The sequence below is a fragment of the Nerophis lumbriciformis genome, linkage group LG05, assembly GCF_033978685.3.
Source record: "Nerophis lumbriciformis linkage group LG05, RoL_Nlum_v2.1, whole genome shotgun sequence".
Taxonomy (NCBI): Eukaryota; Metazoa; Chordata; class Actinopteri; order Syngnathiformes; family Syngnathidae; genus Nerophis; species Nerophis lumbriciformis.
Genome location: NC_084552.2, coordinates 19,541,532 through 19,613,620, shown reverse-complemented (window position 1 = coordinate 19,613,620; position 72,089 = coordinate 19,541,532).

The window sequence follows — 72,089 nt, the reverse complement described above, 5'->3', positions numbered from 1 at the left end:
TTCCCACAGGACAGGCATCTATTTGTGGTGGTGCGGGGGGTGACGGCGGCAGCGGCGATGACCAAGAAGAACGCGGAGTTGGAATATAAGTACAACACTTTATGTACATATCTAGCTCATTTAAATTACCGACAGGAAGGCGAGAAACACTTTATTTCAACAGACTCTGGCGCCGTACCTGTCGTCAAAACTCCAAAGACCGACTGCACAGTTGCGCTAACAAAATAAGAGTCTCAGAAAGCTGGCGTGCACAAGCTAGCAAGCTACGAAGTTTGCCGACAATGTATTTCTTGTAAAGTGTATACAAAGGAGTACGGAAGCTGGACAAATAAGATGCCAAAAACCAACCACTTTCATGTGGTATTGGACCGAAAGGAGGACTTTTTTTCTCCTCCATTCGAAAATGCGGATGTTATCAGCACCACTGTCTAATTCCAATCAATGCAAGTCATCAGAATCAGGTAATACACCAACTTATATTCTTGTCTTTATGAAAGAAAGGAATCTATATGTGTTAAACATGCTTGTATTATCTTTAAACACCTTTAACTTGTTAACAATATTAACTATATGTGTTAAACATTCTTGTATTGTCATTAAACACCTTTAATTTATTAACAATATGTGTTAAACATGCTTGTATTATCTTTAAACACCTTTAACTTGTTAACAATATTAACTATATGTATTAAACATACTTGCATTATCATTAAACACCTTTAATTTATTAACAATATTAACTATATGTGTTAAACTTGCTTGCATTATCATTAAACACCTTTAACTTGTTAACAAAAACATATATCTCATAAATAAGTAAATATAAATTATATATATGAATGAGGTAGATCCCCACGACTTGATCAATTGAAAAGTAGCTCGCCTGCAGAAAAAGTGTGAGCACCCCTGAGTTACACCCATCTGAACAGGTCAGCCACATGTTTAAAGCCCGATCACAGTTGAAATCTTGAAATGAAGGGCCTTTAATGGCCAAAACATTAACCTAGACAACATTTTAACAGCTGGTTGGCTCAGATTTTATTCTTTTCATTGCATTCACATGCTGCAGTGGACAGTGGACAATTTAGCTTAATTATTAATGCAGTATCTGAAGCACCGTCTCCACGTGTGTTTATTGACAACAGGGTTATAACCTGGACACGTTAGCTCGTCGGTATTGTAACACGTGACGTGACAACAGCGGCGGTGTTAATGAAGCAGCGTCAGGCTCCTCACCGTCAGTGAAACGCTCGGTGAAATCGCGGATTAACGTTAAATATATGACGAGCCGCGAGCGATGCAGCTATAACTTATATACCTACAACCTATATTACCCTCGTTTTTTGATCCGGTCGGTCCGTTCTTTTACTCCGCCGTCTTCTTCTTCTTCTTCTGGCCCACCAGGTGAATTAAGTGCTATTGGCGGAGTTACAATGCATAGTAGGCTACCGCCACCTACTGCACCGGAGTTGTAACTACAAGGTACATTCACAGACAGAGTCCCATTGCTTTTATGAGCGGCCGAGCGAGTCAAAAGCCGAAAAATCCATTTGTGGCGGACGTAATTCTTTCGTGGCGGGCCGCCACAAATAAATGAATGTGTGGGAAACACTGACCTTGCGGCCACAGCTCCAATCAGCCGCCTCGACAATAGAGGCGCGGAACATGGTCCATTCGGACTCAATGTCCAGCACCTCCCTCGTGACATGTTCAAAGTTCTTCCGGAGGTGGGAATTGAAACTCTCTCTGACAGGAGACTCTGCCAGACGTTCCCAGCAAACCCTCACAATGCGTTTGGGCCTGCCAGGTCTGTCCGGCATCCTCCCCCACCATCGCAGCCAACTCACCACCAGGTGGTGATCGGTAGAAAGCTCCGCCCCTCTCTTCATCCGAGTGTCCAAAACATGAGGCCGCAAATCCGATGACACAACTACAAAGTCGATCATGGAACTGCGGCCTAGGGTGTCCTGGTGCCAAGTGCACATATGGACACCCTTATGTTTGAACATGGTGTTCGTTATGGACAATCTGTGACGGGCACAAAAGTCCAATAACAAAACACCGCTCGGGTTCAGATCCGGGCAGCCATTCTTCCCAATCACGCCTCTCCAGGTTTCACTGTCGCCGCCAACATGAGCATTGAAGTCCCCTAGTAGAACGAGGGAATCACCCGGGGGAGCACTCTCAAGTACTCCCTCGAGTGAATCCAAAAAGGGTGGGTACTCTGAGCTGCGGTTTGGCGCGTAAGCGCAAACCACAGTCAGGATCCGTTCCCCCACCCGAAGGCGGAGGGAAGCTACCCTCTCGTCCACCGGGTTGAACTCCAACGTACAGGCTCTGAGCCGGGGGGAAACATGAATTGCCACCCCAGCCCGTCGCCTCTCACTGCCGGCAACGCCAGAGTGGAAGAGAGTCCAGCCCCTCTCGAGAGAACTGGTTCCAGAGCCCTTGCTGTGCGACGAAGTGAGTCCGACTATATCTAGCCGGAACTTCTCCACCTCGCGCACTAGCTCAGGCTCCTTCCCCCCCCAGCGAGGTGACGTTCCACGTCCCAAGAGCTAGCTTCTGTAGCCGAGGATCGGACCGCCAAGTGCCCTGCCCTCGGCTGCCGCCCAGCTCACATCGCACCCGACCTCTATGACCCCTGCTATAGGTGGTGAGCCCATTGGAGGGGGGACCCACGTTGCCTCTTCGGGCTGTGCCCGGCCGGGCCCCATGGGGACAGGCCCGGCCACCAGGCGCTCGCCATCGTGCCCCACCTCCGGGCCTGGCTCCAGAGGGGGGCCCCGGTGACCCGCGTCCGGGCAAGGGAAATCTGGGTTCCTTGTTTGTTTTCTTCATAAAGGTCTTCGAGCTGCTCTTTGTCTGATCCCTCACTAGGACCAGTTTGTCTTGGGAGACCCTACCAGGGGGCATAAATCCCCCGGACAACATAGCTCCTAGGATCATTGGGACACGCAAACTCCTCTACCACGTTAAGGTGGCAGCTCAGAGAGGAGACATCCCACAGGTGAACAGGCAAATTGGGAACAGGTGGGTGCCATTATTGGGTATAAAAGTAGATTCCATGAAATGCTCAGTCATTCACAAACAAGGATGGGGCGAGGGTCACCACTTTGTCAACAAATGCGCGAGCAAATTGTTGAACGGTTTAAGAAAAACCTTTCTCAAGCAGCTATTGCAAGGAATTTAGGGATTTCACCATCTACGGTCGCTACATCTGTAAGTGCAAGACGAAAACCGTTTATCAACAACACCCAGAAACGGCGTCTGTTTCGCTGGGCCTGAGCTCATCTAAGATGGACTGATACAAAGTGGAAAAGTGTTCTGTGGTCTGGCGAGTCCACATTTCAAATTGTTTTTGGAAACTGTGGACGTTGTGTCCTCCGGACCAAAGAGGAAAAGAACCATCCGGATTGTTATAGGCGCAAAGTTGAAAAGCCAGCATCTGTGGTGGTATGGGGGTGTATTTAGTGCCCAAGACATGGGTAACTTACACATCTGTGAAGGCGCCATTAATGCTGAAAGGTACATACAAGTTTTGGAGCAACATATGTTGCCATCCAAGCAACGTTACCATGGCCGCCCCTGCTTATTTCAGCAAGACAATGCCAAGCCATGTGTTACATCAACGTGGCTTCATAGTAAAAGAGTGTGGTTAGCCTGCCTGTAGTTCAGACCTGTCTCCCATTGAAAATGTGTGGCGCATTATGAAGCCTAAAATACCGCAACAGAGACCCCCGGACTGTTGAACAACTTAAGCTGTACATCAAGCAAGAATGGGAAAGAATTCCACCTGAGAAGCTTAAAAAATGTGTCTCCTCAATTCCCAAACGTTTACTGAGTGTTGTTAAAAGGAAAGGCCATGTAACACAGTGGTGAACATGCCCTTTCCCAACTACTTTGGCACATGTTGCAGCCATGAAATTCTAAGTTAATTATTTGCAAAAAAAAAAAGTTTATGAGTTTGAACATCAAAAGGATTTGCAAATCATTGTATTCCGTTTATATTTACATCTAACACAATTTCCCAACTCATTTGGAAACGGGGTTTGTATGTATGTGTATATATATATATATTAGGGGTGTGGGAAAAAATCGATTCGAATTCGAATTGCGATTCTCACGTGCGATTCAGAATCGATTCTCTTTTTTTTTTTAAAAACAATTTTTTATTTGTTAATTTTTAAGACATTTTTTTTTTCTTTTTTTAAATAAATCAATCCAACAAAACAATACACAGCAATACATACACATATAAATGACTTTGATAACAATGCAATCCAATTCCAAAACCAAACCCGACCGAGTAACACTCAGAAGTGCAATAAACAGAGCAATTGAGAGGAGACACAAACACAACACATCCATCCATCCATTTTCTACCGCTTATTCCCTTTGGGGTAGCGGGGGGCGCTGGAGCCTATCTCAGCTACAATCGGGCGGAAGGCGGGGTACACCCTGGACAAGTCGCCACCTCATCGCAGGGCCAACAGAACAGACCAAAAGTAGTGAAACAAAAATGAATATTATCAACAACAGTATTAATATTAGTTACAATTTCAACATTAAAAATCCCTCATTGACATTATCATTAGACATTTATAAAAAATTAAAAAAACAAAACAATAGTGTCACAGTGGCTTACACTTGCATCGCATCTCATAAGCTTGACAACACACTGTGTCCAATATTTCCACAAAGATAAAATAAGTCATATTTTTGTTTCATTTAATAGTTAAAACAAATTTACATTATTGCAATCAGTTGATAAAACATTGTCCTTTACAATTATAAAAGCTTTTTACAAAAATCTACTACTCTGCTTGCATGTCAGCAGACTGGGGTAGATCCTGCTGAAATCCAATGTATTAAATGCAGTGCCGGCCCAAGCCTCCATGGGGCCCTAAGCAAAATTTGATTTTGGGGCCCTCTATTTCTGCCAATAATATATAAATAATATATAAACTCATTGCGGCTCTGGCAGTGTTGTTTACATTATCCTATTGTCAGCCTGGCATGTCTTTACAAATGACATGTCATTTATAAAGATATGGGGGTGGCCCAGTTAAGAACATAAATAATACCAATGAATGAACGAATGATGTCCAGAGTGCCACATATGGTTCCTAATCTTAATATGTAGAAAACATTCAGCTACAAGAGTGGCCTGGGGTTGAACAGTCCAAGTGATAAAGCTTTGTATTTACAGTAAAAGTGTCATCTTGTCTCATCAGTCTTGTACATATTAGTCTTTAATTACTAGTTTATATTTTTAGTTAATTGTTCATATTTAATGTTTACTTTGTACAAAGAGAGCGCAGTCTACTGAAGTTAAATTCCATGTGTGTTAAACATAACTGGACAATAAAGCTGATTCTGATTCACTTTATTATTTTTGGTAACAAAAACCTGAAACAGCAATGTGCAAAAATGTTGACCTAAAATTGTGTTTTTGTACAATAATATATCTTTGATCATTTAGAAATCATCAGTCAGACTCGTACATGCAAAAAATAAAAAATAATATTTTTTTGTTAATTGCTTTTGGGGCCCCCTGGTGGCCGCGGGGCCCTAAGCAAGCGCTTAGTACGCTTATGCCTTGGGCCGGCTCTGATTAAATGAATAGAGAATCGTTTTGAATCGGGAAAAAAATCGTTTTTGAATCGAGAATTGTGTTGAATTGGAAAAAAAAAAATCGATTTTGATCCGAATCGTGACCCCAACAATCGATTTTCAATCGAATCGTGGGACACCCAAAGATTGACAGCCCTAATATATATATATATATATATATATATATATATATATGTATATATATATATATATATATATATATATATATAGCGAGGGGCAGAATGTGACCAAAATTCATGGTCAAATCAACGTCAGAACCCGACATTGATCAAACGTAGTCAAAAAGCATGATTTTCCAACATTGATTTAAACCAAGGTTGTTTCCGTGTCTTGTGCCTGCTGAGATGTTATTGTCGTAAGATGCTGCTGCTGCTATGTCAATCCTTGTAGCAGTCAGTCCTGATATGCATATGTATTGATTACATAATAATAATTTGCATATTTATATAAAATACAAATATTTAGAACTTATTACAAAATGTAAAGTATACAGTATATTGTATGTATATTATTTGTTATGGAAAAAAAACATTACCTTTACCTTATAAAATTTGAAGTTATGACTCATTGTCAACAAACTAATAATAATAACTACGATAGCAGCCGCAACATTAATGCTGCCACAACGATGACTCTTGCTGGCCTACTGCCTTCGGTAATGGCACCATTCCCAAATTATGTCGGCTCTATTGATAACCTCACTAACAACTTTAACGACGCCCTGCGCGACACCATTGATAGTATAGCACCGCTAAAGCTAAAAAGAGCCCCTAAAAGGCGCACCCCATGGTTTACAGAAGAAACTAGAGCCCATAAATTATCGTGTAGAAAGCTGGAACGCAAATGGCGTGCTACTAAACTTGAGGTTTTCCATCAAGCATGGAGTGGTAGTTTAATAACTTATAAACACATGCTTGCCTTAGCTAAAGCTAAATATTACTCAAATCTCATCCACCTCAACAAAAATTATCCTAAATTTTTGTTTAGTACAGTAGCATCGCTAACCCAACAAGGGACTCCTCCCAGTAGCTCCACCCACTCGGCAGATGATTTTATGAATTTATTTAATAAGAAAATTGAACTCATTAGAAAGGAGATTAAAGACAATGCATCACAGCTACAACTGGGTTCTATTAACACAGATACAACTGTATCTATGACGGATACTGCCCTCCAAAATAGTTTCTCTCTCTTTGATGAAATAACATTAGAGAAATTGTTAAGATGTGTTAAACAAACAACATGTTTACTTGACCCATTTCCTGGGAAACTTATCAAGGAGATTTTTGTATTATTAGGTCCATCAGTGCTAAATATTATAAACTTATCACTTTCCTCTGGCACTGTTCCACTAGCATTCAAAAAAGCGGTTTTTCATCCTCTGCTCAAAAGACCTAACCTCGATCCTGACCTCATGGTGAACTACCGGCCGGTGTCCCACCTTCCGTTTATCTCGAAAATCCTCGAAAAAATTGTCGCACAGCAGCTAAATGAACACTTAGTGTCTAACACGCTCTGTGAACCTTTTCAATCCGGTTTCAGGGCAAATCACTCTACGGAGACAGCCCTCGCAAAAATGACTAATGATCTACTGCTAACGATGGATTCTGATGCGTCATTTATGTTGCTGCTTCTTGATCTTAGCGCTGCTTTCGATACCGTCGATCATAAAATTTTATTAGAGCGTTTCAAAACACGTATTGGTATGTCAGACTTAGCCTTGTCGTGGTTTAACTCTTATCTTTCTGACAGGATGCAGTGCGTCTCCCATAATAATGTGACCTCGGACTATGTTAAGGTAACGTGCGGAGTTCCTCAGGGTTCGGTTCTTGGCCCTGCACTTTCTAGTAATTACATGCTGCCGCTAGGCGACATCATACGCAAATACGGTGTTAGCTTTCATTGTTAACTCTACATGCCCCTAAAGCTGACCAACACGCCGGATTGTAGTCAGCTGGAGGCGTGTCTTAATGAAATTAAACAATGGATGTCCGCTAACTTCTTGCAACTCAACACTAAGAAAACGGAAATGCTGATTATCGGTCCTGCTAAACACCGACATTTATTTAATAATACCACCTTAACATTTGACAACCAAACAATTACACAAAGCGAATCGGCAAAGAATCTGGGTATTATCTTCGACTCAACTCTCTCGTTTGAGTCAGACATTCAGAGTGTTACTAAAACAGCCTTCTTTCATCTCCGTAATATCGCTAAAATTCGTTCCATTTTGTCCACTAGCGACGCTGAGATCATTATTCATGCGTTCGTTACGTCTCGTCTCGATTACTGTAACGTATTATTTTCGGGTCTCCCTATGTCTAGCATTAAAAGATTACAATTGGCACAAAATGCGGCTGCTAGACTTTTGACAAGAACAAGAAAGTTTGATCATATTACGCCTATACTGGCTCACCTGCACTGGCTTCCTGTGCACTTAAGATGCGACTTTAAGGTTTTACTACTTACGTATAAAATACTACACGATCTATCCTATCTTGCTGATTGTATTGTACCATATGTCCCGGCAAGAAATCTGCGTTCAAAGAACTCCGCCTTATTAGTGATTCCCAGAGCCCAAAAAAAGTCTGCGGGCTATAGAGCGTTTTCTATTCGGGCTCCAGTACTATGGAATGCCCTCCCGGTAACAGTTAGAGATGATTCCTCAGTAGAAACATTTAAGTCCCATCTTAAAACTCATTTGTATAATCTAGCCTTTGAATAGCCCCCTTTTTTTTAGACCAGTTGATCTGCCGTTTCTTTTCTTTTCTCCTCTGCTCCTCCTATCCCTTGTGGAGGGGGAGACACTCAGGTCTGGTGGCCATGGATGTGGTGCTGGCTGTCCGGGGTCGGGACCCGGGGTGGACCGCTCGCCTGTGTATCGGTTGGGAACATCTCTGTGGTAATCTGAAATTTCCCTGTTCATTTCTGTTGTTGTTTGCACACAATGTTCACTCTCTCTCTCATCCTCAGTATGGAGTGCAGCTGGTGCGAGGCAGCAGCACACACCTGACATTGATTAGGGGCAGCCTATTTAACCTGGCTGCTGACGGCCTGTGAGCGCCGGAACTTTGTCGACTGCTTCCTTCAGGCACATTTGTATTTTGACTCGCCAGCGGACTCACTAGTTCGTCTTGTGAAACATCTCAGGTTTGCTTGTATTTTTCCTAGCCTTGTCTAGCGCTTTTATTTTGTACTTTGTTTTTTCAGTATTATTTTTTCATGAAGTATATCTCCTAGCCTTGTCTAGCGCTTTTGTTTTTTTGTAGGTAATTTATATTGGTAGTTTTTACATGGTGTGTGTTTGCCACCATCACCTTTGTTTTTGCTATTGTGTGCTACCTCTTGAATAAAGAGAAAGACTATTGACAGCACACTAAAACGTCTCTGCATCCTTGGGATCCACCACACCAGATCGTTACAGAAAGTTCCGGCCAAACTATGGAACCCGCAGAGACAGATGCCTGGAAAAGAGCATTACAAGGCCAGGCTCAACGGATCAACCAGCAGGGGGACCAGCTAGACCACCTGAGCCGAGGTCTACAGGGACTGTCGGAGCATCAAGACACCATGTTGGAGCGAGTCAACATGCTGCTAACCACCGTTGTACCCACCTCGACCACCGTGCCTGACCAGACATCCACCCAGCCTACACAACCCGCAAGTACCAGCAACATACGGCTATCCCGACCCGAATGTTTTTCCGGAGAAAAGGAAGACGTAAGACAATTCCTGACTCAGTGTGAACTACATTTCGAGCTAAACGCTTCCGCTTTCACCTCTGAGCGGGCTAAGGTAGCGTTTGTTATCTCCCACCTGTCTGGCCGTGCGGGCACCTGGGCGACTGCTGAATGGAACCGTCAGACCACCTCCAGCTCCACATATGCAAACTTTTCCAAAGCCTTGAAGCAAATCTTCCAACGACGACTCCCAGGTAGAGAGGCAGCGAGATCCCTTTTTCGGCTACAACAGGGTTCACGACGGGTCGCAGATTACGCGATCGAGTTCCGCACCATGGCCGCCGACTGTGACTGGGGTCCCTCGGCGCTGTTGGACGCCTTCTTCCTGGGTCTCGCGGACGAGATTCGTCACATGATGATCCCGCTGTCACTCCCGACGAACCTGGATGATCTCATCGAACTGGCGGTGCAAATCGACTTCCGCCTATTGGAGGAGAGGAGGGATCGACGAGGGAGACACGCCCCACCTAGCAGCCAATCAGCGCCTTCTAGACCTGCCATCTGCAAGACTGAGCAACTCGTTCCTGAAGACACCTCTCATCCGGGGCCGATAGATGAGCCGATGCAACTGGGAGGTCGTCGACTCACCACTGCCGAGAGGGAACGCCGTTTTCGCCTCCAACTCTGCCTATACTGTGGGGCCGCTGATCACCTCATCTCCCGCTGCAAGGAACTGCCGCGCCCCGCCGCACGGCAAAGAGTGCGCCCTCACTCACCAGAGGACACGTCCACCAGAGGTCGCCGTTCTCCTTCGTTGGCCGCAGGCAGAATGCAGCTAAAAGGTACTCTTTCTTGGTCTAACCAGCAAATAGACATTTGCGCTCTCATTGACTCAGGAGCAGATGATAACTTTTTGGACTTTGAGTTCATGAGACTCCATAAGATTCCAGTTGTAAAACTGTATGTGCCCAAGAGTGTGTATTCTCTAGATGGGCGCCTATTAGCCAGTATAACCCACCAGACCCTCCCGCTCAACCTGCGCTTGTCTGGTAATCATTGTGAGAAAATAATTTTTTTTATCGTGCCATCACGGTCCGCGCCCGTCATTTTGGGGATAACCTGGTTACATAAGCACAACCCGCACATAGACTGGCCTCGTTCGGCCATTATTAATTGGAGTGTGACCTGCCACATACATTGTCTTCGTTCCGCAGCAGGATCCCACACACCACCACCTACCTCCGTTATAGAGAACATAGACTTGACAAACGTGCCCACAAACTACCATGACTTAAAAGCGGTGTTTAGCAAGGATAGAGCACTCTCACTTCCCCCCCACCGACCCTACGATTGTGGTATCGATTTGCTAGCCGGCGCGGCTTTACCATCAACCCGTTTGTACAAGGTGTCTAATACCGAACTCAAAGCACTAGAAGAATACATAAACACATCACGAGCTGCGGGCCTCATTCGCCCTTCGACTGCACCGGTAGCTGCTGGATTTTTTTTTGTCGAAAAGAAGGACAAGTCCCTACGGCCTTGTATAGACTACCGCGCTCTTAATCAGATTACTGTCAAGAATAAGTATCCTCTTCCACTCCTTGATTCTGCTTTTACTCCCTTACAGTCCGCAAAGTTTTTTACTAAACTCGATCTACGTAACGCGTACCATCTAGTTCGCATCCGAGAGGGGGATGAATGGAAGACCGCATTCAACACTCCTCTCGGACATTTTGAGTATTTAGTCATGCCTTTTGGACTTACAAATGCACCTGGTGTTTTTCAGGGCTTCATTAATGACATTTTTCGGGACATGACGGGTCGGTTTCTCATTGTTTACCTGGACGATATATTAATTTATTCATCAACATTTGACGAACATGTGCAGCAGGTTCGATTAGTCCTTCAACGATTGCTCGAGAATAAACTGTTCGTCAAAGCGGAAAAATGCGAGTTTCACTCATCCTCCATTCCCTTCTTAGGATTTATCATTGAGGAGGGTAGACTCTGCTAAGGTAAAAGCAGTAGTAGATTGGCCCACTCCGGTTTCCAAGAAGCACCTTCAGAGATTCTTGGGCTTCTCTAATTTTTATCGGCGATTTATTCGTAATTTTAGTCATGTTGCTGAGCCACTTACGAGGCTAACCTCTACTAAGGTTCCGTTTGAATGGACACCCGAAGCCAATTCCGCGTTCTTGAGGCTGAAAAGATTGTTTACTTCGGCTCCTGTTCTTTGTTACCCTGACCGTTCTCTCCAATTTTTTGTTGAGGTGGACGCTTCTGATTCAGGTGTAGGGGCCGTACTCTTCCAGCAATCTATCTCCGACCAGAAGTTGCACCCCTGTGCTTTCTTCTCTCGTCGCCTATCCCCTGCTGAGAGAAATTATGACATTGGCAACAGGGAGCTCCTGGCGGTCATCTGGGCCCTTCAGGAGTGGAGACATTGGCTGGAAGGGGCGGAGCTACCATTCATCATCTACACGGACCACAAGAACCTGTCCTACTTAAGGACTGCACAGAGACTGAACCCCCGCCAAGCCAGGTGGGCACTATTTCTGACCCGTTTTAATTTTATCATCACTTTCCGACCTGGTTCTCAGAATGGGAAGCCCGATGCCCTGTCCCGTCTCTACTCTTCGTCCTTTGAGAATTCTTCACAGGAACCAATTGTTCCCCATACCCACATCATTGGGGGACTCCAGTGGGACATCGAGCGGCAAGTCTTGGAGGCCCTGAAGTCGGACACATCTCCTCGGGGCTGTCCACCAGGTCGGTTATTTGTGGTTCCTCGGCTCCGTTCCAACGTTCTGGATTGGGCACATGGGTCGAAGATCGCTTGCCATCCAGGTATTCGTCGCACCAGTTTTGTCCTCTCCCAGCGTTTTTGGTGGCCATCCATTCTTGCAGATACGAAGGCGTTTGTGGCAGCATGTCGGATCTGCGCCCGGAACAAGGCATCCACCAGGCTCCAGCAGGACTGTTACACCCATTACCCATCCCCCCCCCGCCCGTGGTCACACATAGCTGTGGACTTTGTCACAGGACTGCCCCCTTCCGAGGGAAATGACACTGTCTTGACCATTGTGGACTGGTTCTCGAAGATGGCCCACTTCGTCGCCCTCCCCAAGCTGCCTTCAGCTCTGGAAACAGCCCAATTATTAGTGCTCCATGCTTTCCGGCTGCACGGTATCCCCACTGATGTGGTATCCGACAGAGGGCCACAGTTTTCCTCAGCTGTCTGGAGGGCATTCTGCAAGTCTCTGGGGGCCTCCCCTAGCCTATCCTACGGCTACCACCCTCAGAGCAATGGACAGACCGAGCGGACCAACCAAGACCTGGAGGCGGCCATCAGGTGCACTTGTCATCAACAACCCTCAACCTGGTCTGAGAATCTCCCATGGATCGAATACGCTCACAATTCCCTCATTAGCTCCGCCACCGGCCTGTCTCCATTTCACGTCGCCTATGGTTTCCAACCCCCAGTTTTTTCTTCTACCCAACCCAATGCTGACGTTCCATCCGTAACGGCACACCTGCGCCGGGCTCATCAGGCTTGGCGTAACACCAGGGCGGCGTTAAGAAGAACATCGGCCAGGAACCAACTCTTAGCCAACCGCCATCGCACACCAGCCCCACACTACCAGTTGGGACAGAAGGTCTGGTTATCGTCCCGGGACCTACCATTGGCCACCGACTCTAGGAAACTGGCTCCCAGGTTCATTGGACCACACCCCATTGTCAAGATCATCAATCGTGTTGCAGTCAGGCTCCATCTCCCAAAATATAAACCTTACAAATTTGTTTTTTCCATTTAAACTCACAAAGATACATTTCTCCAGGCATTATTAACCATTTTGCATGTGTGGTTTAGGAGTTATGTTTACATAACTGTCATATTGAATGTGGCAGTTATACTGTCATTATGAGTAAAACCAAATGTTTGTATATGTAAACCTTACCAAAATACCTGATTCTGGTAAAACTCACATAGACACATTACTACAGGCATTTTTAGACATAATGCATGTTTGGTTTTTGAGTTATGTTTATATAACTTTCATATTTAGTATGACAGTTATGCCATCATATTGAGTAAACAAAACTAACTTGTGTCTTTATAAACCTTAATAATAATTTTTTTCCAGTAAAACTCACAAAGATACATTTCTCCAGGCATTATTAGCCATTAATCATGTTTGGTTTAGGAGTTATGTTTAAATAACTGCCATATTGAGTGTGGCAGTTATACTGTCATTATGAGTAAAACCTATTTTTTGTATTTACCAAAATACCTGATTCTGATAAAACTCATATAGATACAATTATACAGGATTTTTTAGACATAAGGCATGTTTCCATCATATTGAGTAAAAAAAACTAACAAACCTATACAAACCTTACAAAATATTTTTTTTTTCCAGTAAAACTCACAAAAATAAATTTCCATCCATCCATTTTCTACCGCTTATTCCCTTTGGGGTCGCGGGGGGCGCTGGAGCCTATCTCAGCTACAATCGGGCGGAAGGCGGGGTACCCCCTGGAAAAGTCGCCATCTCATCGCAGGGCCAACACAGATAGACAGACAACATTCACACTCACATCCACACACTAGGGCCAATTTAGTGTTGCCAATCAACTTATCCCCAGGTGCATGTCTTTGGAAGTGGGAGGAAGCCGGAGTACCCGGAGGGAACCCACGCAGTCACGGGGAGGACATGCAAACTCCACACAGAAAGATCCCGAGCCCGGGATTGAACCCAAGACTACTCAGGACCTTCGTATTGTGAGGCAGATGCACTAACCCCTCTTCCACCGTGCTTGCCCGATTTTAAGAACAGTACCGTCATAATGAGTAAAAAACTACTTTTTATGTTTGCAAGACATAGCATATATTTCGAGTAAAACTCACAAGGATGCATTGTTTTAGGCTTTATTAGCCTATTTGCATGTGCATATGTTTAAATATCTGTCAAATTGAGTGTGGCAGTTATACTGTCATTATGAGTAAAACCTATTTTTTGTATTTACCAAAATACCTGATTCTGATAAAACTCATATAAATACAATTATACAGGATTTTTTTTAGACATAAAGCATGTTTCCATCATATTGAGTAAAAAAAACTAACTTGTGTCTATACAAACCTTACAAAATATATTTTTTTTCCAGTCAAAAATAAATTTCTCCAGTTATTATTAGGCATTTAGTACTTGTGGTTTAGGAGTTATGTTTAAATAACTGTCAGATTGAATGTGACAGTATATTGTCATAGTGAGTAAAACCAATATTTTGTATTTGCAAACCTTACAAAAACAGCTGATTCTAGTAAAACTCACATGGATACAATATTACAGGCATTTTTAGACATAATGCATGTTTGGTTTAGGAGTTATAATTATATAACTTTTACATTTAGTATGACAGTTATACTGTCATTTTGAGTAAAAAAAAATAACTTGTGTCTTTACAAACCTTACAAAATATTTTTTTTTCCAGTAAAACTCACAAAGATACATTTTTCCAGGCATTATTGTACCGAGGATGTCATTGTGGCTTGTGCAGCTCTTTGAGACACGTGATTTAGGGCTATATAAATAAACATTGATTGATTGATTTTGCATGTGAGGTTTAGGAGCTATATTTAAATAACTGTCATAATGTGTGTGGCAGTTATACTGTCATTATGAGTAAAACCCAATTTTTGTATTTGTAAACCTTAACAAAATACCTGATTCTATTGAAACTCACATAGATTCAATATTACAGGCATTTTTAGACGGATTGCATGTTTGGTATTGGAGTTATGTTTATATAACTTTCAAATTTAGTTAGACAATTATACCATCATATTGAGTAAAAAAAAACTAATTGTGTCCATACAAACCTTACAACTTTTTTTTTTCCAGTAAAACTCACAAAAATACATTTCTCCAGGCATTATTAGCCATTTTGCATCTGTGGTTTAGAATTTATGTTTAAATAACAGTCAGATTGAATGTGACAGTATAATGTCAGAGTGAGTAAAACCAATATTTTGTATTTGCAAACCTTACAAAAACAACTGATTCTAGTAAAACTCACATGGATACAATATTACAGGCATTTTTAGACATAATGCATGTTTGGTTTGTGTTGTGTCTTTATAAACCCTACAAAATATGTTTTTTTCCCCAGTAAAACTCACAAAGGCACATTTTTCCAAGCATTATTAGTCATTTATCATGTGTGGTTTAGGAGTTATGTTTAAATAACTGTCATTTTGAACGTGGCAGTTATACTGTCATTATGAGTAAAACTTAATTGTTGTATTTGTGAACCTTACCAAAATACCTGATTGTAGTAAAACTCACATAGATACAATATTACAGGCATTTTAGGACATAATGCATGTTTGGTTTTGGAATTATGTTTATATAACTTTCATATTTAGTATGACAGTTATATTGAGTAAAAAAAAAAAAAGTGTGTCTTTACAAACCTTACAAAATATTTGTTTCCAGTAAAAATCACAAAGAAACATTTCCCCACGCATTATTAGCCATTTAGCATGTTCGGTTTAGGAGTTATGTTTAAATAACTGTCTATTGCGTGTGGCAGTGATACTGTCATTATGAGTAAAACCTTTTTTTTGTATGTGTAAACCTTACCAAAATACTTGATTCTGGTAAAACTCACATAAATACAATATTACAGGCATTTTTAGACATAATGCATGTTCAGTTTTGGAGTTATGTTTATATAACTTTCATATTTAGTATGACAGTTATACTGTCATATTGAATTTAAAAAACTAACTTGCGTCTTTGCAAAACTCACAAAAGATAAATTTCATAGTAAAACTAACAAAGTTACATGTCTTCAGGCATTATTAGACTTATTGCATTATTGCATGTTTTGTGTAGGAATTATTTTGAAAAACATTTTTATTGCTTATTTCTCATTATCTCAGGATTTTAAGAACATTACTGTCATAATGAGTAAAAAACTACTTTTTGTGTTTGCAAGCCTTAAAATACCATATGTTTCGAGTAAAACTCCCAAGGATGCATTGTTTTAGGCTTTATTAGCCTTTTTGCATGAGTGGTTAAGAAGTTATGTTTAAATAACTGTCAAATTGAATGTAGCATTTATACTGTCATTATGAGAAAAACCCAATTTTAGTATTTGTAAACCTTACCAAATTACCTGATTCTGGTAAAACTAATATAGATACAATACTACAGGCATTTTTAGACATAATGCATGTTCAGTTTTGGAGTTATGTTTATATAACTTTGATATTTAGTATGACAGTTATACTGTCATATTGAATTAAAAAAAACTAACTTGCGTCTTTGCAAAACTTACAAAATATGATTTTCATAGTAAAACTAACAAAGTTACATGTCTTCATGCATTATTAGACATGTTGCATGTTTTGTGTAGGAATTATGTTGAAAAACATTTTTATTGCTTATTTCGCATTATCTCAGGATTTTAAGAACATCACTGTCATAATAAGTGAAAAACTACTTTTTATGTTTGCAAGACTTAAAATAGCATATATTTGGAGTAATACTCACAAGGATGCATTGTTTTAGGCTTTATTAGCCTATTTGCATGTGTGGTTAGGAAGTTATGTTTAAATAACTGTCAAATTGAATGTAGCAGTTATACTGTCAATATAAGGAAAAACCCAATTTTTGTATTGTAAACCTTACCAAAATACCTGATTGTAGTAAAACTCACATAGATACAATATTACAGGCATTTTAGGACATAATGCATGTTTGGTTTTGGAATTATGTTTATATAACTTTCATATTTAGTATGACAGTTATATTGAGCAAAAAAAATAATTTGTGTCTTTACAAACCTTACAAAATATTTGTTTCCAGTAAAAATCACAAAGAATCATTTCCCCACGCATTATTAGCCATTTAGCATGTTTGGTTTAGGAGTTATGTTTAAATAACTGTCTATTGCGTGTGGCAGTGATACTGTCATTATGAGTAAAACCTTTTTTTTGTATGTGTAAACCTTACCAAAATACTTGATTCTGGTAAAACTAATATAGATACAATAATACAGGCATTTTTACACATAATGCATGTTCAGTTTTGGAGTTATGTTTATATAACTTTGATATTTAGTATGACAGTTATACTGTCATATTGAATTAAAAAAACCAACTTGCGTCTTTGCAAAACTTACAAAAGATAATTTTCATAGTAAAACTAACAAAGTTACATGTCTTCATGCATTATTAGACATGTTGCATGTTTTGTGTAGGAATTATGTTGAAAAACATTTTTATTGCTTATTTCGCATTATCTCAGGATTTTAAGAACATCACTGTCATAATGAGTGAAAAACTACTTTTTATGTTTGCAAGACTTAAAATAGCATATATTTGGAGTAATACTCACAAGGATGCATTGTTTTAGGCTTTATTAGCCTATTTGCATGTGTGGTTAGGAAGTTATGTTTAAATAACTGTCAAATTGAATGTAGCAGTTATACTGTCAATATAAGGAAAAACCCAATTTTTGTATTGTAAACCTTACCAAAATACCTGATTGTAGTAAAACTCACATAGATACAATATTACAGGCATTTTAGGACATAATGCATGTTTGGTTTTGGAATTATGTTTATATAACTTTCATATTTAGTATGACAGTTATATTGAGTAAAAAAAATTATTTGTGTCTTTACAAACCTTACAAAATATTTGTTTCCAGTAAAAATCACAAAGAAACATTTCCCCACGCATTATTAGCCATTTAGCATGTTTGGTTTAGGCGTTATGTTTAAATAACTGTCTATTGCGTGTGGCAGTGATACTGTCATTATGAGTAAAACCTTTTTTTTGTATGTGTAAACCTTACCAAAATACTTGATTCTGGTAAAACTCACATAAATACAATATTACAGGCATTTTTAGACATAATGCATGTTCAGTTTTGGAGTTATGTTTATATAACTTTCATATTTAGTATGACAGTTATACTGTCATATTGAATTAAAAAAACTAACTTGCGTCTTTGCAAAACTTACAAAAGATAATTATCATAGTAAAACTAACAAAGTTACATGTCTTCATGCATTATTAGACATGTTGCATGTTTTGTGTAGGAATTATGTTGAAAAACATTTTTATTGCTTATTTGGCATTATCTCAGGATTTTAAGAACATCACTGTCATAATGAGTGAAAAACTACTTTTTATGTTTGCAAGACTTAAAATAGCATATATTTGGAGTAATTCTCACAAGGATGCATTGTTTTAGGCTTTATTAGCCTATTTGCATGTGTGGTTAGGAAGTTATGTTTAAATAACTGTCAAATTGAATGTAGCAGTTATACTGTCAATATAAGGAAAAACCCAATTTTTTTTTATAGTAAACCTTACCAAATTACCTGATTCTGGTAAAACTCACATAAATGCAATTTTGCAGGCATTGTTAGACATAATGCATGTTCAGTTTTAGAGTTTTGTTTAGATAACTTTCATATTTGGTATGACAGTTATACTGTCATATTGAATTAAAAAAACTAACTTGCGTCTTTGCAAAACTTACAAAATATATTTTTTCTAGTAAAACTAATAAAGATACATGTCTTCAGGCATTATTAGACATGTTGCATGTTTGGTTCAGGAATTATTTTGAAAAACATTTTTATTGCTTTTTTCTCATTATCTCAGGATTTTAAGAACATTACTGTCATAATGAGTAAAAAACTACTTTTTGTGTTTGCAAGCTTTAAAATAGCATATGTTTCGAGTAAAACACAAGAATGCATTGTTTTAGGCTATTAGCCTTTTTGCATGAGTGGTTAAGAAGTTATGTTTAAATAACTGTCAAATTGAATGTAGCATTTATACTGTCATTATGAGAAAAACCCAATTTTTGTATGTGTAAACCTTACCAAATTACCTGATTCTGGTAAAACTAATATAGATACAATACTACAGGCATTTTTAGACATAATGCATGTTCAGTTTTGGAGTTATGTTTATATAACTTTCATATTTAGTATCACAGTTATACTGTCATATTGAATTAAAAAAACTAACTTGCGTCTTTGTAAAACTTACAAAAGATAATTTTCATAGTAAAACTAACAAAGTTACATGTCTTCAGGCATTATTGGACATGTTGCATGTTTGGTTTAGGAATTATTTTGAAAAACATTTTTATTGCTTATTTCGCATTATCTCAGGATTTTAAGAACATCACTGTCATAATGAGTGAAAAACTACTTTTTTTGTTTGCAAGACATAAAATAGCATATATTTGGAGTAAAACTCACAAGGATGCATTGTTTTAGGCTTTATTAGCCTATTTGCATGTGTGGTTAGGAAGTTATCTTTAAATAACTGTCAAATTGAATGTTGCAGTTATACTGTCATTATGAGGAAATACCTAATTTTTGTATTTGTAAATCTTACTAAATTACCTGATTCTGGTAAGACTCACATAGATACAATATTACAGGCATTTTTAGACATAATGCATGTTCAGTTTTGGAGTTATGTTTATATAACTTTCATATTTGGTATGACATTTATACTGTCATATATACATAAAAAAACTAACTTGCATCGTTGCAAATCTTACAAAATATGATTTATTTTAGTAAAACTAACAAATATACATGTCTCCAGGCATTATTAGACATTTTGCATGTTTGGTGTAGGAATTATGTTGAAAAACATTTTTATTGCTTTTTTGGCATTATCTCAGAATTTTAAGAACATTACTGTCATATTGAGTAAAAAACAACTTTTAGTGTTTGCAAGCCTTAAAAAAAAGCATATGTTTCGATTAAAACTCACAAGGATACATTGTTTTAGGCTTCTTTTTTTTTTTTTTTTTAGCCTTTTTTGCATGTGTGGTTAGGAAGTTATGTTTAAATAACTGTCAAATTGAATGTAGCAGTTATCTGTCATTATGAGTAAACCCTAATTTATGTAATTGTAAACCTTACCAAATTACCAGATTCTGGTAAAACTCACATAGATACAATATTTTAGGCATTTTTTGACATAATGCATGTTCAATTTTGGAGTTATGTTTATATAACTTTCATATTTAGTATGACAGTGATACTGTCATATTGAATTAAAAAAACTGTTGAAAAACATTTTTATTGCTTATTTCGCATTATCTCAGGATTTTAAGAACATTGCTGTCATAATGAGTAACAAACTACTTTTTGTGTTTGCAAGCCTTAAAATAAAATAAGTTTCGAGGAAAACTCACAAGGATGCATTGTTTTAGGCTTTATTAGCCTAGGGGCATGTATGGTTAGGAAATTATGTTTAAATAACTTTCAAATTGAATGTACTATTTATACTGTCATTATGAGAAAAACCCAATTTTTGTATTTGTAAACCTTACCAAATTACCTGATTCTGGTAAAACTTATAGAGATACAATACTACAGGCATTTTTAGACGTAATGCATATTCAGTTTTGGAGTTATGTTTATATAACTTTCATATTTAGTATGACAGCTATACTGTCATATTGAATTAAAAAAAACTAATTGCGTCTTTGCAAAACTTACAAAATATATTTTTTCTTGTCAAACTAACAAAGATACATGTCTCCAGGCATTATTAGAAATGTTGCATGTTTGGTGTAGGAATTATGTTAAAAAACATTTTTATTGCTTTTTTCGCATTATCTCAGGATTTTAAGAACATTACTGTCAGAATATGTAAAAAACTACTTTTCGTGTTTACAAGCCTTAAAATTGCATATGTTTCGAGTAAAACTCACAAGAATGCATTGTTTTAGGCTTTATTAGCCTAGTTGCATGTGTGGTTAGGAATTTATGTTTATCTGTCAAATTTAATGTAGCAGTCATACTGTCATTATGAGAAATACCTAATTTTTGTATTTGTAAACCTTACTAAATTACCTGATTCTGGTAAAACTCACATAGATACAATATTACAGATATTTTTTAGACATAATGCATGTTCAGTTTTGGAGTTATGTTTATATAACTTTCATATTTGGTATGACATTTATACTGTCATATTTACATTAAAAAAACTAACTTGCATCGTTGCAAATCTTACAAAATATGATTTATTTTAGTAAAACTAACAAAGATACATGTCTCCAGGCATTATTAGACATGTTGCATGTTCGGTGTAGGAATTATGTTGAAAAACAATTTTATTGCTTTTTTGGCATTATCTCAGAATTTTAAGAACATTACTGTCATATTGAATAAAAAACAACTTTTAGTGTTTGCAAGCCTTAAAAAAGCATATGTTTCGATTAAAACTCACAAGGATGCATTGTTTTAGGCTTTTTTTTAAGGCTTTTTTGCATGTGTGGTTAGGAAGTTATGTTTAAATAACTGTCAAATTTAATGTAGCAGTTATCTGTCATTATGAGTAAACCCTAATTTATGTAATGTAAACCTTACCAAATTACCTGATTCTGGTAAAACTCACATAGATACAATATTTTAGGCATTTTTAGACATAATGCATGTTCATTTTTGGAGTAATGTTTATATAACTTTTACATTTAGTTTGACAGTTATACTGTCATATTGAATTAAAAAAACTAACTTGCGTCGTTGCAAAACTTACAAAGGATACATTTTATAGTAAAACTAACAAAAGATACACGTCTCCGGCATTATTAGACAAGTTGCATGTCTTGTGTAGGAATTATGTTGAAAAATATTTGTATTGCTTTTTTCGCATTATCTCAGGATTTTAAGAACATTACTGTCATAACTGAGTAAACAATTACTATGACAGTATACCGTCACATTCAATCTGACTGTTATTTAAACATAACTCCTAAACCATGCATGCAAAATGTCTAATAATGCCTGGAGAAATGTATCTTTGTAAGTTTTACTAGAAAAAAATAGTTTGTAAGGTTTGTAAAGACACAAGTTAGTTTTTTTTTTACTCAATTATGACAGTATAATCCATCCATCCATTTTCTACCGCTTATTCCCTTTGGGGTCGCGGGGGGCGCTGGAGCCTATCTCAGCTACAATCGGGCGGAAGGCGGGGTACACCCTGGACAAGTCGCCACCTCATCGCAGGACCATGACAGTATAACTGTCATACTAAATATGAAAGTTGAATAAATATAACACCAAAACCAAACTTGCAATCTGTATAAAAATGCCTGTAATATTGAATCTATGTGAGTTTTACCAGAAACAGGTATTTTGGTAAGGTTTACAAATACAAAAAGTAGGTTTTACTCTTAATGACAGTATAACTGCCATGTTCAAAATTACAGTTATTTAAACATAACTCCTAAACTAAACATGCTAAATGGCTAATAATGACTGGAGAAAGGTATTTTTGTGAGTTTAACTGGAAAAAAAAAAAAGATTTTGTAAGGTTTGTAAAGACACAAGTTAGTTTTTTTTGTTCAATATGACAGTATAACTGTCATACTAAAAGTAAAAGTTATATAATTATAACTCCTAAACCAAACATGTATTATGTCTAAAAATACCTGTAATATTGTATCCATGTGAGTTTTACTAGAATCAGTTGTTTTTGTAAGGTTTGCAAATACAAAATATTGGTTTTACTCACTATGACAGTATACTGTCACATTCAATCTGACAGTTATTTAAACATAACTCCTAAACCACACATGCAAAATGGCTAATAATGCCTGGAGAAATGTATCTTTGTGAGTTTTACTGGAAAAAAAAATATTTTGTAAGGTTTGTAAAGAAACAAGTTAGGTTTTTTTATTCAATATGTTTGTATAACTGGCATAATGAATGTAAAAGTTATATAAACATAACTCCAAAACCAAACATGCAATCCATCTAAAAATGCCTGTAATATTGAATATATGTGAGTTTTACTAGAATCAGGTAAATTGTTAAGGTTTACAAATACAAAAATTAGGTTTTACTCACTATGACAATATACAGTCACATTAAATCTGACAATTATTTAAACATAACTACTAAACCACACATGCAAAATGACTAATAATGCCTGGAGAAATGTATATTTGTAAGTTTTACTGAAAAAAAAAATAGTTGGTAAGGTTTGTAAAGACACAAGTTAGTTTTTTTTGCTCAATATGACGGTATAACTGTCATACTAAATATGAAAGTTATATAAACCTAATTCCAAAACCAAACTCCTAAACCAAACTTGCAATCTGTCTTAAACTGCCTGTAATATTGAATCTATGTGAGTTTTACCAGAATCAGGAATTTTGGTAAGGTTTACAAAATACAAAACTTGGGTTTTACTCATAATGACAGTATAACTGCAATATTTGATATGACAGTTTTTTAAACATTAATCCTAAACCAAACATGATAAATGGCTAATAAATGCCTGGAGAATTGTATCTTGTGAGTTTTATAAAGACACAACTTAGTTTTTTTTATAACTGTCATACTAAATATGAAAGTTGAATAAACATAACTCCAAAACCAAAATGCATTATGTCTAAAAATGCCTGTAATATTGTATCTATGTGAGTTTTACCAGAATCAGGTATTTTGGTAAGGTTGACAAATACAAAATTTAGGTTTTACTCATAATGACACTATAACTTCAATATGACAAGTATTTAACATGAATCCAAAACCAAACATGCATTATGTCTAAAAATGGCTATAATTTTGTATCCATGTGAGTTTTACTAGAATCAGTTGTTTTTGTAAGGTTTACAAATAGAACATATTAGTTTTACTCATAATGACAGTATACTGTCACAATCAATCTGACAAAATGGCTAATAATGCCTGGAGGAATGTATCTTTGTGATTTTTACTGAAAAAAAGTATTTTTGTAAGGTTTGTAAAGAGACAAGTTTTTTTTTTACTCCATATGACAGTATAACTGTCATATTAAATGTAAAAGTTATATAAATATTACTCCAAAACCAAACATGCATTATGTCTAAAAATGTCTAGAATATTGTATCCATGTGAGTTTTAGTAGAATCAGTTGTTTTTGTAAGGTTTGCAAATACACAATTTTAGTTTTACTCACTATGACAGTATACTTTCACATTCAATCTGACTGTTTTTTTAAACATAAATTCTAAACCACAGATGTAAAATGGCTAATATTAACAAGAAAAATGTATTTTTGTGAGTTTTACTGGAAAAAAAAATATTTTGTATGATGGAAACATGCTTTATGTTTAAAAAATCCTGTATAATTGTATCTATGTGAGTTTTTTCAGAATCAGGTATTTTGGTAAGGTTTACAAATACAAAAAATAGGTTTTACTCATAATGACAGTATAACTGCCACACTCAATATGACAGTTATTTAAACATAACTCCTAAACCAAACATGATTAATGGCTAATAATGCCTGGAGGAATGTATCTTTGTGAGTTTTACTGGAAAACAATAATTTCTACTCAATATGATGGCATAACTGTCATACTAAATATAAATAAATAATAAATGGGTTGTACTTGTTTCGTGCTTTTCTACCTTCAAGGTACTCAAAGCGCTTTGACACTACTTCCACATTTACCCATTCACACACACATTCACACACTGATGGAGGGAGCTGCCATGCAAGGCGCTAACCAGCACCCATCAGGAGCAAGTGTCTTGCTCAGGACACAACGGACATGACGAGGTTGGTACTAGGTGGGGATTGAACCAGGGACCCTCGGGTCGCGCACGGCCACTCTTCCACTGCGCCACGCCGTCCCTATAAATATGAAAGTTATATAAACATAACTCCAAAACCAAACATGCATTATATCTAAAAATGCCTGTAATAATGTATCTATGTGAGTTTTACCAAAACCAGGTATTTTGGTAAGGTTTACAAATACAAAATCTAGGTTTTACTTACTATGACAGTATACTGTCATATTCAATCTGAGCGTTATTTAAACATACTGTAACTCCTAAACCACACATGCAAAATGGCTAATAATGCCTGGAGAAATGTATCTTTGTGAGTTTTCTTGGAAAAAAAATATTTTGTAAGGTTTTTCAAGACAAATTTTTTTTTTTTTTTACTCAAGATGATGGTATAACTGTCATACTAAATATGAAAGTTATATAAACATAATTCCAAAACCAAACTCCTAAACCAAACTTGCAAGCTGTCTTAAACTGCCTGCAATGTTGAATCCATGTGAGTTTTACCAGAATCAGGTATTTTGGTAAGGTTTACAAATACAAAATTTGGGTTTTACTCATAATGACAGTATAACTGCAACATTTGATATGACAGTTATTAAACATAACTCCTAAACCAAACATGATAAATGGCTAATAATGTCTGGAAAATGTATATAAACATAACTCCAAAACCAAACATGCATTATGTCTAAAAATGCCTGTAGTATTGTGTCTATGTGAGTTTTACCAGAATCAGGTATTTTGGTAAGGTTTACATATACAAACATTTGGTTTTACCCATAATGACAGTATAACTGCCACATTCAATATGACAGTTATGTAAACATAACTCCTAAACCACACATGCAAAATGGTTAATAATGCCTGGAGAAATGTATCTTTGTGAGTTTTACTGGAAAAAACAAATTTGTAAGGTTTATAAAGACACAAGTTTTTTTTTTTTTACCCAATATGATGATATAACTGTCATACTAAATATGAAAGTTATATAAACATAACTCCAAAACCAGTGAATCTATGTTCGTTTTACTAGCATCAGGTATTTTGGTAAGGTTTACAAATACAAAAATTAGGTTTTACTCATAATGACAGTATAACTGCCACAATTGTTATGACAGTTATGTAAACATAACTCCTAAACCACACATGCAAAATGGTTAATAATGCCTGGAGAAATGTATCTTTGTGAGTTTTACTGGAAAAAAACGAATTTGTAAGGTTTATAAAGACACAAGTTAGTTTTTTTTACTCAATATGATGATATAACTGTCATACTAAATATGAAAGTTATATAAACATAACTCCAAAACCAATGAATCTATGTGCATTTTACTAGAATCAAGAATTTTGGTAAGGTTTACAAATACAAAAAATAGGTTTTACTCATAATGACAGTATCTGCCACACTCAATATGACAAATATTTAAACATAACTCCTAAACAACACGTGCAACTTGGCTAATAATGCCTGGAGAAATGTATCTTTTTAAGTTTTAAAGGAAAAAAAAACATTTTGTAAGGTTTGTAAAGACACAAGTTATTTTTTTTACTCAATATGACAGTATAACTGTCATACTAAATGTAAAACAATTATAAACATAACTCCAAAACCAAACATGCATTATGTCTAAAAATTCCTGAAATGTTGCATTCATATAAGTTTAACTAGAATCAGTTGTTTTTGTAAGGTTTGCAAATACAAAATATTGGTTTTACTCACTATGACAGTATACTGTCACATTCAATCTGACAGTTATTTAAACATAACTCCTAAACCACACATTCAAAATGGCTAATAAAGCCTGGAGAAATGTATCTTTTTAAGTTTTAAAGGAAAAAAAAACATTTTGTAAGGTTTGTAAAGACACAAGTTAGTTTTTTTTTACTCAATATGAGTACTCATGACTTTACTCAATTTTTACTCATGACTGTCACACTAAATGTAAAAGTTATACAAACATAACTCCAAATCCAAACATGCAATCCGTCTAAAAATGCCTTTAATATTGAATATGTGTCGGGGCGGCATGGCGTAGTGGGTAGAGCAACTGTGCCAGAAACCTGAGGGTTGCTTACCATCCAAAAAAAAAAAAATCGCTGCCATTGTGTCCTTGGGCGGGACACTTCACCCTTTGCCCCCGGTGCCACTCACACCGGTGAATTGAATGATGAATGATAGATGGTGGTCGGAGGGGCCGTTGGCGCAAATTGCAGCCACGCTTCCGTCAGTCTACCCCAGGGCAGCTGTGGCTATGAAAGTAGCTTACCACCACCAGGTGTGAATGATGGGTTCTACATGTAAAGCGACTTTGGGTACTTAGAAAAGCGCTATATAAATCCCAGTTATTATTATTATTATTATGTATGAGTTTTACTAGAATCAGGTATTTTGGTAAGGTTTACAAATACAAAAATTAGGTTTTACTCATAATGACAGTGTATCTGCCATATTCAAAATGACAGTTATTTAAACATAACTCCTAAACCAAACATGCTCAATGGCTAATAACGCCTGGAACAATTTATCTATGTGAGTTTTACTGGAAAGAAATAATTTATAAGGTTTATAAAGACACAAGTTAGGTTTTTTTTTTTACTCAATATGATAGCATGACTGTCACACTAAATGTAAAAGTTATACAAACATAACTCCAAATCCAAACATGCAATCCGTCTAAAAATGCCTTTAATATTGAATATGTGTCGGGGCGGCATGGCGTAGTGGGTAGAGCAACTGTGCCAGAAACCTGAGGGTTGTTTACCATCCAAAAAAAAAAAAATCGCTGCCGTTGTGTCCTTGGGCGGGACACTTCACCCTTTGCCCCCGGTGCCACTCACACCGGTGAATTGAATGATGAATGATAGATGGTGGTCGGAGGGGCCGTTGGCGCAAATTGCAGCCACGCTTCCGTCAGTCTACCCCAGGGCAGCTGTGGCTATGAAAGTAGCTTACCACCACCAGGTGTGAATGATGGGTTCTACATGTAAAGCGACTTTGGGTACTTAGAAAAGCGCTATATAAATCCCAGTTATTATTATTATTATTATGTATGAGTTTTACTAGAATCAGGTATTTTGGTAAGGTTTACAAATACAAAAATTAGGTTTTACTCATAATGACAGTGTATCTGCCATATTCAAAATGACAGTTATTTAAACATAACTCCTAAACCAAACATGCTCAATGGCTAATAATGCCTGGAACAATTTATCTATGTGAGTTTTACTGGAAAGAAATAATTTATAAGGTTTATAAAGACACAAGTTAGGTTTTTTTTACTCAATATAGTATAGCTGTATACTAAATGTGAAAGTTAAAAAAAGCCTGTAACATTATATCTATGTGAGTTTTACCAGAATCAGGTATTTTGGTAAGGTTTACACACAAAAATTAGGTTTTACTTATAATGACAGTATACTGTCACGTTCAATCTGACAGTTATTTAAACATAAATTCTAAACCACAGATGCAAAATGGCTAATAATGCCTGGAGAAATGTATTTTTGTGAGTTTTACTGGAAAAAAATATTTTGTAAGGTTTGTATAGATATAAGTTAGTTTTTTTTTTTTACTCAATATGATAGTATAACTGTCTTACTAAATTTGAAGTTATATAAACATAACTTCAAACCAAACATGCAATTTAAAAAAAAATGCCTATATGTTGTATCTATGTAAGTTTTAGTAGAATCAGTTGTTTTTGTAAGTTTTGCTAATACAACATTTTGGTTTTACTCATAGTGACAGTATAACTGCCACATTCAAAAAGACAGTTATTTAAACATAACTCCTAAACCAAACATGCAATCCGTCTAAAAATGCCTGTAATATTGAATTTATGTGAGCATTACTAGAATCAGGTATTTTGTTAAGGTTTAAAAATCCAAAAATTAGATTTTACTCACTATGACAGTATAACTGCCACACGCAATATGACAGTTATTTAAATATAACTCCTAAACCTCACATGCAAAATGGCTAATAATGCCTGGAAAAATGTATCTTTGTGAGTTTTACTGGGGGAAAAAATATTTTGTAAGGTTTGTAATGACACAAGTTATTTTTTTTTACTCAATATGACAGTATAACTGTCATACTAAATTTAAAAGTTATATAATTATAACTCCTAAACCAAACATGTATTATGTCTAAAAATACCTGTAATATTGTATCCATGTGAGTTTTACTAGAATCAGTTGTTTTTGTAAGGTTTGCAAATACAAAATATTGGTTTTACTCACTATGACAGTGTACTGTCACATTCAATCTGACAGTTATTTAAACATAACTCCTAAACCACACATACAAAATGACTAATAATGCCTGGAGAAATGTATCTTTGTGAGTTTTACTGAAAAAAATATTTTGTAAGGTTTGTAAAGACACAAGTTAGTTGTTTTTTTTACTCAATATGACAGTATAACTGTCATACTAAATATGAAAGTTATATAAACATAATTCCAAAACCAAACATGCATTATGTCTAAAATGCCTGTAATATTGTATCTATGTGAGTTTTGCTACAATCAGGTATTTTGGTAAGGTTCACAAATACAAAAATTAGGTTTTACTCATAATGACAGTATAACTGCCACGTTCAAAATGACAGTTATTTAAACATAACTCCTAAACCCCACATGATAAATGACTAATAATGCTTGGAGAAATGTGCCTTTGTGAGTTTTACTGGGAAAAAACACATTTTGTAGGGTTTATAAAGACACAAGTTCGTTTTTTTTAACTCCATATGACAGTATAACTGTCACACTAAATATAAAAGTTATATAATTTTAACTCCAAAACCAAACATGCATTATGTCTAAATATGCCTGTAGTATTGTATCCATGTGAGTTTTACTAGAATCAGTTGTTTTTGTAAGGTTTGCAAATACAAAATATTGGTTTTACTCACTCTGACAGTATACTGTCACATTCAATCTGACTGTTATTTAAACATCAAATCTAAACCGCAGATGCAAAATGGCTAATAATGCCAGGAGAAATGTATTTTTGTGAGTTTTACTGGAAAAAAAACATTTTGTAAGGTTTGTATGGACACAAGTTAGTTTTTTTTTACTCAATATGATGGTATAACTGTCTTACTAAATTTGAAAGTTATATACACATAACTCCAAAACCAAACATGCAATCCGTCTAAAACTGCCTGTAATATTTAATCTATGTGAGTTTTACTAGAATCAGGTATTTTGTTAAGGTTTACAAATACAAAAATTAGGTTTTACTCATAATGACAGTATAACTGCCACACGCATTATGACAATTATTTAAATATAACTCCTAAACCTCACATGCAAAATGGCTAATAATGCCTGGAAAAAATGTATACAAATACACAAATTAGGTTTTACTCACTATGACAGTATACTGTCACATTCAATCTGACAATTATTTAAACATAACTCCTAAACCACACATGCAAAATGACTAATAATGCCTGAAATGTATCTCTGTGAATTTTACTGGAAAAAAATATTTTGTAAGGTTTGTAAAAACACAAGTTAGTTTTCTTTTACTCAATATGACAGTATAACTTTCATACTAAATATGAAAGTTATATAAACATAACTCCAAAACCAAACCTGCAATCCATCTAAAAATGCCTGCAATATTGAATCTCTGTGAGTTTTACCAGAATCAGGTATTTTGGTTAGGTTTACAAATACAAAAATTAGGTTTTACTCATAATGACAGTATAACTGCCACATTCAAAATGACAGTTATTTAAACATAACTCCTAAACCAAACATGCTTAATGGCTAATAATTACTGGAGAAATGCATTTTTGTGAGTTTTATTGGATTTTTTTTTTTTTTTGTAAGGTTTGTAAAGACACAAGTTAGTTTTTTTTTACTCAATATGACAGTATAACTATCATACTAAATGTAAAAGTTATCAGTGTTGGGACTAACGCGTTACAAAGTAACGCGTTACTGTAATGCCGTTAGTTTCGGCGGTAACTAGTAATCTAACGCGTTATTTTTTTATATTCAATAACTCAGTTACCGTTACTACATGATGCGTTACTGCGTTATTTTACGTTTCTTTTTATGTAGTATCGGCTAGAAACTGAGGATCTGAGTGTGTTTTATTCCAGCGAAGCAGAGACGTGCTTCTGATTCTTCCTCTGCGCTCTCTGTGTGTGCGTGTGACTGTGTGTCTGAGTGTGGGAAGGGGAGGGGCGGGGAGGGGAGGGGAGGGGAGGGGAGGGGAGGCGGCGGGGGGGGGGGGGGGGGGTGCGCAATACAACCGTTGGCCAACAAAAAAGTAACCACAGAACACTATACGCCTATACGGTATAGTGTTCTGTGGTTACTTTTTGGTTGGCCAAGCGGACGTGACGACAGGCTGTCCCCACTCAGATCCGCACAGACCGGGAGGGGGCGTGCCTTAAGTCCGGCTGGAAATTGGCAGAAATTTGGAGAATGGTTGTTCCAGGGAGAGGCAGTGATATTCGGGAGGGTTGGCAAGTATGAGATATTCTCACTTCTTTTCTTTTGTCGAGCACAAAGAAAAGAACATTTTAGTTAAATGTAAGTTGTGTCTTGGATCTGCCCAAAACAACAATTCAAATCTGCCTGGTTAGGCTCTGTGTATGTCATGTGTGCCTTCCTTAGGTGAAGCCAGCTTTACAGCTATGTTGTTGATTGATTGATTGATTGATTGAAACTTTTATTAGTAGATTGCACAGTACAGTACATATTCCGTACAATTGACCACTAAATGGTAACACCCAAATAAGTTTTTTAACTTGTTTAAGTCGGGGTCCAGATACAGATATATACTATCAAATATATACTAACATCATAATACAGTCATCACACAAGATAATCATCAGGGTATATACATTGAATTATTTACATTATTTACAATCCGGGGTGTGGGATATGGAGGGGGGGGGTTAGGTTTGGTTGGTATCAACACTTCAGTCATCAACAATTGCATCATCAGAGAAATGGACATTGAAACAGTGTAGGACTGACTTGGTAGGATATGTACAGCAAGTAGTGGACACAGAGAGAGAGATCAGAAAGTATAAGAAAACGTGTCTACATTTGATTATTTACAATCCGAAGAGGTATTATGTGGAAGGGAGGGTGTTAGTTTAGGGTTGTAGTTGCCTGGAGATGTTCTTTTAGTGCGGTTTTGAAGGAGGATAGAGATGCCCTTTCTTTTACACCTGTTGGGAGTGCATTCCATATTGAAGTGGCATAGAAAGAGAATGAGTTAAGACCTTTATTAGTTCGGAATCTGGGTTTAACGTGGTTAGTGTTAGTGTTAGTGTTATTATGATTATGCTGTTTGTTACTTATGTATGTTATGTTGCAGCTATTTAAAATAGTTTTGTCAATTTGTTCTGGCCTGAAATAAATTGGCCCTTTGAAACATATCTTTGTCTTTGTGTGTTGTATGTAGAGCACATTGCTTAGCAGAGTTCAGTGATGCAAATATATGTCAAGTTGATCAACAGATTGTATTATTCTCCAGTGCAATAACAGTACTAAAATGAAGGCTAAAAGGGCATTAATGGGAGCTTTAAAAAAAAAAAGTAGAAGAAGTAACTAAATAGTGACTTTTCACAGTAACGCATTACTTTTTGGTGTAAGTAACTGAGTTAGTAACTGAGTTACTTTTGAAATAAAGTAACTAGTAACTGTAACTAGTTACTGGTTTTCAGTAACTAACCCAACACTGAAAGTTATATAAACATAACTCCAAAACCATCCATCCATCCATTTTCTACCGCTTATTCCCTTTGGGGTCGCGCCCCCCGCGACCCCAACTCAGCTACAATCGGGCGGAAGGCGGGGTACACCCTGGACAAGTCGCCACCTCATCGCAGGGCCAACACAGATAGACAGACAACATTCACACTCACATCCACACACTAGGGCCAAAACCAAACATGCATTATGTCTAAAAATGCCTGTAATATTAAATCTATGTGAGTTTGACCAGAATCAGGTATTTTGGTAAGGTTTACAAATACAAAAAGTAGGTTTTATTTATAATGACAGTATAACTGCCACATTCAACATTACAGTGATTTAAACATAACTCCTAAACTAAAAACATGCAAAATGACTAATAATGCCTGGAGAAATGTGTCTTTGTAAGTTTTACTGGGAAAAAAAATAGTTTTTAAGGTTTGTAAAGACACAAGTTAGTTGTTTTTTTTTACTCAATATGACAGTATAACTGTCGTACTAATTATGAAAGTTAAATAAACATAACTCCAAAACCAAACTTGCAATCCGTCTAAAAATGCCTGTAATATTGAATCTATGTGAGTTTTACCAGAATCAGATATTTTGGTAAGGTGTACATATACAAAACTTGGGTTTTACTCATAATGACAGTATAACTGCAACATTTGATATGACAGTTATTTTAACATAACTCTTAAACCAGACATGCAAAATGGCTAATAGTGCCTGGAGAAATGTATCTTTGTAAGTTTTACTAGAAAAAAAAATATTTTGTAAGGTTTGTAAAGACAAATGTTAGTTTTTTTTTTACTCAATATGATGGTATAACTGTCATACTAATTATAAAAGTTATATAAACATAACTCCAAAACCAAACATGAATTATGTCTAAAAATGCCTGTTATATTGTATCTATGTGAGTTTTACTAGAATCAGTTGTTTTTGTAAGTTTTGCAAATACAAAATATTGGTTTTACTCACTATGACAGTATACTGTCACATTCAATCTGACACTTATTTAAACTTAACTACTAAACCACACATGCAAAATGGCTAATAATGCCTAGAGAAATGTATCTTTGTGAGTTTTACTGGAAACACATATTTTGTAAGGTTTGTAAAGAGACAAGTTAGATTTTTTTTTACTTATGTCTAAAAATGCCTGTTATATTGTATCCATGTGAGTTTTACTAGAATCAGTTGTTTTTGTAAGTTTTGCAAATACAAAATATTGTTTTTTACTCACTATGACATATATATATATATATATGTGTATATATATATATATATATATATATATATATATATATATATATATATATATATATATATATGAAAGAAATACTTGAATTTCAGTGTTCATTTATTTACACATATACACACACATAACACTCATCTACTCATTGTTGAGTTAAGGGTTGAATTGTCCATCCTTGTTCTTTTCTCTGTCACTATTTTTCTAACCATGCTGAACACCAAACCAGAAAGGTTTCGAGTACCACCAAAAAAACGGAATATCTGAAGACAGTATAGAAATCTGTGTTAAAGGTGTACAAATACTGTTTGTATAATAAGCATGTTATTGTTTACAAATGAGGGTTAAGAGTTCAGTACTAAAAAAAAAAAAAAAAAATGTGGCTTTAGTACAGTTTTTTAATTGACCTGCTGCATTTTTTGGTTGGGTTGTTTATTTATTTTGAGTAACTTCTACATTTCTAAAAGGGGAGGAATGTAATAGAGTGATCTATGTTTGTCTGTTGCCATCTCCTGGTGAATGTTGGCTATAGCGTACTGGGGTTTCTTTTTGGTTGGCCAACGATTTATGTGGTGTTGCGCACCAGACGTCAAGTGTGTGAGTCTGTTCTGAAGTCTAACTTCATCACCTCGCCTGGTTATTGCCTCTAACTCAATATATTACAACAACATTGCTGTTTACGGCAGACACACTGCTTTACGGTAGAATAAAACATGACTGCTGTTGTGTGTTTTTACCGCGCTGGGAGGATGTTAATGAAACTGCCTAACAATAAACCCACATAAAAAACCAAGAACTCGCCCGCGATCATTCTACAGTTATAACGTGTTTGGGCAGGCACGCTGTTTATATTGTGGGAAAGCGGACGTGAAAACAGGCTGTTGACACGTCACTCAGGTCATGGAGCTGGAGGGGGCGTGGCTTCCAGCTCCGCCTGAATTTCAAGAGATTTCCGGGAGAAAATTTGTCCCGGGAGGTTTTCGGGAGAGGCGCTGAATTTCGGGAATCTCCCGGAAAATCTACCAGGGTTGGCAAGTATGGTTTTGGAGTTATATTTATAAATGTTTAACATTTAGTATGACAGTTATACTGTCATATTGAGTAAAAAAAAAAAAAACTAACTTGTGTCTTTACAAACCTAACAAAATATTTTTTTTTTTCCAGTAAAACTCAGAAAGATACATTTCTCCAGGCATTATTAACCAAATTGCATGTGTGGTTTAAGAGTTATGTTTAAATAACTGTCAGATTGAATGTGACAGTATACTGTCATAGTGAGTAAAACCAATATTTTGTTTTTGCAAACCTTACAAAAACAACTGATTCTAGTAAAACTCACATGGATACAATATTACAGGCATTGTTAAATATAATATATGTTTGGTTTTGGAGTTATGTTTATATAGTCTATACATTTAGTATGACAGTTATACTGTCATATTAAGTAAAATAAAAACGAATGTGTGTCTTTAAAAACCTTACAAAATATTTTTTTCTAATAAAACTCACAAAGATACATTTCTCCAGGCATTATTAACCAATTTGCATGTGTGGTTTAGGAGTTATGTTTAAATAACTGTCAGATTGAACGTGACAGTATACTGTCATTATAAGTAAAACCTACCGGTAATTTTTGTGTGTAAACCTTACCAAAATACCTGATTCTGGTAAAACTCACATTGATACAATGTTACAGGCTTTTTTAACTTTCACATTTAGTATACAGCTATACTATCATATTGAGTAAAAAAAAAACTAACTTGTGTCTTATAAACCTTACAAATTATTTATTTCCAGTAAAACTCACATAGATAAATTGTTCCAGAAATTATTAGCCATTGAGCATGTTTGGTTTAGGAGTTATGTTTAAATAACTGTCTTTTTGAATATGGCAGATACACTGTCATTATGAGTAAAACCTAATTTTTGTATTTGTAAACCTTACCAAAATACCTGATTCTAGTAAAACTCACACATATTCAATATTACAGGCATTTTTAGACGGATTGCATGTTTGGATTTGGAGTTATGTTTGTATAACTTTTACATTTAGTGTGACAGTCATGCTGTCATATTGAGTAAAAAAAACCCAACTTGTGTCCTTACAAACCTTACAAAATATTGTTTTCCAGTAAAACTCACAAAGATACATTTCTCCAGGCTTTATTAGCCATTTTGAATGTGTGGTTTAGGAGTTATGTTTAAATAACTGTCAGATTGAATGTGACAGTATACTGTCATAGTGAGTAAAACCAATATTTTGTATTTGCAAACCTTACAAAAACAACTGATTCTAGTTAAACTCACATGAATACAATATTTCAGGCATTTTTAGACATAATGCATGTTTGGTTTTGGAGTTATGTTTATAATTTTTTTACATTTAGTATGACAGTTATACTGTCATATTGAGTAAAAAATAACTTGTGTCAATACAAACCTTACAAAATATTTTTTTCCCCTTTAAAACTTAAAAAGATACAATTCTCCAGGCATTATTAGCCAAGTTGCATGTGTTGTTTAGGAGTTATGTTTAAATATTTGTCATATTGAGTGTGGCAGATACTGTCATTATGAGTAAAACCTAATTTTTGTATTTGTAAACTTTACCAAAATACCTGATTCTAGTAAAATGCACATAGATTAATTGGTTTTGGAGTTATGTTTATACAACTTTCATATTTAGTATGACAGTTATACCATCATATTAAATAAAAAAAACTAACTTTTGTCTTTACAAACCTTACAAACTATTTTTTTTCCAGTAAAACTTACATTTCTCCAGGCATTATTAGTCATTTTGCATGTGTGGTTTAGGAGTTATGTTTAAATAATTGTCAGATTTAATGTGACAGTATACTGTCATAGTGAGTAAAACCAATATTTTGTATTTGCAAACCTTACAAAAACAACTGATTCTAGTAAAACTCACATGGATACAATATTACTGGCATTTTTAGACATAATGCATGTTTGGTTTTGGAGTTATGTTTATATAACTTTTACATTTAGTATGACAGTTATACTGTCATATTGAGTAAAAAAAACTAACTTGTGTCTTTACAAACCTTACAAAATATTTTTTTTCCCAGTTAAACTCACAAAGATACCTTTATCCAGGCAGTATTAGCCATTTAGCATGTTTAGTTTAGGAGTTATGTTTAAATAACTGTAATTTTGAATGTGGCAGTTATACTGTCATTAAGAGCAAAACCTACTTTTTGTATTTGTAAACCTTACCAAAATACCTGATTCTGTTCAAACTCACATAGATTTAATATTACAGGCATTTTTAGACATAATGCATGTTTGATTTTGGAGTTATGTTTATATAACTGTCATTTTGAATGTGGCAGTTATACTGTCAATATGAGTAAAAAAAACTAACTTGAGTCTTTACAAACCTTACAAAATAAATGTTAAACTAACAAAGATACATTTCCCCAAGCATTTATCATGTTTGGTTTAGGAGTTATGTTTAAATAACTGTCATATTGAGTGTGGCAGTTATACTGTCATTATGACTAAAACCTATTTTTTGTATTTGTAAACCTTACCAAAATACCTGATTCTGGTAAAACCCACATAGATACAATATTACAGGAATGTTTAGACATAAAGTATTTTTGGTTTTGGAGTTTTGTTTATATAACTTTCATATTTAGTATGACAGTTATACCATCATATTGAGTAAAAAAACAACTAATTTGTATCTTTACAAACCTTACAAAATATTGTTTTTCCAGTAAAATTCACAAATATACATTTCTCTAGGCATTTTTAGTCATTTTGCATTTGCGTTTTAGGAGTTATGTTTGAATAACTGTCATATTGAGTGTGGCATTAATACTGTCACTATGAGTAAAACGTATCTTTTGTATTTGTAAACCTTACCAAAATACCTGATTCTGATAAAACTTACATATAATACATATTACAGACATTTTTAGACGGATTGCATGTTTGGTTTTGGAGTTATGTTTACAAAACTTTCATATATAGTATGATAGCTATACTGTTAAATTGAGTAAAAAAAACAACTAACTTGTGTCTTTACAAACATTACAAAATATTGTTTCCAGTAAAATTCACAAAGAAACATTCCTCCAGGCATTATTAGCCATTTTGTCAGATTGATTGTGACAGTATACTGTCAATATGAGTAAAACTAATATTTTGTATTTGTAAACCTTAGAAAAACAACTGATTCTAGTAAAACTCACGTGGATACAAAATTATAGGCATTTTTAAACATAATGTATGTTTGGTTTTGGAGTTATGTTTAAATAATTGTCATAATGAATGTAGCAGTATACTGTCATTATGAGTAAAACCTAATTTTTGTATTTGTCAACCTTACCAAAATACCTTATTCTGGTGAAACTCACATAGATACAATATTACAGGCATTTTTAGACATAATGCCTTTTGGTTTTGAAGTTATGTTTATATAACTTTCATATTTAGTATGACAGTTATTCTGTCATATTGAGTAAAAAAAAGCTAACTTGTGTCTTTATAAACCTTACAAATTATTTTTTTTCCAGTAAAACTCACAAAGATACATTTCTCCAGGCATTATAAGCCATTTATCATGTTTGGTTTAGGAGTCATCTTTAAATAACTGTCATATCAAATGTTGCAGTTAAACTGTCATATGAGTAAAACCCAAGTTTTGTATTTGTAAACCTTACCAAAATACCTGATTCTGGTAAAACTCACATAGATTCAATATTAAAGGCAGTTTAAGAAAGATTGCAAGTTTGGTTTAGGAGTTTGGTTTTGGAATTATGTTTATATAACTTTCATATTTAGTATGACAGTTATACCATCATATTGAGTAAAAAAATGTTATGTCTTGCAAACATAAAAAGTAGTTTTTCACTCATTATGACAGTGATGTTCTTAAAATCCTGAGATAATGCGAAATAAGCAATAAAAATGTTTTTCAACATAATTCCTACACAAAACATGCAACATGTCTAATAATGCCTGAAGACATGTATCTTTGTTAGTTTTACTAAAATAAATCATATTTTGTAAGATTTGCAACGATGCAAGTTAGTTTTTTTATGTAAATATGACAGTATAAATGTCATACCAAATATGAAAGTTATATAAACATAACTCCAAAACTGAACATGCATTATGTTTTAAAATTCCTAAAATATTGTACCTATGTAAGTTTTACCAGAATCAGGTAATTTGGTAAGGTTTACAATTACATAAATTAGGGTTTACTCATAATGACAGATAACTGTTACATTCAATTTGACAGTTATTTAAACATAACTTCCTAACCACACATGCAAAAAGGCTAATAAAGCCTAAAACAATGCATCCTTGTGAGTTTTACTCGAAACATATGCTTTTTTAAGGCTTGCAAACTCTAAAACTAGTTGTATCCTCAATATGACAGTAATGTTCTTAAAATCCTGAGATAATGCGAAAAAAGCAATAAAAATGTTTTTAAACATAATTCCTACACCAAACATGCTACAATTATATAAATACCTGGAGACGTGTATGTTTGTTAGTTTTACTAGAAACATTTTGTAAGTTTTGCAAAGACGCAAGTTAGTTTTTTTAATTCAATATGACAGTATAACTGTCATACCAAATATGAAAGTTATACAAACATAACTCCAAAACTGAACATGTATTATGTCTAAGAATGCCTGTAATATTGTATCTATGTGAGTTTTACCAGAATCAAGTATTTTGGTAAGGTTTACAAATACAAAAAAATGGTTTTACTCATAATGACAGTATCACTGCCACACTCAATATGACAGATATTTAAACATAACTCCTAAACCAAACATGCAAAATGACTAATAATGCCTGGAGAAATGTATCTTTGTAAGTTTTACTGGAAAAAAAATTGTTTGTAAGGTCTGTAAAGACACAAGTTAGTTTTTTTCTGCTCAATATGATGGTATAACTGTCATACTAAATATGAAAGTTATATAAACATAATTCCAAAACCAAACTCCTAAACCAAACTTGCAATCTGTCTTAAACTGCCTGTAATATTGAATATATGTGAGTTTTACCAGAATCAGGTATTTTGGTAAGGTTTACAAATACAAAACTTGGGTTTTACTCATAATGACAGTATAACTGCAACATTTGATATGACAGTTATTTAAACATGAATCCTAAACCAAACATGATAAATGGCTAATAATGCCTGGAGAAATGTATCTTGTGAGTTTTACTGGAAAACATTTTTTTTAAGGTTTATAAAGACACAACTTAGTTGTTTTTTTTAATATGATGGTATAACTGTCATACTAAATATGAAAGTTGTATAAACATAACTCCAAAACCAAAATGCATTATGTCTAAAAATGCCTGTAATATTGTATCCATGTGAGTTTTACTAGAATCAGTTGTTTTTGTAAGGTTTGCAAATACAAAATATTGGTTTTACTCACTATGACAGTATACTGTCACATTGAATTTGACAGTTATTTAAACATAACTCCTAAACCACAGATGCTAAATGGCTAACAATGCCTGGAAAAATGTACCTTTGTGAGTTTTACTGGGAAAAAAATATTTTGTAAGGTTTGTAAAAACACAAGTTGTTTTTTTTTACTCCATATGACAGTTTAACTGTCATATTAAATGTAAAAGTTATATAAATATTACTCCAAAACCAAACATGCATTATGTCTAAAAATGCCTATAATATTGTATCCATGTGAGTTTTAGTAGAATCAGTTGTTTTTGTAAGGTTTGCAAATACAAAATTTTGGTTTTACTCACTATGACAGTACACTTTCACATTCAATCTGACTGTTTTTTAAACATAAATTCTAAACCACAGATGCAAAATGGCTAATATTAACTAGAGAATTGTATTTTTGTGAGTTTTACTGGAAAAATTTTTTTTTTATATTTATTCATGCTTTATGTCTAAAAATCCTGTATAATTGTATTTATGTGAATTTTATCAGAATCAGGTATTTTGGTAAGGTTTACAAATACAAAAAATAGGTTTTACTCATAATGACAGTATAACTGCCACATGACAGTTATTTAAACATAACTCCAAAACCAAACATGCATTATGTCTAAAAATGCCTGTAATAATGTATCTATGTGAGTTTTGCCAAAATCAGGTATCTTGGTAAGGTTTACAAATACAAAATCTAGGTTTTACTTACTATGTTTTACTATCACATTCAATCAGAGTTATTTAAACATACTGTAACTCCTAAACCACACATGCAAAATGGCAAATAATGCCTGGAGAAATGTATCCTTGTGAGTTTTCTTGGAAAAAAATATTTTGTAAGGTTTGTAAAGACACAAGTTAATTTTTTTTTACTCAATATGATGGAAACATGCTTTATGTCTAAAAAATCCAGTATTACTGTCATACTAAATGTACAAATTATATAAACATAACTCCAAAACCAAACATGCATTATGTCTAAAAATGCCTGTAATATTGTATCCATGTGAGTTTTACTAGAATCAGTTGTTTTTGTAAGGTTTGCAAATACAAAATATTGGTTTTACTCACTATGACAGTATACTGTCACATTGAATCTGACAGTTATTTAAACATAACTCCTAAACCACAGATGCTAAATGGCTAATAATGCCTGGAAAAATGTACCTTTGTGAGTTTAACTGGGAAAAAAATATTTTGTAAGGTTTGTAAAGACACAAGTTAATTTTTTTTACTCAATATGATGGAAACATGCTTTATGTCTAAAAAATCCTGTATACTTGTATCTATATGAGTTTTATCAGAATCAGGTATTTTGGTAAATACAAAAAATAGGTTTTACTCACTATGACAGTATAACTGCCACACTCAATATGGCAGTTGTTTAAACATAACTCCTAAACCAAACATGATTAATGGCTAATAATGCCTGGAGAAATGTTTCTTTGTGAGTTTTTCTGGAAAAAAAATATTATTAAGGTTTATAAAGACACAAGTTAGTTTTGTTTACTCAATATGATGGCATAACTGTCATACTAAATATGAAAGTTATATAAACATAACTCAAAAACCAAACATGCATTATGTCTAAAAATGCCTGTAGTAATGTGTCTATGTGAGTTTTACCAGAATCAGGTATTTTGGTAAGGTTTACATATACAAACATTTGGTTTTACTCATAATGACAGTATAACTGCCACATTCAATATGACAGTTATGTAAACATAACTCCTAAACCACACATGCAAAATGTTTAATAATGCCTGGAGAAATGTATGTTTGTGAGTTTTACTGGAAAAAACAAATTTGTAAGGTTAATAAAGACACAAGTTGTTTTTTTTTTACTCAATATGATGATATAACTGTCATACTAAATATGAAAGTTATATAAACATAACTCCAAAACCAAATAATGCATTATGTCTAAAAATGCCTGTAGTAATGTGTCTATGTTCGTTTTACTAACATCAGGTATTTTGGTAAGGTTTACAAATACAAAAAATAGGTTTTACTCATAATGACAGTATAACTGCCACAATTATTATGACAGTTATGTAAACATAACTCCTAAACCACACATGCAAAATGGTTAATAATGCCTGGAGAAATGTATCTTTGTGAGTTTTACTGGAAAAAACGAATTTGTAAGGTTTATAAAGACACAAGTTAGTTTTTGTTTTACTCAATATGATGATATAACTGTCATACTAAATATGAACGTTTTACTGGAAAACAATAATTTTTACTCAATATGATGGCGGCGCCCTGATGGCAGCGGCTTGCAGACGCTCTTGGAAGTGTAGAGCGATTTGGCAAAAATACCCGTCAATTCTGTCTATTTCATGGCTGGCTCACAGCGTGGACACTTCGTGATCAGATACGACCGACAGACGATTCTGGATGTGGATGGATCGGGCCGTTATAGGCTGAAAGATGCGGGTACTTTTGACCTCCTCGCTAGCATGGGGATTCTTCGCTGGCTACAGAAGACACGTAAGCGGTGTGAGCGGAAGCAGAAGCGGGGATGCCGAGCGGGGCTAACAACAAAGCGAAAGGCTAATCCTCAAAGAAGCGCTAGTCCGGGTGAGAAGTTAGTTAAAATAGAACTAGCCAGCGCCAGGCTGGATAATACCTGCACACATAGCAACTATTTTAGAACAATACACAACTCAAAAAATGTTTTTTCTGTGTCAGAAGTAGACATGCACTCTACTGAGGTGGCAAGTTATGATGCGTTCGGTTTATCACAACATCAAGCAAACAATCGGAAAATTCCCGTCATATCAATTCCTAGATATGGTCGAAATTATTTAAAGTGCACTACACATAATAAACACAACATTATTAATATTGCTACTACGGATAATTTCAACAAAAACTCCTCAAAACAGCCCACTACCTATAATATGGGCTTCTTAAACATAAGATCATTATCTTCCAAAACGTTATTAGTTAATGAGGTCATTAGAGACAATAATCTTGACGTCATTGGTCTCGCCGAGACCTGGCTCAAACCAGACGATTTCTTTGCGCTGGGTGAGGCGTCTCCTCCTGGCTATGCGGGAGCGCATATTGCCCGTCCCATTAAAAGGGGTGGGGGAGTTGCACTCATACACAATAAAAACTCTAATCTTACCCCGAACCTAAATAATAAATATAACTCGTTTGAGGTGCTTACTATGAGGTTTGTCACACCGCTGCCTCTCCACCTGGCTGTTATCTACCGCCCCCCAGGACCCAATTCGGACTTCATCAGTGAATTTTCAGAGTTCGTTGCTGATTTAGTGACGCACGCCAACAATATAATCATAATGGGGGACTTTAATATCCATATGAATACCCCATCGGACCCTCAGTGCATGGCGCTCCAGACTATAATTGATAGCTGTGGTCTTACACAAATAATAAATGAACCTACGCATCGCAACGGTAATACGATAGATCTAGTGCTGGTCAGGGGTGTCAACACCTCCAAAGTTACGATACTCCCGTATACTAAAGTAATGTCCGATCATTACCTTATAAAATTTGAAGTCCTGACTCATTGTCAACAAACTAATAATAATAACTACTATAGCAGCCGCAACATTAATGCTGCCACAACGATGACTCTTGCTGACCTACTGCCTTCGGTAATGGCACCATTCCCAAATTATGTCGGCTCTATTGATAACCTCACTAACAACTTTAACGACGCCCTGCGCGACACCATTGATAGTATAGCACCGCTAAAGCTTAAAAGAGCCCCTAAAAGGCGCACCCCATGGTTTACAGAAGAAACTAGAGCCCATAAATTATCATGTAGAAAGCTGGAACGCAAATGGCGCGCTACTAAACTTGAGGTTTTCCATCAAGCATGGAGTGATAGTTTAATAACTTATAAACACATGCTTACCCTAGCTAAAGCTAAATATTACTCAAATCTCATCCACCTCAACAAAAATGATCCGAAATTTTTGTTTAGTACAGTAGCATCGCTAACCCAACAAGGGACTCCTCCCAGTAGCTCCACCCACTCAGCAGATGATTTTATGAATTTCTTTAATAAGAAAATTGAACTCATTAGAAAGGAGATTAAAGACAATGCATCGCAGCTACAACTGGGTTCTATTAACACAGATACGACTGTATCTACGAAGGATACCGCCCTCCAAAATAGTTTCTCTCTCTTTGAGGAAATAACATTAGAGGAATTGTTAAGATGTGTCAATGGGACAAAACAAACAACATGTTTACTTGACCCATTTCCTGGGAAACTTATTAAGGAGCTTTTTGTATTATTAGGTCCATCAGTGCTAAATATTACAAACTTATCACTTTCCTCTGGCACTGTTCCACTAGCATTCAAAAAAGCGGTTATTCATCCTTTGCTCAAAAGACCTAACCTCGATCCTGACCTCATGGTAAACTACCGGCCGGTGTCCCACCTTCCGTTTATCTCGAAAATCCTCGAAAAAATTGTCGCACAGCAGCTAAATGAACACTTAGTGTCTAACAATCTCTGTGAACCTTTTCAATCCGGTTTCAGGGCAAATCACTCTACGGAGACAGCCCTCGCAAAAATGACTAATGATCTACTGCTAACGATGGATTCTGATGCGTCATCTATGTTGCTGCTTCTTGATCTTAGCGCTGCTTTCGATACCGTCGATCATAACATTTTATTAGAGCGTATCAAAACACGTATTGGTATGTCAGACTTAGCCTTGTCGTGGTTTAACTCTTATCTTACTGACAGGATGCAGTGCGTCTCCCATAACAATGTGACCTCGGACTATGTTAAGGTAACGTGCGGAGTCCCCCAAGGTTCGGTTCTTGGCCCTGCACTCTTTAGTATTTACATGTTGCCGCTAGGCGACATCATACGCAAATACGGTGTTAGCTTTCATTGTTATGCTGATGACACCCAACTCTACATGCCCCTAAAGCTGACCAACACGCTGGATTGTAGTCAGCTGGAGGCGTGTCTTAATGAAATTAAACAATGGATGTCCGCTAACTTCTTGCAACTCAACACTAAGAAAACGGAAATGCTGATTATCGGTCCTGCTAAACACCGACATTTATTTGATAATACCACCTTAACATTTGACAACCAAACAATTACACAAAGCGACTCAGTAAAGAATCTGGGTATTATCTTCGACCCAACTCTCTCCTTTGAGTCACACATTAAGAGTGTTACTAAAACGGCCTTCTTTCATCTCCGTAATATCGCTAAAATGCGTTCCATTTTGTCCACTAGCGACGCTGAGATCATTATTCATGCGTTCGTTACGTCTCGTCTCGATTACTGTAACGTATTATTTTCGGGTCTCCCTATGTCTAGCATTAAAAGATTACAGTTGGTACAAAATGCGGCTGCTAGACTTTTGACAAGAACAAGAAAGTTTGATCATATTACGCCTATACTGGCTCACCTGCACTGGCTTCCTGTGCACTTAAGATGTGACTTCAAGGTTTTACTACTTACGTATAAAATACTACACGGTCTAGCTCCAGCCTATCTTGCCGATTGTATTGTACCATATGTCCCGGCAAGAAATCTGCGTTCAAAGAACTCCGGCTTATTAGTGATTCCCAGGGCTGTAGAGCGTTTTTTATTCGGGCTCCAGCACTATGGAATGCCCTCCCGGTAACAGTTAGAGATGCTACCTCAGTAGAAACATTTAAGTCCCATCTCAAAACTCATTTGTATACCCTAGCCTTTGAATAACCCCCCTTTTTTTAGACCAGTTGATCTGCCGTTTCTTTTCTTTTCTCCTCTGCTCCCCCCTATCCCTTGTGGAAGGGGAGACACACAGATCCGGTGGCCATGGATGGGGTGCTGGCTGTCCGGGGTCGGGACCCGGGGTGGACCGCTCGCCTGTATATCGGTTGGGAACATCTCTGCGCTGCTGAACCAAACATGCATTATGTCTAAAAATGCCTGTAGTATTGTGTCTATGTGAGTTTTACCAGAATCAGGTATTTTGGTAAGGTTTACATATACAAACATTTGGTTTTACTCATAATGACAGTATAACTGCCTCATTCAATATGACAGTTATGTAAACATAACTCCTAAACCAAATATGCAAAACTGCTAATAATGACTGGAGAAATGTATCTTTCTGAGTTTTACTGGAAAAAAAAAATTGTTAGGTTTGTAAAGACACAAGTTAGTTTTTTTTTTTTTTACTCAATATGACAGTACAACTGTCATACTAAATGTTAAACATATATTTATAAATGTTCAACATTTAGTATGACAGTTGTACTGTCATATTGAGTAAAAAAAAAAAAAACTAACTTGTGTCTTTACAAACCTAGGCGGAGCTGGAAGCCACGCCCCCTCCAGTTCCATGGGGACCTGAGTGACGTGTCAACAGCCTGTTTTCACGTCCGCTTTCCCACAATATAAACAGCGTGCCTGCCCAAACACGTTATAACTGTAGAATGATCGCCGGCGAGTTCTTGGTTTTTTATGTGGGTTTATTGTTAGGCAGTTTCATTAACATCCTCCCAGCGCGGTAACAACACACAACAACAGCGGTCATGTTTTATTCTACCGTAAAGCAGTGTGTCTGCCGTAAACAGCAATGTTGTTGTAATATATTGAGTTAGAGGCAATAACCAGGCGAGGTGATGAAGTACATCTCTTTACTGTAGACTTCAGAACAGACTCACACACTTGACGTCTGGTGCGCAACACCACATAAATTGTTGGCCAACCAAAAAGAAACCCCAGTACGCTATAGCCAACATTCACCAGGAGATGGCAACAGACAAACATAGATCACTCTATTACATTCCTCCCCTTTTAGAAATGTAGAAGTTACTCAAAATAAATAAACAACCCAACCAAAAAATGCAGCAGCTCAATTAAAAAACTGTACTAAAGCCACATTCTTTTTTTTTTTTTTTTTTTTAGTACTGAACTCTTAACCCTCATTTGTAAACAATAACATGCTTATTATACAAACAGTATTTGTACACCTTTAACACAGATTTTTATACTGTCTTCAGATATTCCGTTTTTTTGGTGGTACTCGAAACCTTTCTGGTTTGGTGTTCAGCATGGTTAGAAAAATAGTGACAGAGAAAAGAACAAGGATGGACAATTCAACCCTTAACTCAACAATGAGTAGATGAGTGTTATGTGTGTGTATATGTGTAAAAAAATGAACACTGAAATTCAAGTATTTATTTCATATATATATATATATATATATATATATATATATATATATATATATATATATATATATATATATATATATATATATATATATATATATGAAAGAAATACTTGAATAGTGAGTAAAAAACAATATTTTGTATTTGCAAAACTTACGAAAACAACTGATTCTAGTAAAACTCACATGGATACAATATAACAGGCATTTTTAGACATAATGCATGTTTAGTTTTGGAGTTATGTTTATATAACTTTAATATTTAGTGTGACAGTTAGACTGTCATGTTAAGTAAAAAAATCTAACTTGTCTCTTTACAAACCTTACAAAATATTTGTTTCCAGTAAAACTCACAAATATACATTTCTCTAGGCATTATTAGCCATTTTGCATGTGTGGTTTAGTAGTTAAGTTTAAATAAGTGTCGGATTGAATGTGACAGTATACTGTCATAGTGAGTAAAACCAATATTTTGTATTTGCAAAACTTACAAATCCAACTGATTCTAGTAAAACTCACATAGATACAATATAACAGGCATTTTAAGACATAATGCATGTTTGGTTTTGGAGTTATGTTTATATAACTTTTATATTTAGTATGACAGTTATACCATCATATTGAGTAAAAAAAAAACTAACTTTTGTCTTTACAAACCTTACAAAAAAATTTTTTTTCTAGTAAAACTTACAAAGATAAATTTCTCCAGGCACTATTAGCCATTTTGCATGTCTGGTTTAAGAGTTATGTTACAATAATCTGTCATATCAAATGTTGCAGTTATACTGTCATTATGAGTAAAACCCAAGTTATGTATATGTACACCTTACCAAAATATCTAATTCTGGTAAAACTCACATAAATTCAATATTACAGGCATTTTTAGACGGATTGCAAGTTTGGTTTTGGAGTTATGTTTTTTTTAACTTTCATAATTAGTACGACAGTGTCATATTGAGTAAAAAAAACAACTAACTTGTGTCTTTACAAACCTTAAAAACTATTTTTTTTCCCAGTAAAACTTACAAAGACAAATTTCTCCAGGCATTATTAGTCATTTTGCATGTTTAGTTTAGGAGTTATGTTTAAATCACTGTAATGTTGAATGTGGCAGTTATACTGTCATTATGAATAAAACCTACTTTTTGTATTTGTAAACCTTACCAAAATACCTGATTCTGGTCAAACTCACATAGATTTAATATTACAGGCATTTTTAGACATAATGCATGTTTGGTTTTGGAGTTATGTTTATATAACTTTTACATTTAGTATGACAGTTATACTGCCATATTGAGTAAAAAAAATAAATAACTTGTTACAAACATTACAAAATATTTTTTTCAGTAAAACTCACAAAGATACATTTCTCCAGGCATTATTAGTCATTTTGTATGTGTGGTTTAGGAGTTATGTTTAAATAACTGTCAGATTGAATGTGACAGTATACTGTCATAGTGAGTAAAACCAATATTTTGTATTTGCAAAACTTACAAAAACAATTGATTCTAGTAAAACTCACATGGATACATCAATACAGGCATTTTTAGACATAATGCATGTTTGGTTTTGGAGTTATGTTTATATAACTTTTACATTTAGTATGACAGTTATACTGTCATATTGAGTAAAAAAAAACTAACTTGTGTCTTTACAAACCTTACAAAAAAAAATACAAATCCAGTAAAACTCACAAAAATGCATTTCTCCAGTAATTATTAGCCATTAAGCATGTTTGGCTTAGGAGTTATGTTTAAATAACTGTCATTTTGAATGTGGCAGTGATACTGTCATTATGAGTAAAACCTAATATTTGTATTTGTAAACCTTCACAAAATACCTGATTCTAGTAAAACTCACATAGATTCAATATTACAGGCAGTTTTAGACGGATTGCATGTTTGGTTTTGAAGTTAGGTTTATATAACTTTCAAATTTAGTAAGACAGTTATACCATCATATTGAGTAAACAAAACTAACTTGTGTCCATACAAACCTTACAAAATGTTTTTTTTCCAGTAAAACTCACAAAAATACATTTCTCCAGGCATTATTAGCCATTTTGCATCTGTGGTTTAGAATTTATGTCTAAATAACAGTCAGATTGAATGTGACAGTATACTGTCAGAGTGGGTAAAACCAATATTTTGTATTTGCAAACCTTACAAAAAAAACTGATTCTAGTAAAACTCACATGGATACAATATTACAGGCATTTTTAGACATAATGCATGTTTGGTTTTGGAGTTCTAATTATATAACTTTTATATTTAGTGTGACAGTTATACTGTCTTATGGAGTAAAAAAAACTAACTTGTGTCTTTATAAACCTTACAAAAATATGTTTTTTCCAGTAAAACTCACAAATGCACATTTCTCCAAGCATTATTAGTCATTTAGCATGTGTGGTTTAGGAGTTATGTTTAAATAACTGTCATTTTGAATGTGGCAGTTATACTGTTATTATGAGTAAAACCTAATTTTGGTATTTGTAAACCTAACCAAAATACCTGATTCTGGTAAAACTCACAGAGATTCAATATTGCAGGCATTTTTAGATGGATTGCAGGTTTGGTTTTGGAGTTATGTTTAAATAATTTTCATATTTAGTATGAAAGTTATACTGTCATATTGAGTAAAAAAAAACTAACTTGTGTTTTTACAAACCTTACAAAATATTTTTTTCCAGTAAAATTCACAGAGATAAATTTTTCCAGGCATTATTAGTCATTTTGCATGTGTGGTTTAGGAGTTATGTTTAAATAACTGTCAGATTGAATGTGACAGTACACTGTCAGAGTGGGTAAAACCAATATTTTGTATTTGCAAACCTTACAAAAACAACTGATTCTAGTAAAACTCGCATGGATATAATATTACAGGCATTTTTAGACATAATGCATGTTTGGTTTTGGAGTTAAAATTATATAACTTTTACATTTAGTATGCCAGTTATACTGACTAAAAAAAAAATAACTTGTGTCTTTACAAACCTTACAAAATATTGTTTTTCCAGTATAACTTACAAAGATACAATTCTCCAGGCATTATTAGTCATTTTGCATGTGTGGTTTAGGAGTTATGTTTAAATATTTGTCAGATTGAATGTGACAGTATACTGTCATAGTGAGTAAAACCTAATTTGTGTATTTGTATACATTTTTTCTAGGCATTATTAGCCATTTTGCATGTGAGGTTTAGGAGTTATATTTAAATAACTGTCATAATGCGTGTGACAGTTATACTGTCATTATGAGTAAAACCTAATTTTTGTATTTGTAAACCTTAATAAAATGCCTGATTCTAGTAAAACCCACATAGATTCAATATTACAGGCATTTTTAGACGGATTGCATGTTTGGTTTTGGAGTTATGTTTATATAACTTTCAAATTTAGTAAGACAGTTATACCATCATATTGAGTAAAAAAAACTAACTTGTGTCCATACAAACCTTACAAAATGTTTTTTTTCCAGTAAAACTCACAAAAATACATTTCTCCAGGCATTATTAGCCATTTTGCATCTGCGGTTTAGAATTGATGTTTAAATAACAGTCAGATTGAATGTGACAGTATACTGTCAGAGTGAGTAAAACCAATATTTTGTATTTGCAAACCTTACAAAAACAACTGATTCTAGTAAAACTCACATGGATACAATATTACAGGCAATTTTAGACATAATGCATGTTTGGTTTTGGAATTATAATTATATAACTTTTATATTTAGTGTGACAGTTATACTGTCATATGGAGTAAAAAAAACTAACTTGTGTCTTTATAAACCCTACAAAATGTGTTTTTTTCAGTAAAACTCACAAAGGCACATTTCTCCAAGCATTATTAGTCATTTATCATGTGCGGTTTAGGAGTTATGTTTAAATAACTGTCATTTTGAACGTGGCAGTTATACTGTCATTATGAGTAAAACTTAATTGTTGTATTTGTGAACCTTACCAAAATACCTGATTGTAGTAAAACTCACATAGATACAATATTACAGGCATTTTTAGACATAATGCATGTTTGGTTTTGTAATTATGTTTATATAACTTTCATATTTAGTATGACAGTTATACTGTCATATTGAGTAAAAAAAAAAAAACTTTTGTCTTTACAAACCTTACAAAATATTTTTTTCCCCCAGTAAAACTCACAAAGATACATTTTTCCAGGCATTATTAGCCATTTTACATGTGAGGTTTAGGAGTTATATTTAAATAACTGTCATATTGCGTGTGGCAGTTATACTGTCATAGTGAGTAAAATCTAATTTTTGTATTTTTAAACTTTACCAAAATACCTGATTCTGATAAAACTCACATAGATACATTATTACAGGCATTTTTAGACATAATGCATGTTTGGTTTTGGAGTTATGTTTATATAACTTTCATATTTAGTATGACAGTTATGCCATCATATTGAGTAGAAATTATTGTTGTCCAGTTAAACTCACAAAGATACATTCCTCCAGGCATTATTAGCCATTATTCATGTTTAGTTTAGGAGTTATGTTTAAATAACTGTCATATTGAGTGTGGCAGTTATACTGTCATTATGAGTAAAACCTATTTTTTGTATTTGTAAACCTTACCAAAATACCTGATTCTGATAAAACTCACGTAGATACAATTATACAGGATTTTTTTAGACATAAAGCATGTTTCCATCATACAAATTTTTTTTTTTTCCAGTAAAACTCACAAAAATACATTTTCTAGTTAATATTAGCCATTTTACATCTGTGGTTTAGAATTAATAAGTGTCAGATTGAATGTGAAAGTATACTGTCATAGTGAGTAAAACCAAAATTGTGTATTTGCAAACCTTACAAAAACAACTGATTCTACTAAAACTCACATGGATACAATATTCTAGACATTTTTAGACATAATGCATGTTTGGTTTTGGAGTAATATTTATATAACTTTTACATTTAATATGACAGTTATACTGTCATATGGAGTAAAAAAAAAAAACTTGTGTCTTTACAAACCTTACAAAAATACTTTTTTTCAGTAAAAATCACAAAGATACATTCCTCCAGGCATTATTAGCCATTTTGTCAGATTGATTGTGACAGTATACTGTCATTATGAGTAAAACTAATAATTTCTATTTGTAAACCTTACAAAAACAACTGATTCTAGTAAAACTCACATGGATACAAAATTATAGGCATTTTGAGACATAATGCATGTTTGGTTTTGGATTCATGTTAAATACTTGTCATATTGACTGTGGAAGTTATAGTGTCATTATGAGTAAAACCTAATTTTTGTATTTGTCAACCTTACCAAAATACCTGATTCTGGTAAAACTCACATAGATACAATATTACAGGCATTTTTAGACATAATGCATTTTGGTTTTGGAGTTATGTTTATACAACTTTCATATTTAGTATGACAGTTATACTGTCATATTGAGTAAACAAAGCTAACTTGTGACTTTACAAACCTTACAAACTATTTTTTTCCTGTAAAACTTACAAAGATATATTTCTCCAGGCATTATTAGACATTTTGCATTAATGGTTTAGGAGTTATGTTTAAATAACAGTCAGATTGAATGTGACGGTATACTGTCATAGTAATTGTTTACTCATTATGACAGTAATGTTCTTAAAATCCTGAGATAATGCGAAAAAAGCAATAAAAATGTTTTTCAACATAATTCCTACACCAGACATGCAACATGTCTAATAATGCCTGGAGACGTGTATCTTTTGTTAGATTTACTATAAAATGTATCTTTTGTAAGTTTTGCAACGACGCAAGTTAGTTTTTTTAATTCAATATGACAGTATAACTGTCAAACTAAATGTAAAAGTTATATAAACATAACTCCAAAACTGAATATGCATTACCTCTAAAAATGCCTGTAGTATTGTAACTCTATGAGTTGTACCAGAATCAGGTAATTTGGTAAGGTTTACAATACATAAATTAGGGTTTACTCATAATGACAGATAACTGCTACATTCAATTTGACAGTTATTTAAACATAACTAACCACACATGCAAAAAAGCCTTAAAAAAAAGCCAAAAACAATGCATCCTTGTGAGTTTTAATCGAAACATATGCTTTTTTAAGGCTTGCAAACACTAAAAGTTGTTTTTTACTCAATATGACAGTAATGGTCTTAAAATTCTGAGATAATGCCAAAAAAGCAATACAATTATTTTCAACATAATTCCTACACCGAACATGCAACATGTCTAATAATGCCTGGAGACATGTATCTTTGTTAGTTTTACTAAAATAAATCATATTTTGTTAGATTTACAACGATGCAAGTTAGTTTTTTTATGTAAATATGACAGTATAACTGTCATACAAATATGAAAGATATATAAACATAACTCCAAAACTGAACATGCATTATGTCTAAAAATAACTGTAATATTGTATCTATGTGAGTTTTACCAGAATCAGGTAATTTAGAAAGGTTTACAAATACAAAAATTAGGTATTTCTCATAATGACAGTATAACTGCTACATTAAATTTGACAGATAAACATAAATTCCTAACCACACATGCAACCAGGCTAATAAAACCTAAAACAATGCATTCTTGTGAGTTTTACTCGAAACATATGCTATTTTAAGGCTTGCAAACACAAATAGTAGTTTTTTACATATTCTGAGAGTAATGTTCTTAAAATCCTGAGATAATGCGAAAAAAGCAATAAAAATATTTTTTTAACATATTTCCTACACCAAACATGCAACATTTCTAATAATGCCTGGAGACATGTATCTTTGTTAGTTTGACAAGAAAAAAATATATTTTGTAAGTTTTGCAAAGACGCAAGTTAGTTTTTTTAATTCAATATGACAGTGTAACTGTCATACTAAATATGAAAGTTATATAAACATAACTCCAAAACTGAATATGCATTACGTCTAAAAATGCCTGTAGTATTGTAACTCTATGAGTTGTACCAGAATCAGGTAATTTGGTAAGGTTTACAAATACTAAAATTGGGTTTTTCTCATAATGACAGTATAAATAGTACATTCAATTTGAAAGTTATTTAAACATAACTTCCTAACCATACATGCAAATGGCTAATAAAGCCTAAAACAATGCATCCTTGTGAGTTTTCCTCGAAACTATTTTTATTTTAAGGCTTGCAAACACAAAAAGTAGTTTGTTACTCATTATGACAGTAATGTTCTTAAAATCCTGAGATAATGCAAAATAAGCAATAAAAATGTTTTTCAACATAATTCCTACACCAAACATGCAACATGTCTAATAATGCCTGAAGACATGTATCTTTGTTAGTTTTACTAGAAAAAATATATTTTGTAAGTTTTTCAAAGAGGCAAGTTAGTTTTTTTTAATTCAATATGACAGTATAACTGTCATACTAAATATGAAAGTTATATAAACATAACTCCAAAACTGAACATGCATTATGTCTAAAAATGCCTAAAATATTGTATCTATGTGAGTTTTACCAGAATCTGGTAATTTGGTAAGGTTTACAATTACATAAATTAGGGTTTACTCATAATGACAGATAACTGCTACATTCAATTTGACAGTTATTTAAACATAACTTCCTAACCACACAGGCAAAAAAGGCTAAAAAAAAAGAAGCCTGAAACAATGTATCCTTGTGAGTTTTAATCGAAACATATGCTTTTTTAAGGCTTGCAAACACTAAAAGTTGTTTTTTACTCAATATGACAGTAATGTTCTTACATTTCTGAGATAATGCCAAAAAAGCAATAAAAATGTTTTTCAACATAATTCCTACACCGAACATGCAAAATGTCTAATAATGCCTGGAGACATGTATATTTGTTAGTTTTACTAAAATAAATCATATTTTGTAAGATTTGCAACGATGCAAGCTAGTTTTTTTATGTAAATATGACAGTATACATGACATACCAAATATAAAAGTTATATAAACATAACTCCAAAACTGAACATGCATTATGTCTAACAATGCCTGCAATATTGCATTTATGTGAGTTTTACCAGAATCAGGTAATTTGGTAAGGTTTACAATACAAAAATTGGGTTTTTCCTCATAATGACAGTGTAACTGCTACATTCAATTTGACAGTTATTTAAACATAACTTCCTAACCACACATGCAAATAGGCTAATAAAGCCTAAAACAATGCATTCTTGTGAGTTTTACTCGAAATATATGCTATTTTAAGTCTTGCAAACATAAAAAGTAGTTTTTCACTCATTATGACAGTGATGTTCTTAAAATCCTGAGATAATGCAAAAATAAGCAATAAAATGTTTTTCAACATAATTCCTACACAAAACATGCAACATGTCTAATAATGCCTGAAGACATGTAACTTTTAGTTTTACTATGAAAATTATCTTTTGTAAGTTTTGCAAAGACGCAAGTTAGTTTTTTTAATTCAATAGACAGTATAACTGTCATACTAAATATGAAAGTTATACAAACATAACTCCAAAACTGAACATGCATTATGTCTAAAAATGCCTGTAATATTGTATTTATGTGAGTTTTACCAGAATCAAGTATTTTGGTAAGGTTTACAAATACAAAAAAAAAGGTTTTACTCATAATGACAGTATCACTGCCACACGCAATAGACAGTTATTTAAACATAACTCCTAAACCTCACATGCTAAAGGGCTAATAATGCGTGAGGAAATGTTTCTTTGTGATTTTTACTGGAAACAAATATTTTGTAAGGTTTGTAAAGACACAAATTATTTTTTTTACTCAATATAACTGTCATACTAAATATGAAAGTGATATAAACATAATTCCAAAACCAAACATGCATTATGTCCTAAAATGCCTGTAATATTGTATCTATGTGAGTTTTACTACAATCAGGTATTTTGGTAAGGTTCACAAATACAACAATTAAGTTTTACTCTTAATGACAGTATAACTGCCACGTTCAAAATGACAGTTATTTATACATAACTCCTAAACCATACATGCTAAATGACTAATAATGCTTGGAGAAATGTGCCTTTGTGAGTTTTACTGGAAAAAAACATATTTTGTAAGGTTTATAAAGACACAAGTTAGTTTTTTTTTTACTTCATATGACAGTTTAACTGTCACACTAAATATAAAAGTTATATAATTATAACTCCAAAACCAAACATGCATTATGTCTAAAAATGCCTGTAATATTGTATCCATGTGAGTTTTACTAGAATCAGTTGTTTTTGTATGGTTTGCAAATACAACATATTGGTTTTACTCACTCTGACATTATACTGTCACATTCAATCTGACTGTTATTTAAACATAAATTCTAAACCACAGATGCAAAATAGCTAATAATGCCTGGAGAAATGTATTTTTGTGAGTTTTACTGGAAAAAAAAAAGTTGTAAGGTTTGTATGCACACAAATTAGTTTTTTTTTACTCAATATGATGGTATAACTGTCTAACTAAATTTGAAAGTTATATAAACCTAACTCCAATACCAAACATGCAATCCGTCTAAAAATGCCTGTAATATTGAATCTATGTGAGTTTTACTAGAATCAGGTATTTTGTTAAGGTTTACAAATACAAAAATTAGGTTTTACTCATAATGACAGTATAACTGCCACACACATTATGACAGTTATTTAAATATAACTCCTAAACCTCACATGCAAAATCAATCAATCAATGTTTATTTATATAGCCCTAATTTATTTATTTATTTATTAGCCTTTATTTAACCAGGTAAAATCCCATTGAGATCAAAGATCTCTTTTCCAAGGGAGACCTAGCCAAGAGGGCAGCAGCAAGGTTACATTAAAAACAGTAAACAAATACATAAAACATCACATTTACAACATTAAAACTTGCTCACATGACACATGTGCATACAGACAAGGTAGACTGCAATCCTTTCACAGAAGCTTTAAACTCATTCACAAGTTTCTCAAAGAGCTGCACATGCCACAATGACATCCTCGGTACAATAATGCCTGGAAAAATGTATCTTTGTGAGTTTTACTGGGAAAAAAAATATTTTGTAAGGTTTGTAAAGACACAAGTTATTTTTTTTTTACTCAAAATGACAGTATAACTGTCATACTAAATGTAAAAGTTATATAATTATAACTCCTAAACCAAACATGCATTATGTCTAAAAATGCCTGTAATATTGTATCCATGTGAGTTTTACTAGAATTAGTTGTTTTTGTAAGGTTTGCAAGTACAAAATATTGGTTTTACTCACTATGACAGTAGTGGCGGCATGGCCTAGTGGGTAGAGCAACCGTGCCAGAAACCTGAGGGTTGCAGGTTAGCTCCCGGCCTCTTACCATCCAAAAATCGCTGCCGTTGTGTCCTTGGGCGGGACACTTCACCCTTTGCCCCTGGTGCCACTCACATCGGTGAATTGAATGATGAATGATAGGTGGTGGTCGGAGGGGCCGTTGGCGCAAATTGCAGCCCCAGTTTACCCCAGGGCAGCTGTGGCTATGAAAGTAGCTTACCACCAGGTGTATATGATTAATGGGTTCTACATGTAAAGCGACTTTGGGTACTCAGAAAAGCGCTATATAAATCCTAGTTATTATTATTATTATTATACTGTCACATTCAATCTGACAGTTATTTAAACATAACTCCTAAACCACACATTGAAAATGACTAATAATGCCTGGAGAAATCTATCTCTGTGAATTTTTCTGGATTTTTTTTTTTTTTTTTAAAGTTTGTAAAAACACAAGTTAGTTTTTTTTAACTCAATATGACAGTACAACTGTCATAATAAATATGAAAGTTATATAATTATAACTCCAAAACCAAACTTGCAATCCATCTAAAAATGCCTGTAATATTGAATCTATGTGAGTTTTACCAGAATCATATATTTTGGTAAGGTTTACAAATACAAAACTTGGGTTTTACTCATAATGACAGTATAACTGCAACATTTGATATGACAGTTATTTTAACATAACTCTTAAACCAGACATGCAAAATGGCTAATAGTGCCTGGAGAAATGTATCTTTGTAAGTTTAACTAGAAAAAAAAAATTGTAAGGTTTGTAAAGACAAAAGTTAGTTGTTTTTTTTACTCAATATGATGGTATAACTGTCATACTAAATATGAAAGTTATATACACATAACTATAAAACCAAACATGCATTATGTCTAAAAATGCCTGTAATATTGTATCTATGTGAGTTTTACTAGAATCAGTTGTTTTCGTAAGTTTTACCAGAATCAAGTATTTTGGTAAGGTTTACATTTACAAAAATTAGGTTTTACTCATAATGCCAGATAACTGCAACATTCAATATGACAGTTGTGTAAACATAACTCCTAAAACACACATGCAAAATGGTTAATAATGCCTGGAGAAATGTATCTTTGTGAGTTTTACTGTAAAAAAAAATATATTTTGTAAGGTTTTTAAAGACACAAGTTAGTTTTTTTTTAACTCAATATGACAGTATTACTGTCATACAAAATGTAAAAATTATATAAACATAACTCCAAAACCAAACATGCATTTTGTCTAAAAATGCCTGTAATATTGTATCCATGTGAGTTTTACTAGAATCAGCTGTTTTTGTAAGGTTTGCAAATACAAAATATTGGTTTTACTCACTGTGACAATATACTGTCACATTCAATCTGACAGTTATTCAAACATAACTCCTAAACCACAAATACTAAATGCCTAATAATAACTGGAGAAATTTATTTTTGTGAGTTTTACTGGAAAAAAAATTTTTTTTTGTAAGGTTTGTATAGGTTTGTTAGTTTTTTTTACTCAATATGATGGAAACATGCCTTATGTCTAAAAAATCCTGTATAATTGTATCTATATGAGTTTTATCAGAATCAGGTATTTTGGTAAATACAAAAAATAGGTTTTACTCATAATGACAGTATAACTGCCACACTCAATATGGCAGTTATTTAAACATAACTCCTAAACCAAACATGATTAATGGCTAATAATGCCTGGAGAAATGTATCTTTGTGAGTTTTACTGGAAAAAAATTATTATTAAGGTTTATAAAGACACAAGTTAGTTTTGTTTACTCAATATGATGGCATTACTGTCATACTAAATATGAAAGTTATATAAACATAACTCAAAAACCAAACATGCATTATGTCTAAAAATGCCTGTAGTAATGTGTCTATGGGAGTTTTACCAGAATCAGGTATTTTGGTAAGGTTTACATATACAAAAATTTGGTTTTACTCATAATGACAGTATAACTGCCACATTCAATATGACAGTTATGTAAACATAACTCCTGAACCACACATGCAAAATGGTTAATAATGCCTGGAGAAATGTATCTTTGTGAGTTTAAATGGAAAAAACAAATTTGTAAGGTTTATAAAGACACAAGTTTGTTTTTTTTACTCATTATGATGATATAACTGTCATACTAAATATGAAAGTTATATAAACATAACTCCAAAACCAAAGAATCTATGTTTGTTTTACTAGCATCAGGTATTTTGGTAAGGTTTACAAATGCAAAAATTAGGTTTTACTCATAATGACAGTATAACTGCCACAATTGTTATGACAGTTATGTAAACATAACTCCTAAACCACACAAGCAAAATGGTTAATAATGCCTGGAGAAATGTATTTTTGTGAGTTTTACTGGAAAAAACGAATTTGTAAGGTTTATAAAGACACAAGTTAGTTTTTTTTACTCAATATGATGATATAACTGTCATACTATATATGAAAGTTATATAAACATAACTCCAAAACCAAACATACTTTATGTCTAACAATTCCTGTAATATTGTATCTATGTGGGTTTTACCAGAATCAGGTATTTTGGTAAGATTTACAAATACAAAAAATAGGTTTTACTCATAATGACAGAATAACTGCCACACTCAAAATGACAGTTATTTAAACATAACTCCTAAACCAAACATGATAAATGGCTAATAATGCCTGGGGAAATGTATCTTTGTTAGTTTAACTGGAAAAAAAATATTTTGTAAGGTTTGTAAAGACACAAGTTAGTTTTTTTTTTACTCATATTGACAGTATAACTGCCATGTTCAAAATGACATAACTCCAAAATCAAACATGCATTATGTCTAAAAATGCCTGTAATATTAAATCTATGTGAGTTTGACCAGAATCAGGTATTTTGGTAAGGTTTACAAATACAAAAAGTAGGTTTTATTTTTAATGACAGTATAACTGCGACATTCAACATTACAGTGATTTAAACATAACTCCTAAACTAAACATGCAAAATGACTAATAATGCCTGGAGAAATGTGTCTTTGTAAGTTTTACTGGAAAAAAAAACAGTTTTTAAGGTTTGTAAGACACAAGTTAGTTTTTTTTTTACTCAATATGACAGTATAACTGTCGTACTAATTATGAAAGTTAAATAAATATAACTCCAAAACCAAACTTGCAATCCGTCTAAAAATGCCTGTAATATTGAATATGTGTGAGTTTTACTAGAATCAGGTATTTGGGTAAGGTTTACAAACACAAAAAATAGGTTTTACTCATAATGACAGTGTATCTGCCATATTCAAAATGACAGTTATTTAAACATAACTCCTAAACCAAACATGGTCAATGGCTAATAATTCCTGGAGAAATGTATCTTTGTGAGTTTTACTGGAAAACAATATTTTGTAAGGTTTGTAAAGACACAAGTTATTTTTTTACTCAATATGACAGTATAACTGTCACACTAAATGTAAAAAAAATTATAAACATAACTCCAAAACCAAACATGCATTATGTCTAAAAATGCCTGAAATATTGTATTCATGTGAGTTTAACTAGAATCAGTTGTTTTTGTAAGGTTTGCAAATACAAATTATTGGTTTTACTCACTATGACAGTATACTGTCACATTCAATCTGACAGTTATTTAAACATAACTTCTAAACCACACATTCAAAATGGCTAATAAAGCCTGGAGAAATGTATCTTTGTGAGTTTTACTGGAAACCGTATTTTGTAATGTTTGTAAAGACACAAGTTAGTTTTTTTTGTACTCAATATGACAGCATGACTGTCACACTAAATGTAAAAGTTATACAAACATAACGTCAAATCCAAACATGCAATCCGTCTAAAAATGCCTGTAATATTGAATATGTGTGAGTTTTACTAGAATCAGGTATTTTGGTAAGGTTTACAAATACAAAAAATAGGTTTTACTCATAATGACAGTGTATCTGCCATATTCAAAATGACAGTTATTTAAACATAACTCCTAAACCAAACATGCTCAATGGCTACAAATGCCTGGAACAAGTTATCTATGTGAGTTTTACTGGAAATAAATAATTTGTAAGGTTTATAAAGACACAAGTTAGTTTTTTTTTTTACTCAATATGATAGTATAGCTGTATACTAAATGTGAAAGTTAAAAAAGCCTGTAACATTGTATCTATGTGAGTTTTACCAGAATCAGGTATTTTGGTAAGGTTTACACACAACAATTAGGTTTTACTTATAATGACAGTATACTGTCACGTTCAACCTGACAGTTATTTAAACATAACTCCTAAACCACACATGCAAATTCGTTAATAATGCCTGGAGAAATGTATATTTGTGAGTTTTACTAGAAAAAAATATTTTGTAAGGTTTTTAAAGACACATATTCGTTTTTATTTTACTTAATATGACAGTATAACTGTCATACTAAATGTATAGACTATATAAACATAACTCCAAAACCAAACATGTATTATGTTTAAAAATGCCTGTAATATTGTACCATGTGAGTTTTACTAGAATCAGTTATTTTTGTACGGTTTGCAAAAACAAAATATTGGTTTTACTCACTATGACAGTATACTGTCACATTCAATCTGACAGTTATTTAAACATAACTCCTAAACCACACATGTAATTTGGTTAATAATGCCTGGAGAAATGTATCTTTGTGAGTTTTACTGGAAAAACATATTTTGTAAGGTTTTTAAAGACACATGTTAGTTTTTTTTTACTTAATATGACAGTATAACTGTCTTACTAAATATGAAAGTTATATAAACATAACTCCAAAACCAAACATGCAATCCGTCTAAAAAATACCTGTAATATGGAATTTATGTGAGTTTTACTAGAATCAGGTATTTTGGTATGGTTTACAAATACAAATATTAGGTTTTACACATAATGACAGTATAACTGCCACACTCAATATGCCAGTTATTTAAACATAACTCCTAAAAGACTAATGCAAAACTGCTAATAATGCCTGGAGAATTGTATCTTTCTGAGTTTTACTGGGAAAAAAAAATATTTTGTTAGGTTTGTAAAGACTCAAGTTAGTTTTTTTTTTTTTTTACTCAATATGACAGTATAACTGTCATACTAAATGTTAAACATTTATAAATATAACTCCAAAACCATACTTGCCAACCCTGGTGGATTTTCCGGGAGATTCCCGAAATTCAGCGCCTCTCCCGAAAACCCCCTGGGACAAATTTTCTCCCGGAAATCTCCTGAAATTCAGGCGGAGCTGGAAGCCACGCCCCCTCCAGCTCCATGGGGACCTGAGTGACGTGTCAACAGCCTGTTTTCATGTCCGCTTTCCCACAATATAAACAGCGTGCCTGCCCAAACACGTTATAACTGTAGAATGATCGCGGGCGAGTTCTTGGTTTTTTATGTGGGTTTATTGTTAGGCAGTTTCATTAACATCCTCCCAGCGCGGTAACAACACACAACAACAGCAGTCATGTTTTATTCTACCGTAAAGCAGTGTGTCTGCCGTAAACAGCAATGTTGTTGTAATATATTGAGTTAGAGGCAATAACCAGGCGAGGTGATGAAGTACATCTCTTTACTGTAGAATTCAAAACAGACTCACACACTTGACGTCTGGTGCGCAACACCACATAAATCGTTGGCCAACCAAAAAGAAACCCAGTACGCTATAGCCAACATTCACCAGGAGATGGCAACAGACAAACATAGATCACTCTATTACATTCCTCCCCTTTTAGAAATGTAGAAGTTACTCAAAATAAATAAACAACCCAACCAAAAAATGCAGCAGCTCAATAAAAAAACTGTACTAAAGCCACATTCTTTTTTTTCTTTATTTTAGTAGTGAACTCTTAACCCTCATTTGTAAACAATAACATGCTTATTATACAAACAGTATTTGTACACCTTTAACACAGATTTTTATACTGTCTTCAGATATTCCGTTTTTTTGGTGGTACTCGAAACCTTTCTGGTTTGGTGTTCAGCATGGTTAGAAAAATAGTGACAGAGAAAAGAACAAGGACGGACAATTCAACCCCTAACTCAACAATGAGTAGATGAGTGTTATGTGTGTGTATATGTGTAAATAAATGAACACTGAAATTCAAGTATTTTTTTCATATATATATATATATATATATATATATATATATATATATATATATATATATATATATATATATATATGTCATAGTGAGTAAAAACCAATATTTTGTATTTGCAAAATTACAAAAACAACTGATTCTAGTAAAACTCACATAGATACAATATAACAGGCATTTTTAGACATAATGCATGTTTGGTTTTGGAGTTATGTTTATATAACTTTTATATTTAGTATGACAATTATACCATCATATTGAGTAAAAAAACAACTAACTTTTGTCTTTACAAACCTTACAATTTTTTTTTTTTTTTTAGTAAAACTTACAATGATACATTTCTCCAGGCACTATTAGCCATTTTGCATGTCTGGTTTAAGAGTTATGTTAAAATAACTGTCATATCAAATGTTGCAGTTATATTGTCATTATGAGTAAAACCCAAATTTTGTATATGCAAACCTTACCAAAATATCTGATTCTGGTAAAACTCACATAGATTCAATATTTCAGGCATTTTTAGACGGATTGCAAGTTTGGTTTTGGAGTTATGTTTATTTAACTTTCATAATTAGTACGACAGTTATACTGTCATATTGAGTAAAAAAAAATAACTTGTGTCTTACAAACCTTAAAAACTATTTTTTTTTCCCAGTAAAACTTACAAAGACACATTTCTCCAGGCATTATTAGTCATTTTGCATGTTTAGTTTAGGAGTTATGTTTAAATCACTGTAATGTTGAATGTGGCAGTTATACTGTCATTATAAATAAAACCTACTTTTTGTATTTGTAAACCTTACCAAAATACCTGATTCTGGTCAAACTCACATAGATTTGATATTACAGGCATTTTTAGACATAATGCATGTTTGGTTTTGGAGTTATGTTTATATAACTGTCATTTTGAACGTGGCAGTTATACTGTCAATATGAGTAAAAAAAACTAACTTGGTTTTTAAAGACTTACAAACCTTACAAGATATTTTTTTTCCAGTTAAACTAACACAGATACATTTCCCTAGGCATTATTAGCCATTTATCATGTTTGGTTTAGGAGTTATGTTTAAATAACTGTCATATTGAGTGTGGCAGTTATTCTGTCATTATGAGTAAAACCTATTTTTTGTATTTGTAAACCTTACCAAAATACCTGATTCTGGTAAAACCCACATAGATACAGTATTACAGGAATTGTTAGACATAAAGTATGTTTGGTTTTGGAGTTATGTTTATATAATTTTCATATTTAGTATGACAGATACACCATCACATTGAGTAAAAAAAAACTAATTTGTATCTTAACAAACCTTACAAAATATTGATTTCCAGTAAAATTCACAAATATACATTTCTCTAGGCATTATTAGTCATTTTGCATTTGTGTTTTAGGAGTTATGTTTAAATAACTGTCATATTGAGTGTGACAGTTATACTGTCACTATGAGTAAAACCTAATTTTTGTATTTGTAAACCTTACCAAAATACCTGTTTCTAGTAAAACTCACATGGATTCATTATTACAGGCATTTTTAGACAGATTGCAAGTTTGGTTTTGGAGTTATGTTTATATAACTTTCATATTTAGTATGACAGTTGTACTGTCATATTGAGTAAAAAAAAAACTAACTTGTGTTTTTACAAACTTTAAAAAAAAAAAAAAAAATCCAGAAAGAATCACAGAGATACATTTCTCCAGGCATTATTAGTCATTTTGCATGTGTGGTTTAGGAGTTATGTTTAAATAACTGTCAGATTGAATGTGACAGTATACTTTCACATTGAGTAAAACCAAGATTTTGTACTTACAAACCTTACAAAAACAACTAATTCTAGTAAAACTCACATTAATACAATAATACAGGCATTTTTAGACATAATTCATGTTTGGTTTAGGAGTTATAATTATATAACTTTTACATTTAGTATGACAGTTATACTGTCATTTTGAGTAAAAAAAAATAACTTGTGTCCATACAAACCTTACAAAATATTTTTTTTCCCAGTAAAACTCACAAAAATACATTTCTCCAGGCATTATTAGCCATTTTGCATCTGTGGTTTAGGAGTTATGTTTAAATAACTGTCATTTTGAACGTGGCAGTTATACTGTCATTATGAGTAAAACTTAATTGTTGTATTTGTGAACCTTACCAAAATACCTGATTGTAGTAAAACTCACATAGATACAATATTACAGGCATTTTTAGACATAATGCATGTTTGGTTTTGGAATTATGTTTATATAACTTTCATATTTAGTATGACAGTTATACTGTCATATTGAGTAAAAAAAACAACTAACTTGTGTCTTTACAAACCTTACAAAATATTTTTTTCAGTAAAACTCACAAAGATACATTTCTCCAGGCATTATTAGTCATTTTGTATGTGTGGTTTAGGAGTTATGTTTAAATAACTGTCAGATTGAATGTGACACTATACTGTCATAGTGAGTAAAACCAATATTTTGTATTTGCAAAACTTACAAAAACAATTGATTCTAGTAAAACTCACATGGATACATCAATACAGGCATTTTTAGACATAATGCATGTTTCGTTTTGGAGTTATGTTTATATAACTTTTACATTTAGTATGACAGTTATACTGTCATATTGAGTAAAAAAAAACTAACTTGTGTCTTTACAAACCTTACAAAAAAAATAAAATCCAGTAAAATTCACAAAAATGCATTTCTCCAGTAATCATTAGCCATTAAGCATGTTTGGTTTAGGAGTTATGTTTAAATAACTGTCATTTTGAATGTGGCAGTTATACTGTCATTATGAGTAAAACCTAATTTTTGTATTTGTAAACCTAATCAAAATACCTGATTCTGGTAAAACTCACAGAGATTCAATATTGCAGGCATTTTTAGATGGATTGCAGGTTTGGTTTTGGAGTTATGTTTATATAACTTTCATATTTAGTGTGAAAGTTCCATCCATCCATCCATCCATTTTCTACCGCTTATTCCTTTCGGGGTCGCGGGGGGTGCTGGAGCCTATCTCAGCTACAATCGGGCGGAAGGCGGGGTACACCCTGGACAAGTCGCCACCTCATCACAGTATGAAAGTTATACTGTAATATTGAGTAAAAAAAACTAACTTGTGTTTTTACAAACCTTACAAAATATTTTTTTCCAGTAAAATTCACAGAGATACATTTTTCCAGGCATTATTAGTCATTTTGCATGTGTGGTTTAGGAGTTATGTTTAAATAACTGTCAGAATGAATTTGACAGTATACTGTCAGAGTGAGTAAAACCAATATTTTGTATTTGCAAACCTTACACAAACAACTGATTCTAGTAAAACTCGCATGGATATAATATTACAGGCATTTTTAGACATAATGCATGTTTGGTTTTGGAGTTATAATTATATAACTTTTACATTTAGTATGGCAGTTATACTGTCATATTGACTAAAAAAAAATAACTTGTGTCTTTACAAACCTTACAAAATATTTTTTTCAGTAAAACTCACAAAAAAACATTTCTCCAGGCATTATTAGTCATTTTATATGTGTGGTTTAGGAGTTATGTTTAAATAACTGTCAGATTGAATGTGACAGTACACTGTCATAGTGAGTAAAACCAATATTTTGTATTTGCAAACCTTACAAAAACAACTGATTCTAGTAAAACTCACATGGATACAATGTTACAGGCTTTTTTTTTTAGACATAAAGCATGTCTGGTTTTGGAGTTATGTTTATATAAATTTTACATTTAGTATGACAGTTATACTGTCATATGGAGTAAAAAACAACTAACTTGTGTCTTTATAAACCTTACAAAATATTTTTTTTCCCAGTAAAACTCACAAAAATGCATTTCGCCAGTCATTATTAGCCATTTAAATGTTTGGTTTAGGAGTTATGTTTAAATAACTGTCATTTTGAACGTGGCAGTTATACTGTCATTATGAGTTAAACCTAATTTTTGTATTTGTAAACCTTACCAAAAATACCTGATTCTGGTAAAACTCACAGAGATTCAATATTACAGGCATTTTTAGACGGATTGCAAGTTTGGTTTTGGAGTTATGTTTATATAACTTTCATATTTAGTATGACAGTTATACTGTCATATTGAGTTAAAAAAAACTACTAAATTGTGTTTTTAGAAACCTTACAAAATATTTTTTTTTTTCAGTAAAATTCACAGAGATACATTTTTCCAGGCATTGTTAGTCATTTTGAATATGTGTGGTTTAGGAGTTATGTTTAAATAACTGTCAGATTGAATGTGACAGTATACTGTCATAGTGAGTAAAACCAATATTTTGTATTTGCAAACCTTACAAAAACAACTGATTCTAGTAAAACTCACATGGATAAAATATTACAGGTATTTTTAGACATAATGCATGTTTGGTTTAGGAGTTATAATTATATAACTTTTACATTTAGTATGACAGTTATACTGCCATATTGAGTAAAAAAAAATAACTTGTGTCTTTACAAACCTTACAAAAATTTTTTTTTTCAAGTAAAACTCACAAAGATACATTTTTCCAGGCATTATTAGCCATTTTGCATGTGAGGTTTAGGAGTTATATTTAAATAACTGTCATATTGCGTGTGGCAGTTATACTGTCATAGTGAATAAAATCTAATTTTTGTATTTTTAAACCTTAACAAAATACCTGATTCTAGTAATGCTCATATAAATTCAATATTAAAGGCATTTTTAGACGGATTGCATGTTTGGTTTAGGAGTTATGTTTAAAAAACTGTCATTTTGAATGTGGCAGTTATACTGTCACTATGAGTAAAACCAAAATGTTGTATTAGCAAAACTTACAAAAACAACTGATTCTACTAAAACTCACGTAGATACAACATATAGGCATTTTTAGACAAATTGCATGTTTGTTTTTGAAGTTATGTTTATATAACTTCAAATTTAGTAAGACAGTTATACTATCATATTGAGTAAAAAAAAACTAACTTATATCTATACAAACCTTACACAATATTTTTTTCCAGTAAAACTCACAAAAATAAATGTTTCCAGGCATTATTAGCCATTTTGCATCTGTGGTTTAGAATTTATGTTTAAATAACTGTCAGATTGAACGTGACAGTATACTGTCATTATAAGTAAAACCTAATTTTTGTGTGTAAACCTTACCAAAATACCTGATTCTGGTAAAACTCACATAGATACAATGTTACAGGCTTTTTTTAACTTTCACATTTAGTAGACAGCTATACTATCATATTGAGTAAAAAAACCTAACTTGTGTCTTTATAAACCTTATAAATTATTAATTTCCAGTAAAACTCACATAGATAAATTGTTCCAGGCATTATTAGCCATTGAGCATGTTTGGTTTAGGAGTTTTGTTTAAATAACTGTCATTTTGAATATGGCAGATACACTGTCATTATGAGTAAAACCTAATTTTTGTATTTGTAAACCTTACCAAAATACCTGATTCTAGTAAAACTCACACATATTCAATATTACAGGCATTTTTAGACGGATTGCATGTTTGGATTTGGAGTTATGTTTGTATAACTTTTACATTTAGTGTGACAGTCATGCTGTCATATTGAGTAAAAAAAACTAACTTGTGTCTTTACAAACCTTACAAAATATTGTTTTCCAGTAAAACTCACAAAGATACATTTCTCCAGGCTTTATTAGCCATTTTGAATGTGTGGTTTAGGAGTTATGTTTAAATAACTGTCAGATTGAATGTGACAGTATACTGTCATAGTGAGTAAAACCAATAATTTGTATTTGCAAACCTTACAAAAACAACTGATTCTAGTTAAACTCACATGAATACAATATTTCAGGCATTTTTAGACATAATGCATGTTTGGTTTTGGAGTTATGTTTATAATTTTTTTACATTTAGTACGACAGTTATACTGTCATATTGAGTAAAAAAAATAACTTGTGTCTTTACAAACCTTACAAAATATTTTTTTTCCTTTATAACTTAAAAAGATACATTTCTCCAGGCATTATTAGCCATGTTGCATGTGTTGTTTAGGAGTTATGTTTAAATATTTGTCATATTGAGTGTGGCAGATACTGTCATTATAAGTAAAACCTAATTTTTGTATTTGTAAACCTTACCAAAATACCTGAATCTCGTAAAATGCACATAGATTCATTGGTTTTGGAGTTATGTTTATATAACTTTCATATTTAGTATGACAGTTATATCATCATATTGAGTAAAAAAACCCAACTTGTGTCTTTATAAACCTTACAAATTCTTTTTTTCCAGTAAAACTCAATAAAGATACATTTCTCCAGGCATTATTAACCATTTTGCATGTGTGGTTTAGGAGTTATGTTTACATAACTGTCATAACAATTGTGGCAGTTATACTGTCATTATGAGTAAAACCAAATGTTTGTATATGTAAACCTTACAAAAATACCGGATTCTGGTAAAACTCACATAGACACAATACTACAGGCATTTTTAGACATAATGCATGTTTGGTTTTGGAGTTATGTTTATATACATTTTCCAGACATTATTAGCCATTTATCATGTTTGGTTTAGGAGTTATGTTTAAATAACTGTCATATCAAATGTTGCAGTTATTATGAGTAAAACCCAAGTTTTGTATTTGTAAACCTTACCAAAATACCTGATTCTGGTAAAACTCACATAGATTCAACATTACAGGCAGTTTAAGACAGATTGCAAGTTTGGTTTAGGAGTTTGGTTTTGGAATTATGTTTATACAACTTTCATATTTAGTATGACAGTTATACCATCATCTTGAGTAAAAAAAACTAACTTTTGTCTTGAAAAACCTTACAAAATATTTTTTTTCCAAGAAAACTCACAAAGATGCATTTCTCCAGGCATTATTAGCCATTTTGCAAGTGTGGTTTAGGAGTTGCAGTATGTTTAAATAACTCTCAGATTGAATGTGACAGTATACTGTCATAGTAAGTAAAACCTAGATTTTGTATTTGTAAACCTTACCAAAATACCTGATTTTGGTAAAACTCACATAGATACATTATTACAGGCATTTTTAGACATAATGCATGTTTGGTTTTGGAGTTATGTTTATATAACTCTCATATTTAGTATGACAGTTATGCCATCATATTGAGTAAACATTATTGTTTTCCAGTAAAACTCACAAAGATACATTCCTCCAGGCATTATCAGCCATTAATCATGTTTGGTTTAGGAGTTATGTTTAAATAACTGTCATATTGAGTGTGGCAGTTATACTGTCATTATGAGTAAAACCTATTTTTTGTATTTGTAAACCTTACCAAAATACCTGATTCTGATAAAACTCACATAGATACAATTATACAGGATTTGTTAGACATGAAGCATGTTTCCGTCATACAAAATATTTTTTTTTCTAGTAAAACTCACAAAAATACATTTCTAAAGTTAAAGTTAAAGTTAAAGTACCAATGATTGTCACACACACACTAGGTGTGGCGAGATTATTCTCTGCATTTGACCCATCACCCTTGATCACCCCCTGGGAGGTGAGGGGAGCAGTGGGAAGCAGCGGTGGCCGCGCCCGGGAATCATTTTGGTGATTCTCTAGTTAATATTAGCCATTTTGCATCTGTGGTTTAGAATTTATGTTTAAAAAAACAGTCAGATTGAATGTGAAAGTATACTGTCATAGTGAGTAAAACCAAAATTGTGTATTTGCAAACCTTACAAAAACAACTGATTCTACTAAAACTCACATGGATACAATATTATAGGCATTTTTAGACATAATGCATGTTTGGTTTTGGAGTGATATTTATATAACTTTTACATTTAATATGACAGTAATACTGTCATATGGAGTAAAAAAAAAAAAAAACTTGTGTCTTTACAAACCTTACAAAATATTTGTTTCCCAGTAAAACTCACAAAGGTACATTTTTTCAGGCATTATTAGCCATTTAGCATCTGTGGTTTAGGAGTTATGTTTAAATAACTGTCAGATTCAATGTGACAGTATATTGTCATAGTGAGTAAAACCAATATTTTGTATTTGCAAACCTTACAAAAACAACTGATTCTAGTAAAACTCACATGGATACAATATTACAGGCATTTTTAGACATAATGCATGTTTGGTTTTGGAGTTATGTTTATATAATTTTTACATTTAGTATGACAGTAATACTGTCATATTGAGTAAAAAAAACTAACT